Source organism: Myxocyprinus asiaticus, chromosome 36 (genome assembly GCF_019703515.2).
Source record: "Myxocyprinus asiaticus isolate MX2 ecotype Aquarium Trade chromosome 36, UBuf_Myxa_2, whole genome shotgun sequence".
In the NCBI taxonomy this organism is placed as follows: Eukaryota; Metazoa; Chordata; class Actinopteri; order Cypriniformes; family Catostomidae; genus Myxocyprinus; species Myxocyprinus asiaticus.
Genome location: NC_059379.1, coordinates 29,728,963 through 29,801,051, shown reverse-complemented (window position 1 = coordinate 29,801,051; position 72,089 = coordinate 29,728,963). Strand labels below are relative to the sequence as shown.

The 72,089-nt window shown below is 38.1% G+C and overlaps 2 protein-coding genes and 2 pseudogenes across 2 annotated transcripts; all 4 read right to left on the bottom strand.

Moving 5' to 3' along the window:
- Positions 1-13,868: 13,868 nt before the first annotated feature.
- On the bottom strand, positions 13,869-59,638 carry LOC127427298 (anthrax toxin receptor 1-like). Its single transcript, XM_051674805.1, has 18 exons — positions 58,986-59,638; positions 42,531-42,602; positions 42,059-42,130; positions 41,849-41,930; positions 41,717-41,747; positions 41,211-41,284; positions 40,403-40,471; positions 40,055-40,135; positions 39,284-39,344; positions 38,621-38,719; positions 37,721-37,790; positions 32,646-32,724; positions 30,770-30,865; positions 30,419-30,457; positions 29,815-29,913; positions 28,234-28,401; positions 28,041-28,121; positions 13,869-14,693 (listed from the first exon to the last, which is right to left on the bottom strand). The coding sequence occupies exons 1-18, from the start codon at positions 59,123-59,125 to the stop codon at positions 14,442-14,444; spliced, it is 1,665 nt and encodes a 554-aa protein (XP_051530765.1). The 5' UTR covers positions 59,126-59,638; the 3' UTR covers positions 13,869-14,441.
- Positions 59,639-60,830: 1,192 nt separating this feature from the next.
- LOC127427168 (retinol-binding protein 3) lies at positions 60,831-63,733 on the bottom strand. The gene is made up of 4 exons (XM_051674607.1): positions 62,474-63,733; positions 62,114-62,304; positions 61,880-62,022; positions 60,831-61,734 (listed from the first exon to the last, which is right to left on the bottom strand). Exons 1-4 carry the CDS (start codon positions 63,659-63,661, stop codon positions 61,409-61,411), a joined length of 1,848 nt encoding a protein of 615 aa, XP_051530567.1. The 5' UTR covers positions 63,662-63,733; the 3' UTR covers positions 60,831-61,408.
- A 1,397-nt stretch (positions 63,734-65,130) lies between these two features.
- On the bottom strand, positions 65,131-67,282 carry LOC127427209 (retinol-binding protein 3-like; annotated as a pseudogene).
- A 3,346-nt stretch (positions 67,283-70,628) lies between these two features.
- Positions 70,629-72,089, bottom strand: part of LOC127427247 (growth/differentiation factor 2-like) — a 1,717-nt pseudogene continuing 256 nt past the window's right edge.

The window sequence follows — 72,089 nt, the reverse complement described above, 5'->3', positions numbered from 1 at the left end:
CTTGCATTAAGAGCTATTTCCATGTTCTCAAACCTCTCCCTCATTTAAGTGAATCTGCTGACATATAGAAATACACATGGTTGCATAACATGCACAACTCTTGAATGTGAAGATGCTTTTAATACATAGCTAAACACATAATGAATAAAAAAAATATATAATAAAAAAAAAAACAGTTTTAAAAATAAAGAAAAATCAAGAAGAAATTCATGAACACAAAAAACTTCTGATGACAAAGACATAATAAACAAATAAATAAACGAAAAATAAATAAATACATATCTAATAAAAAATTTACTTGAGCTTGATTCTTGAGCCATAACACCTTTTGATGTCAATTCTAATAAAGATAGACACTCAGTTTAGATGACAGGAGGAAAGTTGTATAATTTTGTTAATGTCAAGTTCTTCTCTCATCCTTTTCCTTCTGGTTTTTAAAATCCTCTTCAGTGCATTCAGTCTTCAGCTCAGTTCTGCACATGCACATTAACACAGCAGATCCAGGATCAGATTTCTCTGCTGTTTCAAACATTCTTTCCCATCAAACCCCAAACCTTGGAACAGAACTCAGACTGGCGTTGAGGTTCACATCTGGAGCGGGCCAGCACCTCGCCTCCACTCACCAGCAGGAGTCAGCGTAATCTCTCCAAGCCCAGTGACATGAGAGCAGGGCCCACCACATTTCTCGCCCCCAGGGCCAGGGCGGTCTGGCGCTGCCAGTAAAGGGGAGGAGGAGGAGGGGTAGAGAGAGGGAGAGATGGAGAAGAGGAGGGGGGCAGATGAGAGTGCCACGTTTGCATGACGGCCCAGCAGCCACGCGAGAGAACCCGCACATGCAGTCCATGCCGGGTGATGTGAAACGGTTCACTCAGCACGGCTTAGCCGCTTCACCATTATAATCACCATATAGTTTATCACATTTTTATAAACCATAAGAAGGCACAGTAAAAAAAAATGACAAACATCTTCACTTGGGACCAATTAAATGGTTAGTCATTATTCACTCTTAAATCAAATAATATCCTTAATAAAGTACACTAACAACAAAGAAATCCAAAACGGCGGCTTCTTCGATAACAACAAAACTCATTGGTTCTTGTAACATGACGTCATGACTTTTCGTCAAGAGATACTCAATGAATTAGAATGTTATTGATATGCCATATTGGATTTCAGTGCTGTTTATGTACTTTTTTAAAGATTTGATTTGAGAGTGATTAACGACTGAAATTACAGTCTGTTCATAGTGTGGGTACCTTACTTCTGAAATGTAATCTGGTACAGATTACAAATTACACAACTTAATTTGTAATCAGTAATGTAATCTTTTAGTTTAGATGACAGGAGGAATGTTGTATAATTTTGTTAATATCAAGTTCTTCGTTACAATGATCACATAAAGGCAGCATAAAAGTAGTCCATAAGACTCCAGTGGTTAAATCCATGTCTTCAGAAGCAACATAATAGGTGTGGGTGAGAAACAGATAAATATTTAAGTAAGTTTTTTACTCTATATCTCCACTTTCACATCTTAAAATCACAAGTGATGCCTGTTTAGTTTCACTTTCAGATCTGAAAGTGTAAGTGGAGATTTAGAGCAAAATTATTGATCTACTTCTCACCCACACCTATCATATCACTTCTAAAGACATAGATTTTAACCACTGGAGTATTATGAATTACTTTTATGCTGCCTTTATGTGCTTTTTGGAGCTTCAAGGTTCTGTCCATCATTCACTTGCATTGAATGGACCTACAGAGCTGTTTTTTTTTCTTCTAAAAATCTTTTGCATTCTGCAAAAGAAAGAAAGCCATGTTTCTGGAATGGCATGAGGGCGAGTAGGTGATGAGACAATTTAAATTTTTGGGTATAACTAGACAATGATTATAGAAATGAAGTAACTATTTAATATATAATACGTATATATATATATATATATATATATATATATATATATATATATATATATATATATATATATATATATATACAGTATATATTTGGCAAATTATATTAACATGTACATTATTTATACAGAACTAAAATTGCACAGTTAATAAATAAAGAAAATGGCACAATACTAACAGTCGCCCTCGGCTTGCTCACTGGGGTTATAAATCCAATTATTATTTAATTACTTATTTTTAAACAATACACAATTATATTTTATCAAACTACACAATGATGACTCTAAGACATTATAGATATTACAGTTTTATCTTCTGTTAATGCCTGATCTTCTGTAAAGCTGCTTTGAAACGATGTGTGTTGTGAAAGGCGCTATACAAATAAAAATGACTTGAATTGACTTGAATTGACTTGAATTGATTGCTGCTTGTGCTATTACACATAATTCCTAATTTCAAATTTAACCCTCCCCTCCTAGTTTTCATTGATGCAAAATTATCAATGACGGTCAAATCTGCCCAGCAATCACATGGTTGATACTTATTTTCTCAAGACCACTGTGTTGATCCTGTATCATGGTGTACCTATACTGCTGATTATGGTAGTCTTATGTTTGTTCAGAATGTGAGAATGCATTATGAACATCTATAATCCTAACCATTTAGAGCCTTTTAGGCTGAGTAGCCTGTCAGGAACAACTCGGGACGCATTTCCTCCTTCGCGATCTTGCGAGCTCTGTGCGGGGGCAGGGTGGCATGATTTGGTACACCTCTTTCCCATCCGATCTTGCCAGCTCAGGGTGACACAATTCGGGGCACCTTTCTCCCGTCACGATCTTGCGAGCTCTGTGCAGGGGCGATCGATCAGATACCCTGTGGTACCGCCCCAGAGAGCGGTGCAGCCCTAGGCACCTGCCTATGTCGCCTATGCCAGGATCTGCTACTGCTCATGCCTACTCAGATCTGCTGAACACAAGTGAAGATTTTAGAAGAATTTCTCAGCTCTGTAGGTCCATTCAATGGGCCTCATTCATGAAACACAAACAGAACGAATTTGTGTGTAAATCATTCGTAAAGCCTGTCTGACATAAATTTTCAGATTCATGAAAGTTTTCGTATTTTCGAAACATTAGTCGGTACGAAGAAAATTTAAACCTGCTCCCGACCATGTGTAAATCATGTGAGACATCCGATCATGTTGTGTTCTTTCAGACAAACTGCCATGATCACATTTTGATAGAAGTGAAATTAAAGAAGTAATGAAAAAATTAACTAACAATTAAATGAGTGAAATTAACCTTACAAAGTAATAATTTTATTTAAAATGTTTCTTTGCTGCTTGAATTATTATTTTTTTTTTTCAAAGTTTAGTTTTTTCCTAACTCCGTTTATCGTTTCTCCTGAAGAAGATCTTGACATGTTGTGAAAGGTTCATGGAAAGGCACAGTTTGCGTATAATTTTTAAAAAATAGATAAATAATGCCCTCTAAAGTGACTGGTTGGACATTTTTTAATATGAGCTCTATAATTTAGGTTTCATAATTTAGTGTAGACATCGGTAAATCACGTCCATTTGATAATGTATGGTCAATGGTAATGGCGTTAAACCCATAAATAAGCACATTGCGGGCAGTTGCGTATAGGCTACACAACAAAACGGGGGAAAAACCTGCACAATGTCATATAGCTTGCAAATCTGCAATATCTTACAGCTTTTTTGGTCAAAGACCTTCTTCAGGCATTCTATCAATTTCTTTAAAGATGTTTCCTGTTACAAGAAGTATATCACTGTACATTCTTGGATTTACTCAAGAAGTTTCACTAATGATGCTGGCGATGCACTCAGCGGAACCAGAGAAGGTTAATGGTGGTGGACATTCAAACTGAACATTTTTCACACTAAAACTTCATGTCTAATTTTTATTGACCTCTTGGACTGTTTAATTCACATGACAGCAAAAGCAAAAGCATGAGCATGAATGCAAAAAGCATGCAGCAAAAGCATGCAATAACTGTAATCTTACTTTTTAGAACGAACATGCAACAGTATTTTTAAAGAATTTTTAATGGAGTGCATTCACATCTTAAATGACTGATTTAGTAAACACACTAAATCAATCATTTAAGATGTGAATGCACTCCATTAAAATTTTTTTTTAAATACTGTTCGCATAGATGTTAAAAGCTTCTCATTCTTCCCATTCTTGTGTACTAGCCAATCTGAAGCCTTCCTTATAAGACATTTTCATTGCCGTGGATTATGATAATTGTGAATGAACGTGCCTGCACACTCTAGAACGTTTGGAATTCACTAACATACACACGATTTACTAACAAATCTGGGGAATACGAAGTGTTCGTGAATCCGGCAGAGAATTTTCAGGAAGCTCCATTTTACATGTAAATTCCTTCCAATTTCTTCATATATTTATGACATTTTCATGAATGAGGCCCAATGCAAGTGAATGAATGCCAAAATTTTGAAGCTCCAAAATCCACATAAAGGCAACATAAAAGTAATCCATATGACTCCAGTGATTTAATCCATGTCTTCAGAAGCTATATAATAGGTGTGGGTGAGATACAAAAAAAAAACTTTTTTTTTTTTTACTGTAAATCTCCTTGTGACAAGGTTCATTGTGTGACGGATAAAGGAGGAAGCGTGAGCCGGTTTCCACAGTCCACGTGAGTCAGGGTTTATTATCAAAATAACAGAAATTGCTTTTCAGATCACACTCAAAACAAAAGTCTACTTTTCAGCATAAAAGGTAACACAGATCAGCTTTTCAGCACAACACTCTAAAAGACAGATACACAGTCTATGATGTGCAACTCTCTCTACTCTCTCTGTGGACTGGTTTGCTTTTTATCTCTCCTGTCTCTCACTGCGAACATAGAAACAGTAATTAGTAGCAATTCATCTCAGGTGGAACTCCTTACCGCTTTCTCTCTCTCCAGACGGGCGTTCGACCACACCCTCACCTCCACACTCCACTTTCACTTTTACATCTGAAAATGTTGTGCCTGTTTTGTTTCACATTCACATCTGAAAGTGAAAGTTAAAGTGGAGATTTAGAGTAAAAAAGGACTTCTGTTCCTTACCCACATCTATTATATCACTTCTGAAGACATGGATTCAAACACTGGAGTCGTATGGATTACTTTTATGTTTCCTTTATGTGATTTTTGGAGCTACAAAGTTCTGATCACCATTCACTTGCATTGTATGGACCTACAGAGCTGAGATATTTTTCTAAAAATCTTCATTTATGTTCTGCTGAAGAAAGAAAGTCATACACATCTGGGATGGCATGAGAGTAAATGATGAGAGATTTTTCATTTTTGGGTGAAGCATTCCTTTAAGTACTCATTTACACTCCTTTCAGTTAAATGTAAACATAACATCAAACAGCAAATTGCTTTTGTCAGCCCCTGAAAATTTTAAATGCTAGTGTATATTAAAAAAATTATTATTATTTTTGTTTTTCAGCTTTTAGGAGTATGCTAGCACATACAGTAGATTGCCTCAAAACTGTGTGCTGAGTGCATGAAGTGTCCAACATTTCCCTATCTGTTTTGACGGCTGAAGAAATGCATCATCCGGATACTCCATAGTACACTTCTTTTTGTTGCACTTTCAGTGTTAACATACTACTAACATTTAAAAATGGCATAAAATAATGCAGAAGTGTGCGGTTTGGGACACACTTTTAAACTCTAAAATGGCCTTTTATTGAGCTCGAGAGGAATATTTTTTAACAGGAAAAGCAGCGATTTGTATCTTGATATTGTCAAATACAACCCAGACATTATGCAAATGTGTAAGAAACATGCCAGTTCATGAAAACGCATTTTTAGTTGTATTTCTACTGGGTCCAAGACATGTGAATACAGTGTTTTCACTCAAGTATCGTCAGACTGAACTCGTGTTGAAGGCCTATACTTGTCCTCTGTGCTTGTCTGTCCTCACAAATTGCTTTGGCTAACCGAGAAACATCTGGGTCTTTGTATGTTACCTTGGAGACAAGGGCATCCAAATAGTAAGAACAAGGAGCACAGGAGTGGCAGTTCAGTCAGGGAAGTTCAGATGGGGCTGCAATGTGAGAATGGCTCCCAAAACCCCAACAATCAGCACATTCCTTTGTCCCAGGGTTTTTGAGTAGAAAAATATCACTGACTGTTGGTGGACGTGGTTTGGCTGTGCATAAACAAAGGCTATGGGGGATTTACGATTCTGGCCGTTGCATGTGACCACAACCGTAGATAGCCGTCTTGAATCCCAAGAGACAATTTCAACAAGTTTCATCATAGTCATCAAGTTTCATTTCATCAAAATCCATCAATTATTATTGCCGTCTACAAAAATAAACCTCTGAGAAACCAGAACAAATAACTAGCGTCATGGTTTGCTATTATAGATACCCACTACAACAACAGTTTCATATTCAAATAATGACTATTTAATAGTTTTCAGTTTTGCATCAAAAGTAAAGATTCAGTAGAGCATGACGGGCTTATACATCTGTATTGGGTGAAGCACCAATAGGATTTTAAGAAATGTGTGTGTGTGTGTATGTGTGTGCGTGCAATGGCGTTTCCGACCAATTTGACACCCCAGGCGAGATTGCAAACAAGGGGCGGAGTTTTGCAAGTATTAGCAAGTATTTCTGATTTGCCCCCCAACCCTGCCACCTAGTTTGCCTATGCCTAGAAATGGCCCTGTGTGTGTGGCTGGTTTGATAATATTGTGCAATGTGTAGCAATGCCAAAACCTCACATCCCTTATCAGAAATGCTAAAAGAGGGCCAGAGGAACAAGCTTTCCCACATGTCATCTTATTCAACATGTGGGAGGCAAAAAGAGATGGCACAGCAATTACGTAACTAAAACAGTTTCGTCTGGTGCTATTTTTGGTGTACTGGTACAAGGGTAGCTGACACATAACATGTTCATGTCTAGACATTAGGTTACAATTTATTTGTAGGCCTATGTATAAGGGAATGTATATATTTTAGTCATTTAATAGTGGAATTTCTTTAGGCATTTAATATTTTAGACATTTAATAGTGAAATTTCTGGTGAAGAACTACACTACCCATGATTCTGAAAGGAAACAATCCACCAATCAGAGAACTGCGGTGAACAAAGCACGCTGAAAGAGCTCTGCAGTGATCGCCCACTTTCATGGTGCACTGTGAATGACGCAATCCAGTCTGTCTCCCTACACTCTCAAAAAACTATTATCTTTGAAAATGACTGAATATTTTGCCATAAAATAAAAAAATATTGATTATATTCTTAGAATAAAAAACTTTAAATCAACATCAAATATTTTTCAATCATTTTTAATTAGATTACGTCATTCGCAATGCTTTATGGGATTGTAGTTAATTTCCTCATTAAAGACGGTAAGTACCCAGTCTTATACCTTTGCCTTTCTGTCAAATTAAACTTTGTAATTTTGTGATTCAGCTTGGAGCTGGTTGGTTTGGTTCATGGTTTAGAACACTTATGAAGGATTTCATGAATAGTCTGTGAAAGACCAGAATGGGAAAATTCTTCCGGAACCCAGAAGGCTGAAATGTGGGCGGGCACATTTGCACTCTATTAGGGTGTGCTTTCTGTGTCCAGTGACCTTTCTGTGGTCTTTCAGAACTTAAAGTACTTTCTTTTTTGTACTTTCAGTTCCTCTACTTATATTCTTTAATATCTAAATCAGACCACACTTCCACCTGTGTTGTCAAAGTTGTCTGCCTTCACAGCACATGTGCTTTGCCCCACCTCATTCCAAGTATTCCCATAATTCTTTAACATAAAATGTCTCCCATTGTTCACCTCTCCCTTCTGTGGGGGTCATGTCTAGAAGGTTATCGAAAGTCTTGAGAGAGCAGCATGTGACGCAGCATGTGACGTTCACACACTGTGTGAACTTTATTGCATTTGTTTAGAGTCCCACAGAAACCATAAACCTACTCCCACCCCTAAACCTAACCATAGTAACAGCAAATGAGACTCTCGCTAGACTTTTGATTACGTTCTAGACACAGCCTTCTGTGGGCCATAGCTACTCTACCCTCAATCGTTCTTATGATTAATGCTTCCACAATATGCCCCTGCTTTAACTTTTTGGAATTTCCAAATATCATTATTTCACAATTTCACTATCAGTATACAGTATATGTAGTGAAGTTGGTAGATATTTCAAAACTCAGTGTGTTATAACACTTTTCACTGTATTTTTCCATAGCAGCTTTAAAAAATAGTTCCTTGAAAATTGACAAAATATTGGCACATTCTGTAGTTTGTAATTGTTTTATACAACAGTTAGTTCCAGTCCTCGAATCTGATTGGATAAGAGACATTTAATGAGTACTGATGTCTCAGAACATCAGCTCTTGGATGCTTCATTGTTTGTCTCACTCTGCTTGTGTTTGTGCTGTTCTAAACTAAAGTGTAAGAGAGCAGCGGTGCAGATAAGAGCAGCTAGATGAGTGTCTTTTCATTTATCCCTGTGACATTAAAGTTTTTAGCCAACAGGAGGTGGCAAAAGAAAATTTTAATGTGTTGTGAGCCAGTTAAGTTTGACATGCATTTGATCGGTTTCTTTGAAGTCATCAGCATTGTCTCTCACTCGGATTACTATTACTACTAAACATCACAGCTGGGAAATACAGCATCAGCTTCAACATTAAGACATATCAAAGCAGAGAGACACAACTGACTGAGTAACTGCATATATGCTTTTCTGATACTATTGGATACCAGAGTGTCCTCACTGGGAAATGTAAACATTCAAAATGGCTACAGTGAAATACTAAGGGGGGACCCACCGCTCAGACCGCTATTTTTACACAGAGAAAATAGGATGTATTTGACTAAAATTCCATTATCTTCAGCAAACTAACACTTCACTACAGCTGTGAAATAAAGTTAAACAGTTGTAGCTTTACTGTTTGTTAGAAACAGCCCAAGCCGTCAGTTCTAGTCCTAAAGTGATGTTTTCTAATTATTAATGGAGGCTTGTGCACATCTTTTGAACTAGCAATGGCAGATCCTGATCTGTGGCGTAAGAAAGTAGTTCCATGCACAAGTGTATTAACTTCACACACACGACTTCCGGTGTGAGTACGCTGTGCGTGTTTGGCTGCCACTTCACATCAGAGCTGTTTGTTTGTTTTTTGTTTTGTTCCATCTCGATGTTGTAGCTGTTTAAATGTACGTTTCTTTTCAATTCCCACACCCATAAAATGGACTTTATTGGATTTCATTCCAACGTTTTGTTTGCCTGTTTTCGTGGTTTTTCGTGGAGAGGGCTGCTTCGCTACACCAGCCTGTTGCGGTGTCTCGTCCAGCCTACCTGATTCCACCAGCCTGCTTTGGAGTCTCACCCGGCCTACCTGATTCCACCGGCCTGCTGCGGTGTCTCACCTTGCTTACCTGATTCCACCAGCCTGCTGTGGTGTCTCACCCGGCCTACCTGATTCCACCGGCCTGCTTCGGAGTCTTACCCGGCCTACCTGATTCCACCGGCCTGCTGCGATGTCTCACCCGGCCTACCTGATTCCACCGGCCTGCTTCGGAGTCTCACCCGGCCTACCTGATTCCACCGGCCGCTGTGGTGTCTCACCCAGCCTACCTGATTCCACCGGCCTGTTGCGGTGTCTCACCCGGCCTACCTTATTCCACAGGCCTGCTGCAGTGTCTCACCCGGCCTACCTGATTACACCAGCCTGTTGTGGTGTCTCGTCCGACATACTTGATTCCACCGGCCTGCTGCGGTGTCTCACCCAGCCTACTTGATTCCACCGGCCTGTTGCGGTGTCTCACCCGGCCTACCTGATTGCACCAGCATGCCTGCCAGGCGGCGTGATTGCTGCGGATGGTGTGGCTGTGTTCTCTGATGAAGGGGATTTGTACCGTGGTGCCTGTCACCATTGTGTGTTCCCTTTCAGCATCTGGTGTCCTGGAGTTTGTGCTTGTTTCGGCTCTGTGGAGTGGGAGATGCAGTGGATCGATGCGGGTTGCTTGGTGCCCTCACTAAACAAGGGACTACTATGGTCATGTAATTTTTTACCCAACGGCTTGTTTTGTTTGAACTGTTTGTCAGACATGTGCAAATCCACATTTTCACTCCAACCTAAATGTTTGACTCCTGGTTGTGTTGTGCTTATAAACTTGCCTTGCTTTGTGTATACTGTATTGTTTTATTTTGATGTATTTTTGTTTGCTTTGGAAAAGCGCTGTATAAATTAAACATTATTATTATTATTATTATTATTATTATTATTAAGTGCATTTCTTTTTTTTTTTTTTGTGACAGTCCTCAGTTTTTCCTATTTTTTTTTTTATTTACTTGTTTGTTGAACTGTTGTATAAAAGCAATATCACACCCACAATCATGCTGATGTAGGGCCATACAGCACTCTTGCTCATGTGATATTGCTTAAATAATGGTAATGTTTTATTTTAAGGGTCCACAATAATGCAATAGTTAAGAATAAGACAGTAATTAATAATTAACAGGAAGGCTGTCTTAGCCATAATTTACAACTTATTTGACATCTTATTTTTGTGGTAAACTTAATGTAATTAATGATCTTATATCAAGTTTACGAAACAATATTAAGGCAGTAATTGAGAATAATTAGTATTGGCTTTTACTAAAATTTTCTAAAGTGGACTGGACCCCCTGTTCTAAATGAAAAATTTAAATATTAAGGCAGTAATTATTATTAATTAGTATTTGTTTTATTAACTTTTTACTAATGAAATTCTAAAATCTTGAAATAAAGACTATTTGATTCCCTGTTGTAAAGTGAAACATTTACACAATTAATTTGTTTGACACTTATTAGGCACATCCAATATTTACAGTAAACTTAAAAATGTTCAGAGTGTTTTATTGTAATTGAAACGTGCACAGCAAACAACTTGTTAGGTTAAACTTTCTTTTTAGGACAGGAGTCTAAGTTGTCTTTAATAGAAGATTCTAGTCATTTATTAGTAACAGATTTGTAAAGCCAATACTAATTAGCTTTAATTACTGGTTGTTATTTTGTAAACTTTATCTATGATCTCTGAAATAGAGCATTAATTACATTAATTTCTATAAGACATTTAATAAGTAAATTATGGCTTAGATAGCCTTACTCTACATTCAGTTAATTCAGATTAATTACTTTTATTTTAACTAGTGCAATATTGTGAACCCTTAAAATATACCATTACCATTATAATTAGTTCATTTGTCTTTCGATAACTATAATAAATAATATTTTGTGAGTGTGTGTGTGTTTGTGACTGATTGTGTTATGACGGGTGTGACCTCCTGTAAAGAAAACTGCTCTTCATGCAACACACACTCAAGCCAGGGTACAAAAAGGTTCATTCCTATTACAAAAGCTATACTATATGCAAAACAGAAAGCCATTTTTCTAAAAGGAGCTTTGAGTGTTTAAAGTAATTCCCTATTAAGGAGGGTCTTGTGAGCACAGTTACACAACATTTCACACGTAAAGCCCCCAATAACCCAACAACTGCCAGTAAGAGCTTGAAAGTCAACCTTTATTAATACTGTGGAAAAAAAAAAAAATATTTTATGAGCCTTTCAATAGATGCATGAGTACTGTTGTTAATACACTTATTACATCATAACACAATATAATTGTGATTTATAATTCTGTTATCAACTTTTAATGTTTTTTTCCCTGTGGAATAGTACAAATCAAAATACTTCAAATGATTGCCACAAGTAAAGAAAACAAACCCAAATAAATCCAAATGGAAATACAGACAAAACCTATAACATCATGTTGCAATTATTGCCATCAAAGTCATTCAAAGCTATTGATTTTATTTCATTTTTATTTAATTTTAAATAAAGGTAAATTAAAATAAAAATGAAATAAAATCAATAGCTTTGAAAGACACATTATACTAATTTTGATCATTTATGGGGGTGAGGTGAAAGTTTTCCGCTTGTTCACAGCTGAGCACTTATTCTATGTCCCTTTTTACAAATTGACAATGATGGGAAAATAAAATGCATGCACCAATCTTTTAATGAACAAAAGTATAAACAGTGCTACTGTATCATACTTGAATTAAGTATAAAAGAAAGGTAATTAAAAAACAAAAAACAAACAAACACAGAAGGCACTGGTTATTATCTAAGTGATTTTTTTCATTTTATATTTTTTGGTTTCATGCACAGTATCCTGCGTTTACCAGAGGACACCTTGTCGTATTCAAGTACCTTCTTTAAGACATGGGGATAATAAATTAAATGCCGTGAACTGCCCTGCAGTTGCAATATGTTTGATGATGAAATGCAAAGAAAACAAGATATCAACATACAGTACAGTTGTGGAATACAGAAAAAGCATGACTTTGCATACACTGAGAGGTTCAAACTTTCTAATAAATCAACCGACAGAAAACAAATAAACAGATGGGTGAATCTCACGAAACCTGCCAAAAACATGTCTGGGTCATATTTCACACCAAAATCAAAATATATATTTTCTAAACCATATTTTGTTTATAGAAAAGGAAGCCTATTTTTTTTTTTTTTTTGCACATCCTTCTGATTTCACATTACTGTAATAATAATAAAAAATCTCATCCTCATTAGAGTAATGTGAAAAAATTATGTATTATTTACATTTTGAAGTATTTATTCATCATTCTAGCATATGTTGTATCATCTTTATGTAGAAATTAGCTTTTTTTTTTTTTTTTTTTTTTTTGCTCATAAAAATAATATCACAAAGCAAAAAAACTTTAATAATAAGATTGAATCACCCTCCTGGTATCCCAGATGTGTATGACTTTCTTTCTTCTGCAGAACTCAAATGATGATTTTTAGAAGAATATTTCAACTCTGTAGGTCCATACAAAGTGAATGGGTGGCAAAATTTTTAAGCTCCAAAATCCACATAAGGGCAACATAAAAGTACTCCAGACGACTCTGGTGTTTAAATCCTTATCTTGAGAACCAATATGATAGGTGTGGGTGAGAAACAAATCAATATTTATGTCCCTTTTCCTTCACTTTCTTCTCCTTCTGTTTTTGGTGATTCACATTGTTCATGCATATCACCACCTACTGGTCAGGGAGGAGAATTTATGAAAAAAAAAAAATTTTGATCTGATTGTCACCCACAACTATCATATCATGTCTGAACACATGGATTTAACCACTGGAGTCATATGGATTACTTTTATGATGTCTTTATGTGGATTTTGGAGCTTCAAAATTTTGGCACCCTTTCACTTCCATTGTATGGACCTACAGAGCTGAAATATTCTTCAATCATCATTTGTGTTCTTCAGAAGAAAGAAAGTCATACATATCTGGGATGCCAGGAGGGTGTGTAAATCATGAGAGAATTTTCATTTTTGGGTGAATTGTCCCTTTAATGGTCCTAAAATAGGCTTCATTTTCTTTATGCAAAATATAATTTCTTATTTTTTTGTCTTTTGGGGTAAAATGTGACCTGGACATGTCTTGTGAGATTCATCCAGATAAACATTCAGAATTAAATCTAAACCATTCTTAGACCCTATTTTGGCACCTTCTAGAATCTGTCAAAATTCCAGCAACCAAGTCTTTTGAGACAAACTGTTCTACCAAAATGAATGATCTTGTGATGTACCAAGACATTCAAAGAACTGTGAAACTAAAGGAAATGGTCAAAACCAAGCCTTTGGACATTCATTACTTGCATTCATCTTACACTGTGACATGCAACGATGTTCCTCTTTGGTCACATTGTCTCCACCTTTTGAAACAGGGTCAGAGACTCACCTGAGAGAGCTTGCAACCCAACAACTGTAAAACCAAAACAAACCAAACCAAAACAAAACAAAACCTAGAGGCACAAGGCACAGGACGCTGTACAGGACGCTGTTTTTTTTGGGTGTGTGTGGAAATTTTGGCTTCTTTGGCATATATATATATATATATATATATATATATATATATATATATATATATACACACACACATTTAAACAAATATATATATGTATATGTATATATATATATATATATATATATATATATATATATATATATATATATATATATATATATATATATATATATATATATATATATATATATATATATATTGGGAAATGTGCTTCTTTAAAACGCTGCATACAGGTTTAATTTGACATAATCTCCAAAATTTCAACGAGTTCAAATGCAACGAGCTAATCTATCCTTTAAACTCTTCCTGAAATGTCCAGCCTCAATAAAAAGGGAGTACTTCAGTCATTCTAAAGCTAAAAATGATCTCTCTTAATCTTTACTTATCTGCTTCTGGAAAACTCAGTAGTTGAATTTTTTTGTCACGACAGTTATTTATTTTTGCTCTTATAATTTTTTGCTGTCCAGCAACAAACTACACACCACATCCTAATCTAACCTGACTGATAAATACCGTGCTTTTTATTATCCTTTGGTGAGAGGAGTATTTTTTGGCTGTTTGGAAGAATTGCACTGGAGGGGGAAGGGGGGTCTTTCTCTCATGGCCTACCATCAAGGCTGGGTGGGGGGCGTGCTGGAGGGGGGCAGGGTGGTCCTGGGAGGGTTCGGGCAGGTGGTGGACCTGGTGGAGACTGTGCCAGGGGTGGTCCCCTCGGAGGTGGGCTGTTTGGTGGGGCCGTGACCGGGCTAGGAACCGGGCGATAGTCTGGCGGGGGTGGTGGTGGGCTTTGAGCTCGTGGTGGGGCTTTTGCTGCCTCTTCTTTCACTCGTGTAAAGTTGATGCATCGGCCCTGAGGAAAGAACAAGAACAGAAACATTGCACATCAGTGAGGTCATCTTCTCTGTTGAAAGTGGCTGCTGTCCAATATGCAGGCATTTTTTGTCCTATTTTCCAGAATGCTGCTGTGGCAATGACACCCAAATCTGAGCAGTTCTTTCTTTCACTCGTTGCTCAGCTAATTTCTTACTCACACACACATACAACATCTCACACATTGGCTGAGCCCTGTGAAAACCACAGATGAAATCACCCAGAATTGTAAATGCATCATGGAAAGACTAAGTCCCCTATAACCTCAAATGCTCCTCTAAAGAGACTCCCTGGATTTCATGAACATACCTAATAAGTAAATCTGTATATATATATATTTTTTAAACAGAAAATAAACATACATGTATATTTAATGATCTTGCATTAAAGTCAACATGAAATCAGAATTGACCCTATTTACTTTCTTTAAAGCTGAAGTGTGCATTTTCTGTACCACTTGAGTCACCAAATGGAATTGCTTGAGCGATTTGGTTGAATCAATGTTGTTAAGTTGGGGTGGTCGGGATGCTCAATCAGCAGAGCAGTGTTCTATATAATGTGTTCAGAAACAAATTATAAATAATTTAATAGTATTGTAAGTGATTACACTTGGGGCTCTATTTTCGTGACCACATTAGGTGCAGCGATGTGGCATAACATCTCATCTCATTTTCTCATATATCATATTGGGTGGGAGTTTTTGATTTATCTGTGGGTGTATGCACGTAATCTGTGGATGTATTGTATGGTACTGAAGTGCCACAAAGCACAATTTGCTAATTTCAAGAGAAAAGGGTCATTGCACTTAGATGTTTAGTAGCACCTCTATTCTCAGCAGAAAGTCTATTCTCAGTTCCTGTATTTGCAGTTTGGAGACTTCAAAAGCTGGTGGTAATAAAGTTCATGTCCAAACTCTGAAAATATAGTTTTCACCTGTTGTCATAGAGGGATTTTAAGTCACTGCAAAAGAGGCTGGTAAAATGTAAGCATAAGCATAGTTCTAGAAGGGAACTCACAACTGTACATCGTCATGCCATTATCTAGTACATCAGCCATTGCTTTAAAAGACTGCTTACAATCTACCACTTGTGTTTCAGTGTGCCAACACGGCAACCTCCACCTCTCCACCAGCACCAGTTGAGTCTCATCCTGCACGGGGGTAGGCTCCTCGCCCCCTGCCTCCTATCTCCGACAGGATCTTATGGTTTGAGTGGCAATCTCATCGGACCGCCAGATGGGTATTTGCACCAAAAGAGACATTATAATTCTGTGTTCACTATCATTTCATCAAATAAATGTCATGTCAACTTTACTAATTCTGCAGGTTTTTCTGATAGAAGTAGTTGGAGAGGGTAAAATGTTTGGATTTTATGGGAGGTAGTTATATGGGATTTTTTTTTACCACTTTGTGATTTTGATTATATTTTTGTTTAGTTTAAAGTGTAAACTTCGACTTGATGTGGCTACATGGCATGACGTGGTAAAATGGTATGGCAGTATCCTGACTTGGCCATGGTACCATAGAGCAGAGGCGGGCCTGGACTGTGGATCAGAGGCAGGCCTGGACAATGGAACAGAGGTGGGCCTGGACAGTGGAGCAAAGGCTTGCTTGTGACATGGCATGGAGCAGTCTGGGGCTTGGCTGAGACATGGCATGGAGCAGCCTGAAGCTTGGCTGTGACATGGCATGGATCAGACTGAGGTTCGGCTGTGACATGGCAAAGCAGACTGAGGCATTATTGTGACATGGCTTGGAGAAGGCTGAGGCATGGCTGTGACATGGCATGGAGCAGGCTGAGGCATGGCTGTGACATGGCATGGAGCAGGCTGAGGCGTGGCCATGACATGGCATGGAGCTGACTCAGGATCGGGGACAGAAGGTGGCACAAGCTCGGCAACCATGATGTGGGACCATGGCCCGTCGACCATGACGTGGGACTCTGGCTCGGCGGCCATGACGTGGGACTCTGGCTCGGCGGCCATGACGTGGGACTCTGGCTCGGCGGCCATGACGTGGGACTCTGGCTCGGCGTCCACCTCCCCCACAGTGAACGATGAACCACATATCAGTAGGGCAAGGTCGATAAATTGAGTCAGGCTGTAGGTACTCTGACCACCTGGCATCAAGGAGGAGATTGGCTCATTCAGCCCAAAGCGAAAACTGTCCTTGAGGGCAATCTCATTAAAATCGACCCTGCTGGCCAGAGCACAAAAGTCCTCTACATATTCTTCCAGGAAACGATTCCCCTGATGTAAATGAAGAAGCTGAACTGCTGGGTTCATTTTGTGGTCAGGTATTCTGTAACGATGCTGGCAATGACAGGCAGACTATGACGATGAAGTAAAGAACCCAGGTGCAGTTTATTTACATGAAGCGTGAAAACCAAAATGTGACTACAAATGTGAAACAAAACATTAACATAAACTTGACTTGACCATACGTCCTCTTTTTCCTGGACATGTCCTCTTTTTCAGACCTTAAAAAAGCGTCCTGCCAGGATTTCTAAATTTGCGAAAATGTCCGGGATTCGGCTTTAGTTGCATTATGATGTGCATCTGGTCTGACACTTAATTGTGTGTGCGTGCATATTTGCATTGCTTTAACCCCTCTTTGTAAGTCCCGCCTTCTCACACACCAATTGGTCGATTATAAGAGGCTTGCAGCAACTACTGGCCAAATTCCTGCCTGTCAATCTCTCCGTGAACGTGCGAACCGCTGTTGTGTCCGGCATCAAACAGTTGCTTGACAGTAGCAGCAAATGACAGCTGAGTGGAAACAATGCCCAAATAAAAGTGCAAATTTAAAGAAGAATTGCACAAAAAAATTCCCATGCTTTCATCCAGGTCGAGATCCGTGGGAAGCAGAAGGTATGAAATGTAAAGCTGGCACTTATGTGTCAGTTGCTAATAAAGGTGCAAGTGATTTAGAAGCACACATTAGCTCTGCGAAGCATAAAGGGTCAGCAAAAGGTGAAAGTTCATCAGGTAAATTAACGGACTACTTTTTTGCGACCTGGTAAAATTGTTATCACATTGCTTCATTTTCCATGGCCAAATTATAGTAATAGTAAATGAAGGTACACTCATGGCATTAAATATTTTATTTTAGTACATGGACATTCAAAAGAATGTTGGAAATGTTTATTTATTTATATATATATTCTCCCCTCCCCCCCCCCCCCCGGTCCTCTTTTTGGAAAACCAGAATATGGTCACCCTACTTAAACAATCCAACAATGTTACACTTACAATACCTGACACTGATACAATGGAAACATGAGACTTAAATACATGGACATGGGAAACATAAACCATTGAACAAACAGAACTCTAAACAAGATAACAAGACAATGAGCATAAACCAATGACATGATAGAACCAATAACAATACTATGAACCAATGGGAAACAGACACAATGAACATGAGGGGAACAGGATATCACATGACCAGGAAACAGTAACAAACATGGCATGGAAACAGGAAATAACATGACATGAAACCACATGACCTAAACACATTTAGAAACTTTAACTACAACTGCCACAGTTGTAATAAAATTGAAGTTTAATAGATTCCTCATAGATTGCTTAATTTAAACATCATATTTCTGCCTTTTAAATCAAAATACCACAGATACTGTTACTGCTGTAAACTCGTGATACATTTGAGTAAGGGTGGTGTGTAATTTGAAAAACTTAACCTCTCTTTTCCTCCTCTGTGTTGTTTGTAATGTTTGGGCTTTCTGTTCAAGAGGTTTGATTTCCTCCACGGTGCTTAAAACTACAAATTTCTCAGTAGAATTCAAATGGGTTGCATACATTTGTCATCTACACCATGATATCGAGGGAAGCCCGATGTCTCACTTGCATATGTAATCCACTCTGTCATACTATAGGTTGATACAAGCGTGCTCCAGGAATTCAATAGAATGAAGCAGGGCAGATCACTTCACCGGTGCCCTGGCCTCAGGGGTGCAGTAATACTCCTGTCTCTCTCTCCCCCGGCTCTACCAGCTCTTCCTCTCAGGTGGGGGAATCTGCCACCAGTGGTGTGGGCATGAGGTTTGGGCCGCTCTGTTGGAGTTGCGGGGAGCCGGGACATGTCTGCAAACAGTGCCCGGTGATGGAGGTGGGGACGTTGATCCAGGTCCCCAACACTCCACAGGCCACCCCCGATCGAGCCGGGACGTACCAAATACCCATGAATATTAGAGGGGTACATACCAAGCCTTGGTAGATTCAGGTTGTAGCCAAACCTCCATTCATCAATGCTTGGTTCAAAATGGGGCACTGGATGCAAATAATCGGGTGAAGGTGAGGTGTGTGCACGGGGATATTTACGATAATCCTGCAGTGATCATCACGATACTATTTCGGGGTCAAAAGCATAACATTGAGGCTGTGGTTGTAACGAGAAGCCTCGGCTTCCCCAGCCCTTAGGGGAATTCCCATTAGGGATTTCCCTGTGAAGCAGACGCGAGACGAGACTCTTGATCGGTTATATCGAGTGACACAGGATGCTCAGACAAAAGAAGATTCAACACAGTTGTTAGTACCAAGGAGTCGTCGGGAAATGTTGTTCCAGGCGGGTCATCATAGTCCGATGGCAGGTCACTTGGGACAGGGGAAAAACATTAAGCTGTCTCATGGCCCGTTTCTTTTGGCCGTGCATTCACGGGATGTTAGCCGGTAGTGTGAGACATGCTGCGAATGTCAGCTGGTGAATCCGCCGGCCACTCCAAAAGTGCCATTGCACCCTCTTCCATTGGTCGAGGTTCCCTTTGACAGAGTTGGCACACAGGCATTACTTTGTGTTGGTTCTGGTGGATTATGCAACGCGATACTCGGAAGCAGTGCCCCTGCGCAACATCTCAGCACGTAGCGTTGCGGAGGCACTCTTCAGAATAATCTTCCAAGTGGGGATTCCTAAAGAAATCCTCACTGACCAGGGCACTACTTTCATGTCACGTACACTACGCGAGCTGTATGAATTATCAGGTATTAAATCTATTCAGACAAGCATGTACCGTCCACAAACGGACGGCTTGGTCGAACGATTTAATAAGACCTTAAAAAATATGATTTGCAAGTTTGTGCACGAAGATGCTCGGAATTGGGAGTGGCTTGAACCCCTGTTATTTGCAGTGCGAGAGGTCCCGCAAGCCTCCACAGGGTTTTCTCCATTCAAATTGTTATATGGGCATAAGCCCCATGGCGTCTTGGACATCATGAAGGAAAATTGGGTGGAGGGATTTTCACAAAGCAAAAATGAAATTCTATACGTTCTTGACCTGCAAAACTCCACACACTGGGGTGAATTTCACAGGAGAATTTGCTGCAGGCTCAAGAACATCAGTCCCGTTAGTATAACAGGGGAGCTCGGCTATGGGAATTTGCACCGGGAGATAAAGTACTTGTATTACTGTCCACATCGAGCTCTAAATTACTCGCAAAGTGGCAAGGGCCCTTTGAGGTCACTGCGAGTTGGGGAAGTCGATTATTAGGTCATGTGTTCAGATAGAGGTGGGGCTTGTCAAATTTACCACCTCAACCTACTAAAACCATGGAGAGAGGTGGTCCCCGCATCCTTGGTGATGGTAGTTCTGGAGAGGGAGGAGCTCGGTCCAGAGGTGAGTCTAAAAGCCAATCAGTTCACCCCGGTCCCTTGCAGATACCACCTCTCGCCGTCACAACGTATGGAGGTTGCCAGGTTGCAAAATCATTTCTCTGACATGTTCTCGCCTCTCTCCGGCAACACTAATCTCATAAAACACCACATCGAGACAACCCCAGGGTAGTGGTACGTAGTCATCCCTACCGCTTACCCAAACACAAGAAACAAGTAGTACGGGAATAATTAAAGGCCATGCTTGATATGGGTGTAATAGAAGAATCCCACAGCTATTGGGCCAGCCCGGTGGTTCTGGTGCCTAAGAGCGATGGCTCGTTCTGGTTCTGTGTGGATTATAGAAAAGTCAATGTGGTGTCAAAATTTTATGCTTATCTAATGCCTTGTATTGACGAACTGCTCGATTGATTGGGCTTGGCTCACTTTTATTCTACACTGGATTTGACAAAGGAATATTGGCAGATCCCCTTAATGCCGGTGTCCCATGAGAAATGGCCTTCTCCACACCGTTTGGATTACACCAATTTGTGACCTTTCTGTTCAGTTGTTTGGGGCCCCGGCTATGTTTCAGCGTCGTATGGACTGAGTCCTCAGACTGCACGCTGCGTATGCCGCTACTTATTTGAATGATATGCAGCATCTGAGGGCGGTTCTGAGGTCGCTGTGACAAGCAGGACTCACAGCAAACATAAAGAAATGCGCAATTGGGCGGGTGGAGGTATGGTATCTGGGGTTCCACTTGGGTCACGGGCAGGTGCGACCCCAGATTGATAAAATCGCAGTGATCGCGACCTGCCCGAGACTCAAGACCAAAAAGGAGGTGAGACGGTTTCTGGGGCTGGCCGGCTACTATAGAAGGTTTGTGCCTAATTTTTCTGATATCACCAGCCCGCTGACTGATCTCACTAAAAAGGAAGCCCCAGACCCGGTCCAGTGGATGGAGCCATGCCAACAAGCTTTCACGCAGGTAAAAGCTGCACTTTGTGGTGGGTCGCTTCTGCATTCCCCTGATTTCTCTCTCCCTTTTGTTTTACAGATGGATGCATTGGACAGGGGGCTGGGTGCTGTTCTGTCCCAAGTGGTGGAGGGGGAGGATGCCCGGTGCTGTACGGAAGCTCTCTATGAGAGAGATGAAGTACAGCACCATAGAGAAGGAGTGTCTGGCCATCAAGTGGGCAGTCCTAACTCTCCGCTACTATTTGTTGGGACGAGCATTCACCCTCTGTTCAGACCACTCCCCGTTCCAATGGCTCCACCACATGAAGGATGCCAAAGCCCGGATCACCCATCGGTATCTGGCACTCCAGCCATTTAAGTTCGAGGCGGTCCACAGACCGAGGGCACAGAGGGCTGTCGTGGACTTCCTCTCCAGAAAAGGGGGGGGGGGGTGGGCAGTCCGGACGGTTCCTCTGGCCTGTGTCGGGCGGTGGGGGTATGTGGAGGTAAGGATGTGTTCAAGTACCCATCTGGGGAGAGGGAAAGTTGTAAGGACATCCACCTGAGATGAATTGTGACTAATTACCATTTCCATGTTCACAGTGAGAGTCTGGGGAGATAAAAGATGGCCCAATCCACCGAAAGGGGGAGAGAGCCCTGCTGAGAAGCTGTTTGTGTGTTTGAACTGAAGCTTCACTTTTTATTTTCTGTTAATAAAAAGTGACATTCCTGAGTTGGAATCGCCGTGTCCCGCTTCCTCCTTTTGACCCAAATATGAACATCTGTTACACCTGGTTTTCATGTGAGCGTGGCGCGAGCCATCACATGTGCCCTTCAAGTGTACCCTTCAAGCACATGAATGACCCAGCGAAGTCGGAAGTTCAAGTGGGAAATTGGAATTCTAGATGATACCCGAGTTGCTGAGATGGGAGAAGTCCTAAACTTTCAACATGGCGGAGTACAGTTTCTGTAGGGAATGACAGGTTTTGTTCATTTTTCTAAATACAGCTAATTGCTAGCATTTGCCATTTTGGTCATATTAATTTATGTATATCAGCAACCATTCTATGCATGTTGTACGTTTTTATGTTGTGAAAATAGCTTGAATTTGAAAAAAATTCTATTATCGTCAGCAAGCTAACTGAGTGATATGTACTATGGTGTCAAAATAAAAGTTCCTCAAGAAATATGAATGAATTAACCTGGCATCGTCCATGTTTCCTGTTCTTCCGACAACAAAGCAGGTGAACATGACGCACTTGTATTTACCACTTCAGAGGTGGGAAGTAGGAAAATTCCGATACCACATGAAGGCAGCAACAGTACCACTGGTGCACGTGAAGTGATCTGCTCTGGAGTTCCGAACAGAAAACATTCGGGGCTAGACCAAAATCTTTCAGGGCTCAAGCAACGCCTCTGCTTTACCTTACAAAGTGCTAATAAAGTGCTTAAGAATACACAGCGAAGGACAAATGCATATTTTCCATTTCTATTATTTTTCCTTGTATCTGTCCATCATCCATGTTGTCATTATTGCTGTGACTGAGGGAAAATGACAGTGTCTTCGACAGTGTCACTCACAGATCCAATGCTTATGTGTGCGTGACCGTGAGTGCTAAATTCATCGAGATCTTTCCGCAAAATGTAGTAAGTTGTCCCTCCTCTAAAATGACTTTCCTTTTTGCCTGAAACCCGCAATCCCTCTTATTTTTCAACCAAACCTCTGCAACCACTCTGTCATAAACAGACCACTTGTTATGACCTAATCAATGCGTAATGGATAAAATCAAGTGCCGACTTATATTTTATTCCCATTTAATATTCTGTTTCACTGAAACATTTTACAGAAGTAAAATTGTTTGTGAACCTAGTTTCGCATTGACGTTTTTGTCAAATATCGTTTAAGGGCACATTACAAGAGAGGTAAAGAAGGTGTTTTGAAGGTTGTTTGTTTATGAAGTCCTCCCCTCATGGCAAAGAAATAAATACACCAGAAGAAAATGACCTCCTGAAACATCTGCAATTATATCGGGGGTCATAAAGCAGTCTGAAGTAAGTCTCAAGACGATGTCTTAGCTGTTTGATGTGGCTGTTTTGTGGAGACAGCTCTGTATACTGTATGACCTCATCCTCTAACCTTCCCCAGAGTGAGTGTGTGAGGGGGTGGAGGGGGGCAGGGGTGGGGTATAATTATGGAGAGTCCTGACCCCACTGTGTTTCACGTCAGAGACTGATCCCAGTGCATTGTTAGACTGAATGTAAAGGCATGAGGAAGAGTGCTTAGCCAGGGCACAGATGAGAAAACCAGACTGAGGGGAGATAATGATACACTATAGAAGTCAGACAAACAAGTATTCCGTACTGCAGAGTTCTAAACCTAACCAAAAGAATTCAACCGAAGCAATATTTAACCTTCTCATTGTACAAAAAAGCAAAGTGTTCATTTCAACCCAGCATGGACACACAGGGAGGCTAGGTAAAGCCAAAAATATTTGTGCACAATTTTACACTGTAGAAAGTGGTAACCTCTGCCCCCTTGATTACCGTTGCTCACTCTGACAAGCTTTGCAGAACTTGCTATAGGAATGAATGGGAGATTGCTGTGAAAGGTGCGGTTCTTGGCAAAACATTCTCATAACCGGAATGTATATATTTCTGACATGGGCTGGAATGACGACTGACATTGCAAAGCATTTTTATCTGATGTTTTTTGTACAAAAAAAACTGTTAAATTACACAGTGAGGTGACTGAAAACTGTGGAGACTCTGAATCGGAATCGAGGTAAATGATTATCACAGTCAGCTGAAAAGAGAAAAGCGTCATTTGATAGTGATTACACACCTGATATCATTAGTGTGAGCGAACAGAACTGCTCATAATGCACTCAATATGACTCTGTGAACTCCATTTACTATTGCCTTTATGAATCAATACATAAATTAATGTTATAAGCTTTAATTTACAAAGGAGAAAATGTAGGTGTCCTTGCTGATGTTATAAATGTTCATTTGGGAATGATGGCTGACGGTTTAATCTATAATATGCTCTTCTCAATATTTAAAGATTTTTTTTAAAGAAAGAAAAAACACTGTGTATCCTCTCTTGGTACTTCGTGTCACTATAACAAGCGACCCGGCCTCAACTTCTTTTTAATTTATTGGATAATTTTTTATAAAATTCTGCTAAAAACAACTCAAAAACACATTACTCTCATCGACTCTCATTGGAAATAAACAAACGCTTGTCAGAAAAATGGTGAACGGTTTCAAGGCGGGACTTAAAGAAGGGTCAGTTGTTACCTTAAGGAGCTATTTCTACCTGATCTAAGCCATAAAATTTGTTTTGTTGGCGTAACCTAATGTATTCAGGTTGATTCATTAAAGTTAACTAATATTTTTGACTTGAATAAAATGTGTTAATTTATTAACAAGTTACCACATTTTTTAGATTAATTTTTTTTTCAGTGTAGGTAAAATGGCCGAGCTTTTCCATACAACAAAAGTGAATAATAACTTTTGACACTAAAGGCAAAAATCTACATTAAAGGACTATAAAAGCGATCCATATGACGGTTTCTATATACTTTGATTCTGATGCCATGATCATTTTGTGTGAGGAACAGATTGAAAATTACGTTTTTACTAACAGATAATCTTCCCCTATGTCGTGGCTCCTAAATCTCATTTGAAGTCGGATTTTTGAACACAAAATGATCGGTCACATGACACAGAAGAACCAATACCATTAGGCGTCAATAAAGTCAAACCTAGCACAGCGCATAAAAAAAGCACCATTTCTTACCGGTATTGGCAAAATCTAGTATCGGTCGACCTCTACTTCAGAAGACTTGGAATATAGTGCACCAGTCATATAGACTACATTTATGATGCTTTTATGGTGCTTTATTGTCCTTCATGCAGCTTGGCAGTATAAATCAACATCTTTGTTTTATGGAAAACCACCTTTGCTTTATGGAAAATAGCAGGTCAAACATTCCGCATAAGATCTCCTTCTGTGGTTCACAGATGAAAGAAAACAATACAGTGTCAGAACAACATGGGGGTGAGTAAATTATGGCAAAATGTTTATTTTTGGTTGAACTACTCCTTTGTATATGTAAGGGACAGTCACAGTATAAGCACCGCTGGATAACGTTTATATTCTCTTAAAGTAACTTTAGACAGGAAATGATGCCCATTTCTTTTTTTCCATACTCAGAAAGAAAGAGAGAGAGAGAGAGAGAGAGAGCGAGAAAAATCAGTCTGGGCATTTTTTAGCCCTCTCGTCACAAACCACAAAGCAGCAGAAAGAGCCGTAGCATTACAGGATGAGGAGGCGAAAATCCTCCCATTGCAAGGAACTTTGCGTCATGTAACCTTTTCCTCGAGGGCTACTGAAACCAGTTGGATAAAAAATGTGGGAGCATTTTGATTAGAACCATTTAGTTGCTACACTGTATGCATAGAATACGAACCGGTCAAGTGCCATCCAAAGTTTGCACACAACCAAATAATAGTCTTATTTCACACTTCACTAGTTGCTTTTGGCAGCGACGAGGCGCTCTTAGTGAAAAAGATGCAGTTAAAAGTGTTATGTTGGATAGTCTGCAAATAACACAGAATTAACTAGTACCTGAAGACAGTTAATCTCAGCAGAACCAAAGCATCTGTGTGAAAGGTGCACTGACTCCACTGAATCTGATGGTACGAAACCCAATGAAAGACAGCCCAACAGTGCAGAAAACCCCACCACATCAGTGCTTAACCTGTGATTTCACATTAAAGGTCAGTGTTGTGAAATCAAACCATGTGTGTGAGAGACAGGCCTTTAAAATGCAGACTATCTGTCTGGAAAGTGTCAAAATCCATGTTTTATTATAGTTTTATGGATACTGATTTAATGCAGGTTGAAAGCTGTGCCTATGATGTTTCCTGGCACCCATTAGGGGTTTGGCCACTGATGGGGCGTTGCTGATGTGGGCTGACAAATGAAAGGTAAGGTAATGTCTGGCCAAGGTGAAGTAAAAGAATGCAGAATGAGTCAAAAAATCCACAGGACAAAAATGTACAAGTTCCAAAAGCCTTGAACCCTTTTGGTTTAGACTGTTGCTGGATATTTTTAAGATGTTACAGACATTACAGCTGATTTTCTGTAAAGCTGCATTGGAACAGTGTGTATTGGAAAAGGCACAAATAAAAAACTATACATATAAAAAAGATTTCACTTGATTTGACTTTTATGTTACAATGTTTTTCTACTCTTGCAACAAATTCTCAATTTTCTGTCTTTTCACTGTCAAACAAACAAGTGATAGCCAATGCTGATGCATTTTACCAATCAGAAATGAGCATAAATAATTCTGATTCAAAGTAATGACCAGCATCATCCAATCACCGCCAACCATGTAAAAAATTTAATTTAGCATTATCAATTCTGAATCTATGTACTGATTACCATTGTTCAATGTCTGCCAACCATGTTGATTGGTGCAAACATCATCTGCATCCTGAAACTTAACTTTTGACCGGATTTTATGAGTGAATGCACATGGCTACTTAGGAAAGCTATAAGATGCTCCCTTGCTCCCTAATTAGTGAATGACTTAACATGCAGTGTATTGTCTGACTGAATTGGTCTCTGAACAGTTTGAAATACACCTTATTTTCATTCTAACTCCATATACAGCCTCTGAAAGTAACATTTTCCAGCTTTTGGATGCACTTATTGATTCTCAATGTGATAATGCACATTGGATATAGGATTTCTAAGGTAAGTAAGGTTCATCGTCCTCGCAGGAGGTCATCCTGTTTAAAGGTTTTGCGATAAATCACTGACATTTTTGGATTGGCATATCAAATGAAATTAGAGATCTTTTGATACCAACAGTTTCAATGTAAAAACTTAATTAGGTTTCTTACCAGATTTATTTTTGTTGGGGTTTCTCCCAAAAACAAACATTTAACCCTTTAATGACAGCCCAGAGTGTCCTGAACTCAGTTTAAATGAAATGAAATTATAGACAAAACACAATGTATGCCCTTGAGGATGTGGGGTCACACAAGGTTAACTACAAAATAATCATTGTTTTCAAACAACATTCCAAATACACCCCCATCTTCTGTTGATCGAAGAAACAGATAGTCCTGCCCCCAACTCACGGCATCATTTGAGTCAATGTTGTTGTGTCAGGCTGGACAGGCAGATCAAAACCAGAGGAATTTTTTAGCGCCGCAGAGACACAGTGCTTTCAGATACCAAGAAATTTAGCTTACAGTTGTCTGCATATTAAGCTGGAATAGGAATTGGAAAATTTGAATTTTATGGCTTTTAGTCCAAGTCTGTTAGCTTTAAGGTCATATACTGTATATTCTAGTGTACTCCTAAAAGTTGGCAATTAACTTTTAGCAGATATCTGAAACGTCTTTCTCTTCTGGGAAAATGGACCAAAAATATTAAAGAATCACATTGCACTTAACAATTTTGTGTCTATTCAAATGCTCTCTAAAATGAGAAAGTCCCTCCTCCTATTATAACCTGAAACTGACTGAAAAGTAGCATACTGTGGTTCATGGCTTTGACATAGTGTAGTGGCAATAAAGGATGAGCCCTTTAATATGTCCAGCCCTAGCTTTCAATAACTTTCAACTTTCAACAACCCTTTTTCAATAGGAAATCTGCCAACACAGGCAAGAAAACTTTACTCATTTAGTGATTTCATAGGACCTTTAAGGGTCTTTGGTCATTTTAGGCTGGATACTCACATGATCTCCTGGTTGAGGTCTCATAAGTGAAACTTGGTCATATCCACGGCGGAAAAGAGCCAAGATCGCATCAAGTTTACCCTAAACGTAAGAAATAGGAAAGCAGAAATGTATGGAATTAAGCAAACATCTCTAGAGCCAAGCTTACAACATTATTTGAACATCAGCAACAGATAGAAAAAAGCATTTTTACCCTAATGGGAGAATACCACTTCCTGTTTTGAACTGGCCTCCTGCCTTCTGGTTTTCTGGGCTTGGGTTCAAAGGGTTCAAACTCCTGCTCCGGCATCTTTATCACAGCGTTCTTGGGTTTTTCCAGCTTGGCCCCTTCCTCAGTTGAACCCTTTCCTCCCCAGCGAACCTGGACCACAAAGAATAAAATGGTAGACTGCTTTGTCCTCCTAAGCGTAATTTTAAAGCATTTTATTTATCCTAAATACACATGATTAAATAATATTTTCACACTTTTTGCCTGATTGGAAACAATGCACAATAAAAAATATTCTGTTATTAAGTGTTATTAAATGATGTTTCGCTTTTTTAAACATCATATTTCATCTCAGAAATGCTGTTATATTTCATCATATTTCATCTCAGGCATGCTCACTGACCTTGTCTCATTGGTAATCAAGTACACTCACTTTTGATGAAACTTTATAAGTGAAAAAACTGCTGGTTGTGGGGAAAAGAAACCACAACTAAGGGAGAGTCATAATTTGTGTACAACACAATTTAAATATAAATTATTTATATAAATAATTTTCACACAATAACTAATGTAAATGGTTTGTGTTTATACATGACACAAACATGTGTTTTTGATGATTTTTCCCATTTTAAGGTTAAAAGTCTGGGTCTGGTACAAAGCTAAAAGAATAAAATCATTACGTAAATGCATGGTAAAAAGAAACTAAAAATATGTTAGTTTTGATAAAAATCAACCTGTGTATGACTTTCTTTTGCGGAACAAAAACAAAGATTTTTAGAAGAATATTCCAGCTCTCTGTAGGTCCATAAAATGCAAGTGAATGGTGACCAAAACTTTGAGTCTCCAAAAAGCACATAAGGACAGCATAAAAGTAATCCATACGACTCCATTGTTTTAATTAATGTCTTCTGAAGTGATTTAATCAATTTTGGATGAGAACGGAAAAAAGTATGACTCCTTTTTTACTGTACATCTTGCCATTGCAGTCTCTAGGCACAATCATGATTTCAAGCTCGATTAGACTTTCTAGCACTTCGCGCATACGCACAGTGAAGTAGATGGTGCTAGGTAGTGTAATTGAGCTGGAAATTATGATTGACAAGGAGAATGCTGATGTCAAAATTTATTGTGAAATTCTCTCACCAAAAACCATTTAGATCGCTTCTGAAGAAATGGATTAAACCACAGGAGTCGTATGGATTACTTTTATGCTGCCTATACATGCTTTTTGAAGCTTCAAAATTTTGGCCACCATTCACTTGCATTGTATGGACTTATAGAGCTGAAATATTTTTCCAAAAACCTTCATTTGTGTTCTGCAGAAGAAAGAAATTCATGTTTGGAATGTCATGAGGGTAAGTAAATGATGAGAGAATTTTCATTTTTGGGTGAACTATCCCTTTAACTCTTATAACTAATGCTTTTTAAGTAGAGTTTAGGGCATCTTATAAATATGTCATTACCAAAATCACAGATTCACACTGTATGTGGCATTCATAAAGTAATAGTGCCTTTCTATGGACATTTATCTTCTTGGATTGCATCTCCTCTTTTGAAGACACCAACCTCCATTCTTTTAATCCCGCCAACTCCTCGACCGCCATAATATGATGCATCTACAGTGGGCCATTTCTTCTTTGGCATCCCGTCCTCATCATCTGACTCCTAAGGAGGAAAAACATAGTCTGATGAGGCAAGATAGGTATGAAACATCTGCTCACAGGAGTCAATTGCCAATGCAACTTTAGCTACTGTTTTGACATGTTGATGTTGTTATACTCAAAGACATCTGATGGTTTTCATTAAAGTCTCTACATGAATCTCTCAGTGAGAAAATGCAGTTCCTTATAACTTTCTGGTTTAGATGTTGACATGGGTATTGTTACTGAATACAGAGATGAAGCCATCAAGCAATGGGAAACTTGTGTTCTGAGATCATTATTCTCATTGCATGTCAATATAAGTCGAATTTATCATCTTTGTAACTGGATTCTGCGGCCTGTGACAGATCTTTTAATTAAGGAACATAGGCAGCTGTATGAAGGCCCAGGGATGAGTCTCACTCCACAACCTAGTTCCCAAGGCTGATTCAGTCAATTGTGAACATGAATTTAGGCACATGCAATGGCCTTTCTAAAAAATGAAACTTAGTGGAGAAACTCCAACTCACTGGCTCTGGAGGTGGAGGAGGCGGAGGTTCTTTGATCACCTGTGGAAAGAAACATCACATACAGTATGTTGTATCAAATATTCAGGCACATCTAATTTCAACGCAAGTGACATTATACGGATAATATAGAATAGCAAGTTAAATCATAATCACAGAGTTCATTTCACAGAAATCAAGACTGTGGTTATACTGTGTGTGATCTTTGGAGATTAGCTGACCAGAAGTTCAGTCTTTACAGCAAATCCATAAGCATTGATTCCCTGATTAGCACAATACAAGCACCAGATTTGCCATGTGAAAGTTTTTCTAGATAAGGTTGATATCAAGATGATAAATGAGGCGAAGACTTACGACAGTGCAGCAAAGCGGCCAGAACCACCACATGAATAACAGAGCCAGTAACAGAAACAACACCAACAGGGTGATCAGAAGAATAGTGCCATCAAACTGCAAGCAGAAGAGAAAATGTTTGTGTGTTTGTGTGTTTAAGAGAAAGAGAAAGAGAGAGAGAGATGTGGCATATTATATTCACAAAAAAAAAAAAAAAAACTTTGAAAAAGTACCAAATTAATAATATGGTATTCTTTGAAGTATATGTTAATGCCATATTACAAGAAATGCCAATCATTCAATACCATCATACCACTACCACTTACAAAGTTTGGACACACCTATCTCATCATTCTATACTGTAACAATTTTTTCACATTTCATAATAATAGTAACATCATTAAAACTACAAACTGTTAAACAAATCAAACTTTTTTTATTTTGGTCCTTCAAAGTAGCCACCATTTGTCTAGATTACAGCTTTGCATAGTCACAGTTCATCAAGCAATGTCATGAGGTACATCCTGATAAGGTCTTTATTTACTGATCGATTTTTATTTAATGAAAAAATTTTAAAGAAAAAAAAAAAAGTTTTATTAATACCATCTGTGCTAAAAGTGCTAAAGCCATGAGAACCTGAGATGCTTTTTAAACAGTATTGAAGAAGTTCCCATTTATGCTGGACACTTTGTTGACTGTTTTTCCGTCACTATCCAGTCCAACTCATCCACTGAGAAAATTTTATAAAAATTTTCACTTTACAATAATGTTGTATTGGTAACACTACACTGTGGTTGCATTTGTTAACATTAGTCAACTACATTAAGTAACAAGAACTACCAATGAACAACAATTATACAGCACAGCTTATGTTAATTTCTACATATAATAATACATTTTTAAAATTAGAAGTTGTAAATGTTAACATTAGTTAATGCATTATGAACTAACAATGAACAATGATATCTGTATAAATAAACATTAAAACTAAATATAAATATATTGTTCATTGTAAGTTCATGATACTTAATGCATTTACTAATGTTAACAAAAACTATAGAGCTTTACTGTAAAGTGTTACCAAAGTTTTTTTTTTTTATGTTAATGGTAAAGTTTTTAATCTACACCTACAAAACTAATTGCAAACACACATATATATATATATATATATATATACACATACATTACCATTACCATGGTACCATTACCAGAGTTTTAATTTCATTTTCAAACAAATTTTATGTTTCCGAAGTGTAATAGATGCAGTCAATATCATACTGAAGTCATGTCTTTCCTAGGGTATAAACACAACAATCTCATAGATAAATAGAGTGTCATTGCAAAAGAATGGGAAGAGCATTTTGAACGTGTTTCAAATAGACAGACTGTATAAAAAGTTATTTTGTGGATGTGGGCAGAAAGTCTGCTCAAGTCTAAATCAGAGACAGGATCTTCAGGGAATCGGGGCTTTTGGCTGGGGACATGCTTAAGCCCCTGTGGTTTGGCCCTTGATGAGTTTGTATGTGTGTGTGTTGTTGGGGGATGGTGTGAGAACTCAGTTTTGTGAAGAGAAAACAATGGTAGAGTGGATGGCCTGAATGTGAAGAGGGAACTGAAAAGAAGGGAAATAAGGGAATACAAGGAAAAGAGATGTTGGATTACAACGAGTCTATCCATAACACTGAAACATAACTTGTACATAAACTTGCCAATGATTTATAATGTAACGTAATGTAATTGTATAATAGCTATATTTAGTTACAGCAACGACAGTGATTTAAATAATTAAAGTGTTTAATATGTGACATTCAGCAGCATTTACCTGCATGCTAATGTCATGAATTCGGCTGGATGTGCTGATGTGTATGTATTTGCGTGTGTGTGTGGTCAGACTTACACACTCTGTTGTGGTTATGTGCACCGAACTGGTGATAAATGTTAGACCCTCATTCATGCTGACCTGCAGGTACACCACCCTGTAGTGAAAAAGGGCAAACATTAGTTTATTACTTTGAAAGCAAGCAAGACCTTTTGATAATGCACAGCAAAGAGTAAAACACACATCTAAGCTCAAGGAATTTACAGAATATGTGCCAAAGAAAACCCCACAACATTTTTGTTACTGTAGACTTTTTATAACAAGATTTGTTTGTAGCTCTTTAGTTCCATGAAAAAAGGCCATAACTGGCACTCTTACAGAGTGCTGGTTAACTTTTGTCGTAGTCAGCTGTCTGGTGTCTCAAACATTCAATAAAAACAGCATTCCAAATTTTCATCATTCCCCTCAAGATTTGTATCTTAATAGACAGAGTTCACAGATGAAGCAGAGGCCAAGTTTGCTCTTTCGACAGATAAGCTCATTCTCCACTAATAAAGAGTATCTACTTTTGCTGAGGTTCACATTTCTTTGTGCAAGAAACAAACTGATGAACAGTCTGACTTTTGCCAGACACTGATGACTAAAAGGCACTCAAGCCAAGATTAAGTAAATTGCATGCTTGTGTACATATATGACTACGCATCCATAATTAAGGCTATTTTCACAACTTTTTGTGCTTGCTTTTTCCGAGTTTGAGTTTGATTCCACCAGTTCCACTATGTTATTGTCAAGCCCTCGTCAGCCTCTGCTCCTCCTAACCCCTCGCACGCTCCTGATTATTAATTATTTCCACCTGCTCCCCATCAAACCATCAAGCAGAACACTATAAAGTCTCACCACTCTCTCTCAGTCTTTGTCTAGTCTCCTTCGGACTTGTTTCTAGTGTGTCCAGCACCTCCTTGAATCCTTTGTTTGTGAGTAATTTACCAGTTGGTTATTTCTGTTACTTAGAATCCTGATTTAATCTGTGGTTTTCCCTTGTGTTTCTCTGTTTACTTCTGAGTTGTGCAATAAACTGCATCTGGGTTCAATGTCTTGGCTTCCTAACAGTTATTGAAGTATTTATTCCTTTGGATCTACCACTAAAACTTTGCACACATAAAGCTTTATTCATGAAACAAGCAGAACAAATTTCTGCCAAATGGTTCATCAATATATTTTTGCATAAATTTGTGCCATTGAATTCAATGCAATAATTCAGGTAATAATGGTTATACATACTATGTGTACTATAAATATTTTATGCAGATGCTTTGCAAAAGATGCTAAGAATCTGCTCTCCATAGGCAGTTTATTCAGAGACAATCAGCAATGTATTATACTGTAAGATGTGTGACTGGTATAAAAAGATGCAAATTATAATTCATCTACATCGGTTCACTTCAACGAGTTAGGATGGATTGATTATATACCACTTGCAAACCATAAGAGTTAACATGAACCCTAATGTGTGGAATTGATGTGATCGCTAACCTAAGCTCTAAAAAACACTTTCACACCAACCGAACTGAACAAACAGTCAACAAACAGTGAACAAACTAGAACAGAATGAACAGCCCCCTAAAAGATTTTTGTATTATAAAACTGTTAACTGTCTGTATCACTGTTTTAAAAGGAGAGGACAAGAATCCTGAACTGTTTGAGGGACTTTTTTTTTTTTTTTTAATAAAAAATGCCTGAGAGGAAGTGTTTTACTTCTATAAAATCAATAAGATGAAAGGACAGGCAAAGGCTTTTGACTGCTTTGATCAAGGGAAAAAATTAGTGGGAGTTGGCATATATGAGAGAAAAGGATGGGCTGAGAAGAAAAGACAGTGGTAAAATTAAAGAATGAAAATAAATTGATGGGTGACTAGGGTTTAGAACAGTTCACTACTAGACTAGTTAGTACATGAAGGACACCAAGTAAAAATTAATGAAACGAGAGTGTGGTATTTAGTCGCAAAAAATAAAGGTTCCAATTAGAATCAAAAAGGGTTTTATAGATTATAAAACAAACAGTTCCAACTGTAAATTCTAGTTGGATGAGCTACATTTGAAGCCATTGTGAAATGCTGATGACTGCACACCTATAACTGCAGATTCTATAATTAATCCACCACATTTACAGCCTACAGACTTAGGAACTTTATTACTTGAACTTGGTGAAAGAACAGTTTTTCCAATTTGACAATTTTTTGTCTTTTATATTGTTGTTGCAAAAGTTTTATAAAAGTACTAAGCATCATTCACATTGTACCTAAGAACGCCCCTTAGCTGTGGTAATATCACTGTTGACTAGAGTTGGGGAAGCTACTTTGAAACTGTAGCTTCTCAAACTACAAACTTATTGTAGCTAAAAAAGTAGTTAGCTATGCTACAAGCAACAAACAAAAAGTTGCTAACTGCACTAAAGCTATTTAAAAAAATTTGTTTTTATTTTTTGTTTTTTTTGTTAGATATAGAGCAATCAGATTATATTACTCAGTAGAATTCAATTATATCACCTGATAGTTATATACTTAATTAAGGTGACATTATCTTACAAAAATATCATGTTATTTCTAGTAAAACCACAGTAACTACAAAATTAAATATAGTTTCTACAGTCATGGTTACCAAAATATTACTATAGTAAAACTATGGTTAATATTTGTAAGGGTTAAACAAAAAGGTTGACAAGACAACATTAAATTGAACAAATGTATCCTTAATATAGAGAACACCCTATTTCATATAACTGAATACAAATGTAGTTAACAGCAGACAAACAGCAGCAATTAAAGTCTTGATTATGAATGTAAACTCGGTTCCCTGATAGGAGAGAACAAGATGCTGTGTCATTAGCTGACGCTATGGGAACTCCCTGGAGTGAAGATTTCTGAAACCCGTATAGAATCAAAGCAATCTATTGGCAGATGAAGCTTGACACTCTGCCCCTAATGTGCATATTATTGCTAGCATTCAATACAGAGCACAGTCCCCTTTCAGCAGGATATTTCAACTGAAGGGAGGAACCATCTCAGTCCCTACACCACCAGAAATCAGAAGTATGTTAAAGTTACGCTGTGTCTTGTTCCCTCCTGTAAGAGAACCGAGGTTGCCTTCATCATGAGACATTCCATTTCAAGTCGGCCTTTCAACACTGAGTCTGTAGCTGTTGCTATAGGAATAGTATTCCATAATGCTGAGCTACTGATACAAACACAACAGGACAATGCACACTAGCCAGTCGGGGTAGTAAAAATATTGAAATTTTACCCTCCTTCACATTCAGAATATGGGAAGAGAGGAAAGAAACGTTCAGGTTATATAACCTTGTATAGGTGTTTGAAGAAACCCAGCCTGCAGCCTCCAAGGATACCCCTTTCAACTATGCCCTTTTGCACGGCCTCTGAAGCAAAGAAAGAGCTGTTCTGACAGACTTCTTTGACTCATGAAGTCAAAATACGTAAACAATGCCCTCACTGGACAAAGCATGTGCAGCTTCTAAGCCTCGTCTGACCCAAACAGAGGAGGAGAGAAAGCTTGCAGGGTGACAACCTGAGCCGTGAAGGGAGTGGACAAAACCCTGGACACATAACCTTCTCTATGCTTAAGGACTACCTTTGACCAACCTGGTCCAAACTCCAAACAAGGTACTTGACTGTCAAGGCCTGCAAGTCACCAATACATTTCACCGAGGCCAATGCGAGCAGCAGCACAGTCTTCAGCGAGAGTATGTGTAGGTACACTCGCAGTGGTAAAGCTACAACCGGCTTGAACCTCAACAAGCATTGGAGGGTAGACTGAATGCAAGCATCGGACAGGCAAGTCATCATAGTCACAGAGTCGAGTTTCATTCCCAAGAAGGAAACCTGCCGACTAGGTACCAGTGTACTCTTTGCCAATTTGACTTTGAGACCCAGATTCTACAAGTGCATAAACAACAGACCCCTGTGCTTGCCCGCCAACTACTCGATTGTGATAACAGCAGCCAATCCTTGAGGTAGTTGAAGATGCGGACGCGTTGATGCACTTGGTAAAAGTGCGAGGAGCTAGGGACAGGCGGAAGGTAAGGAACGCTGCACCCTCGAAAGCGAATGTCAAGAAAGACCTGTGGTGAGGGGCTATTTGTTCACGAAAGTACGTGTCTCAGTTGCAGTTCTCGCTAAAGAGAATTTATTTTAGCTGGTTTATTAACATTAACTGTCCAAAATAACTAATTCATTTACATGGTTTTATTTTCCTAGCACTACATATAATAGAGAGAGAATGGTTAAGGTAAATGTTGATTACTCCCTCGGCTCCATCGCTGTATTCAAACATGTGGCAAATTTAGCGTTTAGTGACGGTACAGCTACTCATTGGAAATGTAGCTTATTACTGGAAAAGCTACTCCATTGTGAAAATAACTGACCTAAGTACATCCCAACACTGCTTTAGCCCAAAGCCTCTCATGACGTCTTGCTGTTTTACAGCCTGATACCATAGGAGATGCTTTTTAAGTTCCGCAGAACTTTGAATCCTCTAGATCTTCAGAAAACCATACATCAACTGACGAACCTATTATGTAACAATAAATACTTTCTATCCAAAGAATCATACAGCCAACTCAAGAACCCTATACACAAAAATAATTTCTTGATAAGAAGAGGGTTCTGAACCCCATGAGTTTCAGAGAACCGTTGAGAAGCTTTATTTTTATATAAAGTGCTGGATTGCAGAAGTGTGTGAACTGATAGCGGGGGAGAAAATATGGAACTTCTAGGTTCCAGAGAAGTTGTAAATGGACAGAAGGAAATAAAGGATTTAGAACAAAGAGAAAGAGAGGGTGTGGGTTGGATGAACACAATGATGTGATAGACCCTGAGGAACCATTAGCTTTAATGGCTCCTCAGAGCCTTTGGCAAGCTCAGGCTCTGTGGATCAGAAAGCAAAAGCTATCAAAGAGGGCCATGAACTCAGATAACTAAAAAATCATGCTGTTCTGGAAAACACTGGCCCAAGAGGATTAACTCACAACGAAAACAGAGAGTTGGGCAGGAACTGGAATGTGACCTCTGACAGGGATCATAAACACGGCCTAATGTATGGCAGACCTGTCCTTCAGCCTTTCTGACAATCACACTTACTTTCCAACTTCATCTATAACCGGCGCAGGGCACAGCAAGAAAGTATCTTCAACACTTGCAGGCTTCTCATCTGTTAAGGGGGGGAAATAAGTTTGAAAGTTGAGTAAACTAAATCAAACACAATCCTATCCTATAAATACAATAAAAGTGTGTCTCTCACGAAATCTGTCAAGAAATTACCAGGTCACATTTCTTTATGTTGTCTACTATTAGGACCTTTATAATTGTTTTGCATTATGATGTTATTTAAATCACAACTAATCAGTTATTTAAAGCACCAATTCTCATTAATGTTATGCATATGGTATTGTCTTTCTAAATGTTTTGGAAGATAATTCTCATTACTGTATAGATGTTTTTTTGTATTACTGTATCAAAATTTACAACAAATACAACCATGATGAATGATTCCTTAAAATGTTAATATATAATGACTCATGAGAATCTGAGACTCTGTATTTCTTATTACAGTAATGAGAATTTGGGCATAAAATAAGCTTAATTATCCTGACAGCAATAATTAATGGTTCTAATTGTCCATTTTTTAATATACTGTATATTTTTTATTTTTGATGTTCAATGTACAAATGAGGTATTTTCATGAGATTCAGCCAAAAGCTTTTATACCTTTCCTAAAAAAAAATTATTAAGTCTGGTTTGCAGGTCTTAACTGGCCTCAAAGCCTGGTTTGCTGGATTTACAGGGGTTTTGGGCACATGTCAGCTGCTCAGGCTGGGTTACCAGCTAAACAGTTTAAACCAGCTAAAACCAGCAAACCAGCTCAGGCTTGTTGTTTGTTATTATTTTTTTCAGCAGGGTAGTTAAATGTTATATTAGTTGTGAGAAAGTACTCAGTCTTTTTGTGGGAATATATGAGGTAAAAAAAAAAAAAAAACTCACTGAGTGTAACTGTGTCGTTGATTTTGAAGCTGCACCGGACCTGGTCTATGTTTCTAGCGTGCCGAAAACCATTTCCTCTCACCACCACTTGAAATGACTCTGAAATATAGATTCACAATTCCTGCTCAGAAATGGTGATGAATCCCCACAAAATACATCTCATTACATAATTTCCTTGCAACGATATTAGCTTCCCTGTATTTTCAGCACATTGCTCAATGTCTTCCTGTTAAAATAATCAGAGCTCAAGTAATGCGGGGTAATATAAAGCCACAATGATATAAGTGTCCTCTTTAGGATATGTGTCAGACAGACCGTCATGTTTAACACTGGAATTTCCCTCAAGATTTTAGGCATTAACTCGCCTATTCATCCATAGAATCTAATCTTTCATAGACTAAATATTTGGCAACATTTAAATTTGTGTGACATTATTGTTTCAAGCAGGTAGGTCTTAGTTATGGTGTTCTTATTGATTTAAAATATGCCATTAAGATTTATGACAACTGCATCAATCTTAAGTTAAAGATGTGTCTATTATTGAGAATACATATTTCCAACAGTACAGTAGATAAAACCCCTTATTTCTGGAATAATATAATGACCACAGCTATTTGCAAATGAAAGCAAGGATATAATTTATTGATTTGTTTTTGTGCATACCTCCTGCACATACGCTGGATGGTTCTGCTGCCAAGATCTCTATACAAGATTTTTTTATGATCTGAAAAAAAAAAAAAAGTTCCATTCATATTTGAAAGCAAATGTGCTTGTTAAAATGAAATGTGTAATTTCTGTGCCACCAGCAGCACCTAAAAGAACTGCAAAGTTAATGATGAGTTTGAAGCACTCCCCCCTTATTACCATTAGCTGAGCCAATATTGTTACATCTGACCCAGTCCTGCCGCTCAAACAAACAGATTGCATTTCTGTTTGGTGCCACTACAAGCACAGAAATGACACACTCCATCTTTTAAGGTTAGGGTCAGAATGCAATACAGTTAAACATAACAATAAATAAACATTATAGTAAAATTAATATGGAATTATTATTCATTAAAATGTTAGTTCACCACAAAATGAATATTTTTTCATCATTTACTTACCTTCACCGTCTCAGTCACCCTTGATTTTCATTATATGGAAAAAAGATGCAATGAAAGTGAATGGTGACTGAGGCTCTCGTTTTGTGTTTCACAGGAGAAATAAAGTCAAGATTCAGATTTAGAACAACATAAGTGTGAGTAAATAAATGATTACAGAATTTCATTTTAAGATGAACTATCCCTTGATGGATTGCCTGTTTAAATCTGTATCTTCTAAATATCTTAATATCCATTTCAGAAAGAGAGAGACATGTTTATATATTATATAATATATATTAACATTTTAATTAATGTTCCACATAGCCACTAGCAGAAAGCTTTAGTTTACCGAGTCAATCATTCCTCTTAGTGCCTGGAATCCTCCCAAGACAGGAAACACATGCTTACTGGTGTCTGCTATGGTCGCCAGCTAAAGCAGGACAAAGACAGAAGTTTTTTTTATTGCAGGTCTAAGCTTCTATATGCTGATTTGAGCTGTTTCGTATGAAGTAGGCCTTCTTGATTTATACTGATTTACATTCGTTAGTAAGCACGCACTTGAAAGTTTAGGGAGGGCCTCAACACTGTTTGTTAGAATGAAGTATTATTGATGCTTTAAAATGAGTTGAATTGTAGACAAGTTCATAGTAAATGGTAGTTTAAAAACATTAACACAAGATCATTATTGTCATCTCACCTGTGTTTCATTGAAGTCCTTAACTCCAACACAATACACGATTGCACCCAACATTCGAGCTCTGGCTGCCTGGTTAAATATTATTCAAAAAGTGATTAAAATATACAGTATAATATGCAGGAATGATGAGGCCAAGCACAGCCATCATTCACAAAGCACTATGTAAAAAGCTCCATGACAAGATTTACCCACTGCATCACACCACTGACGGCTCTGTCTATTGCCAAAAGGACAAATCAAGTTGGGTGTCAGGACAAATCTTGTCAGGACAAATCTTAGCCGAAATATAGCATGATGTCTGTCTTTCATCAACTTTCGTCAAATTCATTAGATATTAATTCAGTAATTTTTGTGAGAGTTGGTCTGAAGATCATCTGAGACAAATTTGTTTGAGGCGTAGCAAAAACATTAACAATATATTTTACAATTGGACATGGCAGGAATTGAAAACACCAAATTCAATCAACTCAATCAAATGCAACAGCAGCAGAAGAAGCAATAGTTTTTCTAGACCAATGGGTTTAAAGATTATTAGCAGAAGAACAGTCCAATTTTAAACAGATGGTGGCATTAGAAAGTTTGACTGGGAGACCCCCAAATGGGTCAGGGGGTTATTTACACCCCTCCATGTACACAACTTTCCTCCAAACTGTTCTATGGGCTGTCATAGACTCTCATTGCAGAGGAAAAATTTCGCCACCAAGAACAATTGGTGTTACACACCTTTGATGCTTGGCCTCTAAACACTGATTACCCTCACACTTTAGATTCAATAAGTGGATGTAGACTGGTGGATAATGTCACTTACCTCCATTTGGGCTGCTATCAACTGATGTTCTTGTAGCTCACCATCTGTCAATGCAATTATGACACTTGCCGTTCCTACAAAGTGAAGTTAAAACTGTCAGGTGAGGATGACAAATGGTAATACACTCTATGGGCAGAAGTATGTGGACACCAGACCCTTGACTTGCAGTGTGCCTGATCCCAGGTATTCAATGAGGTTCAGATATGGGCTTTGTGAAGGCCAGTCAAACTCATCTACCTAGACTCAGTAATCCATTAAACTGGTGGCATCCTGTGGAACATTGAAAGTCACCGAGTTCTTTGGCATGCACTATTCTACAGAAAATATTTATCTTTTGAGATGTTGGCTGTATATGCTTAATTTTATATGCCTGTTAGTAATGGGTGTAGAAATAGCCAAACCAAAGCCAAAGTTAATCAGAAGGGGATGTCCACATACTTTAGCTCATTTAGTGTAGCTGTAATGCTGTTCAATGGCAACACTGGTGTTCTTGATGTGAAGCCTACCAAAGTTTTCCTGGTGTATTTGTTCATTTGCCTGTGAATGAAGACGTATAATATTGTTAAAAGCCAAGAAAAACACATTAAAACAGCTCATAAAAACAACTAAGTGATACATAGTTTTTAATATTTTTCTACCTTCTCCAGACCAAGGTGCATAAATGTATCTCCACCTGGGATCTCTCGTTTTAGAGCGTTAAGGCCTTTCTTTATGTACTCCCTTTGCAAAACAAATAGAAAGAAATAAAGAATGACAATAAATACTAAATACTCTTTTCTGAATATGCCCAACTAGCAAAATATTTTCACACTTGAAGGCACAAGAGGAAATGTGCAGTCTTATTGCACCTGTTTTCAGTCAGCCTCATGATTGTGTTTCCTCTGGTTGAGAACACAATGAAGGACATTCGTAGCATAGGGCTGTGAGAAAGAGAGAGTAAAAAAAGGAGAGGAGATATATTTACAATTTAACTTTAGTGTAAAATGGATCTGTATGATCATATTTGACTTACATCAGAAAGCTTGAGCAATTGGATAATGTCAACAAAAACATGAAATTCAGTTGACTTGTACCCTGTTGAAAAGACAAACATATGTTGTGGATTGGATGCTGGTATACCTCTGTCCCATCTAAGCTACTTAACAAGCTTAACCAGCAAGCCTCCCTTGGTCAACCAGTTTCACCAGAAAGACCATGCTGTTCCACCAGCTAGACCCACACTAAAACAGCAACAACCAACATTAAAATTAATGTTGGTCTAAGCTTGTCTTTTCAGCAGGGAAAGTGTGTTTTCAATTCTCATTGGGAATGTTTTTGTACCTGATGAATTTCTCAGCCAAATGTTCAACAAAAAAGTAGATCTCATTCCAATGGTGTTTGACACTTCCTGACCTAGGGAGAAAGAGATGAAATAATCTATAAACAGGATGTTCCTGCTTTTACCCTCAAACAGATCAATAAAACAGAGAAGCTGCCAATTTAATTATCAGTGCTCTCAACTAATTCCGGAAAGGATGAAGCGTTCTCTTAACAACAAAGGCATCTAATTTTGGCCCTTTCTGGCATTCCCCTTAGGCACAGCTGTAAATGCTGTATGACAGCTGATCATTTCCTTTCCTTCCCTCAGTGGTAAGCTGTGGTAATTCATTAGTGCTGGATGACAAATGGGAAGTGAGCTAATTAAGTCTACTGATCTGTGCTTGAGTCAGTTTTACTTAATTGATGAATCATGCAACAGAAATAATGTAGGTCTGTGTTTTTTAAAGCTATTTCACAGGCTGATGTAACACATTTAATCTGAGAGCCAGACATAATATTAACTAGTGCCTCCAATTAGGAGCACTGTACACCAGTCCTGGCTCACTTGGTGCCCTAGGTGAAATGGAACATCACCAACATAGTTTCATGACAACTCGTAATCATTAGTACAAGATGGTAAAATCTTAAGGTATCGTATAAGTTTACTTGTATGAAAAGGTATGATGTTTATTCCCATAGAGACCAGCTGATCAACAAACAGAATTTCAAATTGATACAATACAGGCATACAATTTCAGCTAGCCTCCAATCCAACACTTTATTTTAAGAAAGGAAACACCAGTGAGCACATCTGGTTACAAATGACTGATGTATATGAATAACTTGTAATCCGCTTAATCCGTGGTACACAAAAAGTTATTTTTCTATTAAAATCATGGTTAGGCTTAATGTTTGGAGTTACACTTCATGGTTAGGTTTAGGTTTGGGTTAGAAACTAAACTTCTGCGGGGAATAAAAGGCATGCATTTTTGCAAAAGCCAACTACAATTTCTTATGATTAAGCAATCTTGTACGAATTATTACGAATTCTCATGAGACCAGGTTGGACATCAGCAAAGGAGACAAAACTTAGTGGTTCTTTGTATGTGTGTAAGATAAGGTATAGGTCCAGTAGTACAGTTGTTGATTAGTGAGCTTAGAAATTCGGTTTAAACCAAACAAAATTATTACTTATCTTGACACTTGAGATATGGATAATAATTCCATTTGAGTCCCTCAAAAAATGGCATATGAGTTTCGAGCAACATGAGAGAGGATACATGATGACATAGTTTTCAGTAAAGAAAATGATTTGCAAAAGGTGCGATTCGATTGGACTAATAAAACTTTGCCATAAGAATGGGTAATGTCTGCCACAACGTTTTAGCTATGGCTGCCCGGATACCTCCTTTTCGGTACTCGCTGATACGATACTGATACATGTTGTTTTTATTTTTTCGTGACATTGCAGTTTTCAAATACAATCGTGTTAGACTGATGATTTGAGGACAACATGCTTATTATTTTTCAGAAACTGTTACTTGTTACTACTAAAAGTAATTTGTAGCTGTCCCAAAATGATCAAAAATCACAAACAAATTTCACAGAAAAAAGTATAGAAAATAATCACTAAATAAACAACACCAAGAGAGCTGACTTGCTGGCTTCATTGGTTTCAGCAACTGTAACTCAAAAGACATTATAAAAAAATATGGTCATATAAATAAAAAAAGGAGTGAATTGTAAATTATATTCACCATCTGCTGTATTGAAAGCACTACAACTACACATTATATGATGTTTTACCTTGTTAATTTCATTGTTTTTTTTTTAATGTACAGTAATTTCAAAACGCTGAAAAAAGTTGAGACGGGCAATTAAAGACTAATAACAATTTGACAAGTTGAAATAACAAGGCAGTGTGAAACAGGAGATGTTAAACAGGTGAGGCAATTGTGTCATAGTACTGTATACTGTATAAGGAGCCTCCAAAAACAGCCTAGTCCTTCAAGAGCAAGGATCGTTCAATGCTTGTCAATTTGCCAACAGATGCTTCAGCAAATAATCCAGCACTTTGAGAACACCCTCTTCTGTACACAATATACTGTAGTTAAAAGATTCAAGGAATCTGGTCAAATCTTGGTGTGTAAAGGGCAAAACGAAAACCACTTCTGAATGTGCATGATCGCTGATCCCTCAGACGTCACTGTCTTAAAAAACATCATTCATCTCTAATGGATATCATGAACATGGGCTTGGGATAACTTTAGTAAACCTTTGTTAGTCAACACCACTTGCCGCTGAATCCACAGATGCAAGTTAAGATTTTACTATGCAAAGCAAAAGCCCTACATCAACACTGTCCAGAAGCGCTGCCGAAGTTTCTGCGCTCAGTCTCATCTTAGATGGAAAGTAGAACAGTGGAACTGTGTTTTTTTGTCTGAAGGAAAACACAGCCGTCGTGTTATCCGGGCCAAAGAGGAAAAGGACCATCCAAGCTGTTATTAGCTTCAGGTCCAAATGCCAGTGTCTGTATGGGCCAGGAGTGTGTCAGTGCCCATGGCATGGTAACTCACACATCTGTGAGAACACCATGAATGCAGACAGATACGTACAAATTTTGGAGCAACATATACTGCCATCCAGCACCATCTTTTCCTGGGAAGTCCCTGCATTTTCCAACAGGACAAATTCAAACCACATACTGCCTGGATTACAAGTGCATGGCTGTGTAAGCAGAGAGTGTGGGTGCTAGATTTGCCTGTCTGCAGTCCTGACCTGTCTCCAGTTGAGCATGTGTGGCGCATTATGAAGCACACCATACGGCAATGAAGACCTCATACAATTGTGCAGCTAAAGACCTACATAATGAATGAATGGGGGAAAAATCCACTTTTTAAACTTAAAAACTTGTGTCTTCAGTGCCCAAATGCTTAATAAGTGTTATTAGAAGAAATGGTGATGTTTCACAGTGGTAAACACTCGACTGTCCCAACTTTTTTGGAGTGTGTTGCAATCATTTGATTTGATATTACTCTACATTTAAAAAAAAACAATGACATTCACAGGGTAAAACCATATAATGTTTAGTTGTAGTGCTTTCAATATAGCAAAGGGTGAATATAATTTACAAATCACTCATTTTTGTTTTTATTAGCATTTTTTATACTGTTTCGGATGTGGGGTCGTAACATGTAGAGCCCTATGAAATCCATTTTATTTCACCAAATTCCATGTTTTCCATTGTATTTTCTTTGAATTCTGTATTCAACAGTTTATTTAATTTTATTATCACAAGGGTGTCAAAATAAATCAAATTCATTAAAATTTTAATCAAATGATTGCTTTTACACAAATCCTCACAGCACAATCCAAAATACAACACTGGAGTTATTTTTGGACAAATAAAGTGCTGCACAGCAGAGCATCATATACAGTATGTGAGATATTGCTTACAATTATTATTGGTTTATTATTATTATAAGTAGTAGTAATTATAATAATTAATTATCACACATTCTACAGTGAAATTCTTTTTTTCCCACATATCCCAGCTAAGCTGGGGTCAGAGTGCAGGGTCAGCCATGATATGGCACCCCTGGAGCAGATAGGGTCAAGGGCCTTGCTCAAGGGCCCAACAGTTGCATCTTGGCGGTGCTGGGGCTTGAACCCCTGACCTTCTGATCAGTAACCCAGAGCCTTAACCGCTGAGCCAGCGCTGTTGTTGTTGTTGTTGTTGTTGTTGTTGTTGTTGTAGTAGTAGTAGTAGTAGTAGTAGTAGTAGTAGTAGTAGTAGTAGTAGTAGTAGTAGTAGTAGTAGTAGTAGTAGTAGTAGTAGTAGTAGTAGTAGTAGTAGTAGTAGTAGTACAGTGAATATTACATAACTCTACACAGTAGTGATATATTTCTGTCGTATTTTTTTATTTAATTGGGTCTTTTATTTTGGAGTGAAGCCCTTTCAGTTTCTGTGTATTTTTCACGGTAGTTTCTCACCTCCCGAAAAGCAGGTCCCTACATGACCCAGTGTGATTGTTAAACAGCAAAAGGCTGCGATTTTATTAGATAAATATGTAGTCTGTATGTACTGCGTGCTTGAAAGTTATTGAGCTCTGCTCTCTGTCATCTACTACACACAGAGAACGAATGACACTCATGGTGTTTTTGGTGTATGAGCAGCAAATGCAGACTATGGTTGGGTTTCCCGATAATGTTGCAACTTAAGCTTTTACGATCATCTTAACTAACGTAGCTCATTATTTTTCAACAGAGTAACATCTGCTTCCCAAACTAGCACATAGATCGCTCATAAAGTTGAACTTAATTGCTTCATTATGAAAGCTGTCAAGTCCAAAGGTGCTGATCACTTTGGAAAGTTTGTCCAATAGTTTGTCTTCTCAACATAGAAATAACGTGGAAATAATAACAAACATAGAAGTTGATTGTAACCTTGTCGAGGCACCAAAATGTATTAAATATTACAGAATTTAATTAAAGAAATAATGATGGCTTTTGTAAGAAGGGGTTTCAGATGTACTTCATACAGATTAATGAAAGTGATGCAATAAATGCATGTAACGTGAATGTTCGCAGTGTGAATAATAAGGGGCTCTCAGGTAGCCTTAAATTTCTTACTTTGGGGGGCCTGGGTAGCTCAGTAAGTATTGATGCTGACTACCACCACTAGAATCATGAGTTTGAATCCAGGGTGTGCTGAGTGACTCCAGCCAGGTCTCCTAATCAACCAAATTGGCCCGGTTGCTAGGGACGGTAGAGTCACATGGGGTAACCTCTCCGTGGTCACAATTAGTGGTTCTCACTCTTAATGGGGCACGTGGATCGCGGAGAATAGCATGAGCCTCCACGTGTCATGTACAATGAGCCACATGATAAGATAAGCGGATTGACAGTCTCAGAAGCGGAGGCAACTAAGACTTGTCCTCCGCCACCTGGATTGAGGTGAGTAACCTTGCCACCACAAGGACCTACTAAGTAGTGGAAATTGGGCATTCCAAATTGGGGAGAAAAGGGGATAAAAAATAAAAAAATTCTTACTTTGGCTGTAAACTGAACGAATGCACATATAACAGGAATAAAATCAAAGGGCATCAGTATTGACCTATCTAAATATTAATAGATCATCTGGTTAGAGTTCTAGGCACTATGTACTTCTAGCCTTATTGCCATTATGCAGCATGAAATTTGTGACTGCCACGTAAACAGACTATAGTACTATTTGAACCACTCTGTGAAGTGACTCTTGTGCTGGTGTATGTCTGTGCTGTCTCAATTAATAATGTTCAGTAAAAAAACGTTTATTCTTTTTTCTGCATATTTTTGAAAATAATTATGAATCGCTCTAAAATAATTGAATTAAATCAGATGGAATCATGACCAGATTTCATGAATGATTCGAATCAAATTGAATCATTGTCAGTGCAAATATTTACACCACTATTTATTTCATTAAATTGAGCCTTTGCGGTTTAATAATCACACTAGGACATATCGTGATTTTAATTTGTGCGCTGAATGTTTATGCAATGACATATGTTTGTCAGAGCGAGTACAAGTACTACAGGTACATGAGCGCAATATCAGACCAGATACATACTGTATACCAGTATCGGTATCATGGACACCCTTAGATTTAGCACCTTTTTTTATCCTATAATGATTATGCAACTTAATAATCAAAGATACATATCATTTTTAAAGATACATGGTCTTTCAAAAATACAACGGGGTGGGCACGTGAATGAGCATGCACTTCTGCCTCAAACTCTCTTTATTTGACAATGCTTTCAAAGAACTCAACTGGATAGATTTTAATGTTTATGGTAAAATGACGGCAGTTAAGCTGAAAACTCAGTGTACAGTACTCCATCTTGAAAAGCTAGCTAACGACTTTTATCTTGACGGAGAGTGATGTATCCTCCCCAAACCCTCTTTCTGGAATGGCGTAGGAGGAAGATGTTTTTATAACACAGTCAACAAAAGATGGGCCAGCACACAGCCAGCATGCTCTGAAACAGCAGAACAGAATCGAAGCAAGAGAGAGGAGAATGTTGGCATGAATATGCAGGTCATGCTAAGGGCTTGCCACAGTTTTCAACTTCAGATTTTCTTAATATCACAATGAATACTGTTTGTCTTGGACGCTTGACTTTCTTGAGGTAACAGCAATCATGGGACTGGTGCCTAGCTTGCAGTTTTCTCACCTGTGCAAACAGCATTAGGAAAGGAAGCGGTCTATTCTCATGAGAGATCCTTGATAAAATATATTGTGGTACCCCTTTTGATCTAATTTTAATGGGTTATACTAAACCATATATGGCCCAAAATGTCTTACAGCAAGATTTTAACTGAATAAATCATTTCTGGAGATGAACCCTAATCCACAGCAAGAAAGGAAATTTATAGAATGGACAGTTCCGACTCTAAATTCTGATGGAAACACATTCAAATCCATTGTAAAATTAGGCCTGTCACAATAACTACTTTTGTTGGACGATATATTGTCCCAGAAATAATTGCGATAAACGATATTATTGTCATTTTAAGACCATTTTATGCCACTGATATAATGATAATATAGTAGCATAATAATGCATGTACACCCTTTCAAAGAGCAATGAACTTTTAATTCTTAAGAATACTCAGACATTGGAATTGGAATATCAAAAAAAACCAAACAAACAAACAAAAAAAGAAATCGGGAAGGCCCCACTCCATCTCCAACTGTGGTTTTTGTTCTCAGCTCAGAAAACTGGATGGGATGGTTATGTTTTAGATGATCTTTTAGGTAAGTTGTATTGCCACTTTTCATTACCACTGTTTTTAAACAGAGCTGACATACCGGCTCGTTCACGTTAATGGGCTCTCCTCTCTCATTCAGCTTAAAGCCAAAATGTTCCCAAACCGGAGCTGTGGAATGCGGCTTTGAAACCAAGTCCATTTGGACTTATTCTTCCAAATTTTCTGGCTGGAATTATGCAGTCGTTGGGAAAAACACCTATTAAAACACCTATTAGCCTCGAGTAACACATAATCTTCACCTGTCACTGTCTGCTCTGTGTGTCTGGAGGAGCTGCCTGAGCCCCGCCTTCGACACAGAGAGCAGACGAGAGGACAGAAGCAGAGCGACTGGCTAAAATGTTGGTGACATTCATTCTTATGTAAACAAACACACATGTAAACACAATGGGCAATATCGAGGTCAGCAAAAATGATCGAGGTCATGTCCATATATCATACAATAAGTCGATAACGTAATTATCATGACAGGCCTATGTAAAATCAACTCATCCCTGTGACCGCACATTCCACAGTATATTAATGCACCAATTTTGCAAAGTTGCAATGTTGCTTGGCAACCGCAAACAGCCAACAGTGAGACTAATGCACTACAGTATATTACTTTGAAGTAGAATTTTTTATTCCAATTACTATTACTATTATTTATAAGTTAGCTGTTTGTTGAACATTGGTGTATTTATCAAAGTTCTGTTGCCACTGTTTTATAAAAGCAAAAGCTACTCAAGTCTTAACTAGACACTTAAAGGGCCGTACACACTGAAATGATTTTTGCGGCCGTATTTGCGTAATTGTTTTTCTGTGTAAACATGTGCAAGACGGACATCTTTGAACATTGCGCCATGTTTCGTTTTTCAGCATCTCACGCAGGAGATGAGAAACTTAACTTATAAGAAACTTAAACTTTAAAAAAATATGTCTCGAGACACCAGCGTTTTACCATTTGTTCTGAACGTCCTGTAGGGACACCCCTTACCTGAGGTAAAAGCACTGTAAAACATGCAGGCTGATCTCATGAAAATTACATGACCGTGGCAACATTTTTGCAAAACGAAATTATATGCTTCATTACACATTTTGCTGTAGATTCCCAGAGAAACAAAGTGAGTGAAATGGTGTTGTACTCAGACAAGGTTTATAATGTGAATATAAGATGGAGGTTCTAATGAATAAAACATACCTCCCTAACCTAAAACTTTAACCTAAAAATAACAGATAGTGTCCTAAAAGCAAATGCAACACGAAAAACATATTTTCTGAAGCAACCACAACATTTTGTGTCACTGCTATGACACTTTCGTCTAATGTATCAGTATGTGTCCTTGGCTGGACTTGAATCTCGGAGTCCAAAGTCCAACACTCTATCAAGTGAGCTAACGCGCAAGTTAATCAGGTTGGAATAAGTGTGTAAATGTGAGTGGGACTGCAATAAAACCATTAAAGGTGCACTAAGTACGATTTTAGCTGGCTCTTACTTGTCCCATCGGTCCCAGTAGTACTTGTGGTTTTGGACTCTATACTGACACCCATTGTCCTGGATACAGGAAGTTTGTTCACCAAATGCTGCCTCTTTACACTGAATATGTTTGTTTATCTTCTGTTTTGTTACTTGTTGTCTGTGTTTTTATGCATCTCATAATACATCCAAATGTGGTTTGTCTGTGCGAGGAACGGCAACCAGTGGAGTTTCTGGTGCTCCCCTAGGGTAAGATGGTGCCCCCGTAGGGAGTAGGTGCACTACGCAGACTGTGTAATATGTGTACAGGGAGGGGCAGTACCGGTCAATAATACTACATTGAAGATGAATAATTAATCTGTACTTCTTTTCTTTATGACAAGAAGTACATACATTGTTGGATATATGTAATTTTGTACATCTTATTGAACATTTATATTGAACCTTCTCTTTTTCAATAAAAAATCCACAGTTTTAACACAATGTGTGGAATTTTCAGACAGTCCCTTACTACACCCTCCACATATTAGCACGTTTCACCACAATGTGTGGACTTTTCAGATGACCCCTTACCCACATATGAAAAATGTCCAACTTATATCAATGTTAAATGTTAACGATCTGGAACGATTTCACCGTGACACCATCTGACCTGCTTACGGGACAAATCGCATCCCATATTGATTCGATACAGGATGCATCATTTCATATTTAAATACGTGACAATCCCGTATGAGCAAAGTGTGGATGTGGAAAATCCTGAGTTTATCGGGAGAAATTGTAAATTAGGAGTACAGCGTGAGGAGTGGTGGAAAAAAGGGAGAAACCTGGTATAATCAGGAGTGTTGGCAGGTATGGTTATTATTATTGTCATTATTAGAGTTAGTAACTCAATTGCATGACACAGTGAAATGTGCTGTCAACATGGCTGCGCCCATGAGGGGGCGACCCTCTCCATGTAAAATGACACAGCTTTTATTGGGTTACTGATATGACTGTAGTCTTCATCTATTGTGTGTTCATCATTTTCAACATATTTCTAATAAATGCTATTCATGTCTTTATGAGTAAAACGTTTTTAATTAGCAAAAACTTAGTGCACCTTTAAAATGTGTCATTTTTCAAATGATGCATTAGAGTTTTTCGATATCATAACATAGCAGTGTGTGAGTGTGAATAGAGTGAAAAATAAGTTGTAGACGTGATTTGTGTGAAAGTGAATAAAATGCACAGTTGTTGTAGCACCTCTAGTGTTAATTTCACCGGGACACTGTGGGGAAACATAGAAAACGGCATGTAAAATTCAGTTTTCACTTTGTAATGTTCATTCTATGAGAATGGTTTGAAAACATGGCAACACGTGGCTTATTGCTTAAATGATCAATGCACAACCAGTGATGTCATCCTTTCAATAACCCCTCAAATCTCATGTTTTCTGCTTTATGTGCATATACATAAATAATTGCACATATTTTAAGACATGTGAAAGTCACTGAGGTTTGATAAAACAAGAGCCAAGACAGGAAGACTCAGAGTAATGGATGGAGGAAAGATAATTGGAAAAGTGTGTTGCTATTACAGGTTTCATCTGCTCTCAGATCAGTCTTGTTCAATAAGGATTCAGAATCTTCCAATCTGTTCCCTTGAGACATAACCCTGCACTGACTTTTTAGATCTGGGTTTCTGCCTGAACCAGAAACCAAAACATAGCTAAAAAAAATAAATAAAAAAGCTTCTCCATGCTGTCAAGTTACCTGTTGACAGTTCAGATTAAAAGGGGTTTTGGAAAATGTAAATGATTATGTTTAAAGTCCTTTGGTCTGCTTACAGTACACGGAGGACCAGGAAACGTGACTGTAGGTTAGGCTTTTGTGAAGTCAGCATAACACTTGTGCAGACCTCCCTTCCTCCTGCACTGTAACGCCTGAAACATGGCAAGATTATTATGAAGACATTTCCCAGACAGTGCAGTTTTACTGTTCCTTCGGGAATTTAAACATCTTCTAGGGCTGGAGCAGTTTAGCAGAGTCAGTCTCAATGTTCCGTAGACTCCTCAGTGTTTATAAACAGCATTAAAGCTGAAGTGTGTCATTTTTCAATGTTAAAATACTTTCTACTATCCTAACTTAAAGGTGCTGTGAGTGACTTTTTTATGAAATACCTGTCAGATATCACTAAAATAGGTGCCATGAAATATCACACCTGTCTCTGTTACAGTACAAGGCTTTGTTTAGCTAGTGAAAAACTTCTTTCAAAAAATGTATGCACTCTCTGCCATGAATGGGCAGCAGGAAGCTGTGAGCTTGCAAGTGCAGAAATGACACACTTTCAATCTGTTTTTCAGGATTTTTTTTTATTTTTTTTTCTGACCATAAAAAAGGGCTGGTGGTTAAAGTGGAAGCTCACCATGCCTTCAGGTTTCACATTTTGTAAGTGTTAAGAGAAAAATTCATCGCAGTGTCCAAAATTGTCCTATTTGAGTAATTCACCATGTGAGCACCACCCCATCCTGGGATGAATGACTACACTGCAGTTAAATTGACAGGGCATTGAGAAAACATTGAGTTCTGAGAAAACCACTAACCTACTTTTAGCTTTAAAGGGTTAGTTCACCCAAAAATGAAAATTCTCTGATTACTTACTCATCCTCATGATATCCCAGGTGTGTATGACTTTCTCTCTTCACCAGAACACATTTGAAGAAAAATAGAAAAATATCTTAGCTCAGTAGGTCCTGAAAATGCAAGTAAATGGAGATTTCTCTTTTGATGCTCCAAAAATCACAGTCAGCCAGCACAAACTTCACATCACCAGCTGTTAAATTAATGTCTTCTAAAGCGACACGATCACTTTTGGTGCAAAAAATATCAATATTTAATTTATTTTTAACTATAATCCAATGCTTCATGAGGGTGGAGTCCAAGCGGTCTCTCGTTTAATGTATTCACGTTGCCATGGATACAGATGTAATCTCACTCTCTCCACTCGGTTGAGACATCCAGGATGAGCATACAAATGCACCATTGTGAGTAAAGAAACAGATAAATACAGATCTAAACCAAAACCAACCAAACCATACAGCGTTCCTCCTACCAACTTGTAACAGCGCTGCTCTACTGGCTGTGATGCACGTGCCTCAGTTCTCGTGTGTTTTAAATGCCAATGCGATTACATCACACGTGCATACTGCTGCTGACCGGAAGCATGATTTAGACTTAAAAAAAGTACTTAAATGTTTATATTTTTTTGCACCAAAAGTGACCGTGTTGCTTTAGAAGACATTAATTTAAGAGCTGGTGTCGATATGGATGAAGTTTATGCTGACTGTCTGTGATTTTTGGAGCATCAAAAGAGAAATCACCATCCACTTGCATTTTAAGGACCTACAGAGCTGTTACTTTTCTATTTTTATTTTTCAAATGTGTTCTGGTGAAGAAAGAAAGTCATACACACCTGGGTTATCATGTGATAGGGTGAGTAAATAATCAGAGAATTTTCATTTTTGGGTGAACTATCCCTTTAGCCTGAGCTGGGCAAATGAGCCTACGCTTCCAAATTTCTTTCTTTGGTTTTCTGTGCCCGTCTGAGAACACATGCTGTCTGCATAGATGAATACATTTTGTGTCCTGTGTAAACTTCCTAGCAGTTTCTGGTCTACACCCAGAAAAGAGATCTGTAGTGTGTGATAACATTTAACTAGAAATGCAGGTCTGCAGGAGCTTTAATGCTAGGTAACATTTAAACTCTACATTGTTCTCAGAGAGGGACTCTGCAGCTGCTATTCTGGCTGTTTTAAAACGGATGACTCAATGCTTGGGCTATCTTAAGCTAAACAACATTTACTGGGATCTGAAACTATGATTAACACACTGTTGTTGCAAAGTCAAGAAGATGGACAAAATCAGACCAGATCCTTTGGGGATATGTGTCCAGACATCACTGACAGACAAAGACTGAGACAATACATTAAATTATAGATTCCAAATCCCAAAAGTCAGGTGGCTTGCATAGAGGGATGCATAGTAAGAGGTTAGGAAACCTTGAAAGTAGCACCAGCAATAATTACAGGAGTTCTATTCCAGAGTGAGGAACTTAGATTTATAGCTTTATTAGCTATAAAGCTAATAAAACAATGTCAACTCAAATCAATGTTTCATGTCCATTTATTTATTTTTTTGGCAAGTAGCCTTGTAATAAGCTGGATAATGAGGAGTCATACGATCATTTTCACAAAATGAACACCAACAGAACTCCAACGCAAACCAGAGATGGATTTCAGCTGTTCAGCGATTATTTCTTCTCACATAATTACAGAATTTCAATGCAAAATCAATATTTTTGTCCATTTATATATTTATTTGCTTAGTAGCTATGTAATAAGCGGAATAATGTACAGTCAGCCGGACGTTATTGCAAATTACATCCCTTCAGAATGATACAACACCCCTCACCCTGTCAGGGTTTATTTTGCAATTACATCGGTTGACTGTACATTATACCTTACACATATCACTGTAAATAATAAACTGAAACAATTGCATACTTCCTTGAAGTGTTTCTCAATTAAGTAAACACTGCTTGTTTAAATGTAATAATGAAAATAATAATAATAATTGTTTCCCTGCCTTCATCCCCGAGACAGCTGGGACAGGCTCCAGCACTACCCGCGACCCTACATTGGATAAGATCTGCAAAGCGGCTATAGAAGATGGATGGAAGCATGGATGGATGGATGGATGGATGAATAATAATAATAATAATAATAATAATAATTATGTCTTAATAATGATGTTTATGTCTTGAGGCTATATTTTTGAAAAAATATACTTTTGAATATTTTAATGTTTATGGATTGGTCCCATTCACTTCTATATTAAGGGCCTTACTTATTACCTGCGATTTTCGCTTTTTTTTTTTTTTTTTTTTTTTTTTATATACGCGAGGATCTAGTTTAAATTCTTTTCTGTTAATAAACATTAGGTCAAAAATGCTTATTCCTTTAATTTATTGGTCGGTTTGTCTTGTCAACAGTCATTGAGTGTTGGCCAATAGTCACAGTCTAGGTATTTTAATCCCAACATTTCAATGCATATGATTCTAAAGTGAACAGGACCTGATGGAATCTGCAGACTTTTTTTTCACATTTTGTGTGCCAATTTGGAAGAAAAAATTTACTGAATGCTGTGGAATGGTTTTAAACAATATAAAATGTACTTACTAGAGCTCAGAGTTCTACACTCTTATTGGTAGCTGTAAGCAAAATCAAATCAGCCAAAATATGCAATAAACAAACAAGAATGGGGCAGGAAATGAATGATGGGCATTTCAATTCTACAGACATAATAGACCTTATTTTATTTACTGTGTTTGAAAACCAATATTCAGTTGTTCCAGAGACGGTGGGTTGAGGTGGGATTATGACAACACACTTCCATTATATAAACATGCCAAGAGACCAAGAAGACAATTAATCCAAGGGGGAGTTCCAAGAAGCCCAATAATGGTGCAACTTATGACAAACACTTTTGTGCAATACTGCTGTTGTTTCTGATACTTTGAAGAAACCATTCTGAGAAAACACAGACCAAATTGCCACTCTACTCTCTAGTAATATCCACCCAATGGCACAGTGATTGAAAATATTTTGAATAATGCATGCACATGAGTCTTTTAAAGGTGGAAGTTGAAAGTTTGTAATGTTCTGAGAGGGCTGCAGATGTTCAAGTGCACGCGATTTAACTAAATGTCAGTTTTTCCAAAGTCTCTAAAATGATGAAGGGGGGATACTGGGGCTGGCTATGCCTTCATCCATCATTAAAAGAAACGGGTGAAACATCACCATGTTTGAGTTAAACTTTCACTTTGCTGAACAGTCCAAAAAGAAAATTGCATGACAATCAATTACAGCATGCATTATGATGCATTTCCAGCTTTCAAAATGTCCAAAATTTGACATTTTCTAATGGTAAAACATGGTCTGTATAACCCAATTCAGAAAGAAGAAATATTTGTGCTTACAGTGATAGCTGTAAATGCATTTTGTGTAAAAATGTGCAAAATGCTAAATCCAACGGGGACAAAGGCACACCTAACAGAAAATTTACTCTTTTTTTCTGGTCACAAAGTGTACCAAGATTTAAAAAAAAAAAATCTAATTTCTTTTCATTGAATATTGATGGAGCAACATATTTTGTTTTAAAAGAAATAATAATGGAAGGTTGTTTTGATTAAAAATGTATTTAAAAAACAAAAAAGGTGGCAACGGGGCTAATAATGATTTTGTGTAGATATAGAGGCAATAGTTCTAGGGCAAAATTTTCAACTTATGCAAATACTTTTGAGACAGCAAGATGCTTTTTTGAGTAACAAATTAAGACAATGCTTATTCAAAATAACCACTTCAGAAAAGGGTGCACCATTTCCATTTAGTTTCAACCACATCTGGCATTTCATAACATTGCATGTGTTGTAAACAAATGAATCTCCATTGTGATTGGATGAGTTAATGTGAGCCCATTTTTAACATTTTTCATAACTATTTCCCCCACTTAAGAAAAACAATGTGTTTTATGGGGGACTTTAGCCCCTGCAACATGGGGGCTTTTTACCCCAAATGCTATCCTTTCACTTATTGGACAGTTGTGGAAAAACTGTTGATTTAATAACCTTGGATAAAACTGAAAATAACAAATAAGTATTTTGTCTCAAAATAAAGGTGATAATTTCAGGGATTTCCATTAGCTACATACATTTTCAACATTTGAAAAATTATTAAATATTAGATCAAATTACCTCAAAATCAACCTTTAGACACTGAACGCAATGACCTCATGGAACAGGATAAATTTGAAGTGCAAAGTGACAAACAGGTGTTAAGGAATGTACAGAGGTAGTTTTTGTTGCTATTTAGTGTTTTGGATGAAAAATCCAATCCATAAAATCAAAAGTGCCTTTTACCCCAGGAGGGATTTAGACATGTTGCACCCTATCACTATCCACTCATCATGTAAGAGCTGTCAACAGGGGCTAAGCAAAAAGTGAGGTAATATTAGAGACCAAATAAATAAATAAAATAATTAATTAAATAAATAATAATAATAAAAAAAAACATATGTGATGTGTGTCTCTCTGGAGATGAATTTTATATTTGGAAAACCCAGAAATTTCCATGTGAGTCTTATAAGTCTTGAGAGAAACAAAATGAAAGCCAAAATAACAGCCAAAATATCCTAAAACCCAAGCATTTTTGCTAAACCCACATAAAAAGCTGTTATAAAAAGTCACTTAATATAAATAAAAGTGCAGTTAGATCAAACATCAAAAACATGTCGTGGGAAAGGAAGTTGTTTTGCTGGACGTGTTAAACAAAGGTATCCCTTAAGTATACAAAAAGGCAGGAAAAGAGAACCACAAAGGCATGTAGACTGCTTATTCTGCAATCTTCACATGTGCCACCCTTCTCTGCTCATCATTACCCCCCCTCCACACACACAACAACAACAACAACAACAACAACAACAACAACAACAACAACAACAACAATAACAACAACAACAACAACAACATGACTATAAGGCTCAGATAGTTTAGGCCTTAGTGCAAAATAAAACAGAAGAGAGAGAGAGAGAGAGAGAGAGAGAGAGAGATAAGAGAGAGAGAGAGAGAGATAAAGAGAGAGATAAAGAGAGAGATAGAGAGAGAGAGAGAGAGAGATAAAGAGAGAGAGAGAGAGAGAGAGAGAGATAAAGAGAGAGATAAAGAGAGAGAGAGAGAGAGAGAGAGAGAGATAAAGAGAGAGATAAAGAGAGAGATAAAGAGAGAGAGATATAAGAGAGAGATAAAGAGAGAGAGAGATAAAGAGAGAGAGATAAAGAGAGAGAGATATAAAGAGATAAAGAGAGAGAGAGATAAAAAGAGAGAGAGAGAGAGAGAGAGAGATAGAGAGAGAGAGAGATAAAGAGAGAGATAAGAGAGAGAGAGATAAAGAGAGAGAGAGATAGAGAGAGATAAAGAGAGAGAGAGATAAAGAGATAAAGAGAGAAAGAGAGAGAGAGAGAGAGAGAGAGATAAAGAGATAAAGAGAGAAAGAGAGAGAGAGAGAGAGAGAGAGAGAGAGAGAGAGAGAGAGAGAGAGAGAGCTGAGATTCTTTGTTCACCAAACGTGCAAAATGATGTATCATGTTGCATGAATTATAACTGTTACTTACTTATCAAGGACAAAATACAAGTCGAAGGCGCCTTGACAAGATCTCTCCTCCACATCTTGAGCTTTGGCAGATGGAAGCGTGACCAACAAAAGTCCAAATAAAACTAAGCCAAGACACATTTTAACTTCAGAAATTGCCATCCTCTCTTCTTGGAAAAAAAAAAACCCCCAAAAAACACCTATCCTCAATATAGCGAAAGCCCATTCACATTATCTCCAAAGAAGAGCCTGAAGTGAGCCTTTGCTGAGATCCTGAGAAAAGGATGAACACAAAGAAGAGTTTTGCGGATGTTGACGCAGTCTGTACAAGCATCAGTCATTAAACTGTAACTTCAACCTTGAGCTGCACACGCTTCCCTTTAAAACCACACGTGGAATGTGAAAACAAAGCTATTCCCAGATTTTTACAGTATAGAAAAGGATGTCCTTGAAAGCCACAACGGAAAACGGTGTCCAAAGTCAGTTTGTTGTCTGCATATAAAAACGCATGCCCCTCTCTGCATATATATATACGCTAAGTTAAGTAATTTGAGTAAGTTTAGAATAGTTTCTGCGTGAAATCCACTTATAAAAAGGCCAGAGTAATTTTTTCAAGCGCTAAAATTTTCATGTAAATGTGCAAAGCAAAGACTGGGTCGTTCGAGAAAAGTGCACAGGCTCAGAGTTGGCAGGAGAGGAGCTGGTGTCATATTTCTACCCTTGTAGACAAAATTTGGGTCAGTTTCTCTCCTGCTCCATTAAGGTTTCCTCCCTTCCTTTGGATATGCAAAATACTGTAGGCTATATGTTTCTGACCCTCTCTTTTTTATGCCCAGTTTGTCTGCTAATGATGAGTTCCATTTAGGGATGCCACTTTTAAGGGACACTTATATGTTAATATGCGTTATTAATAAAAATTGTATACCCTTTCTTATATGCTGAAATTAGAACTTACCTGACCCCAGACTTATAAAAGAAAATGCATCTTTTATATGTTAAAAATATATTTATTTTTATCTTTTCTTTTATTTGTCTCCTTTATCTTATTTAAGTATACATTTTGGTTGGTTTATATGTATTTTCTTCCTTCACCTGTATTTGTCTTTATGACTCAGTGATTGTATTCATACATTGTTTGATCTTACTGAACATTTATATAGAAAAACCCACACTTTTAGCACCATTTGTGGACTTTTCAGACGGTCCTTTACCCATCATAGGCACATTTTCCAATTTATATCAATGTTAAATTAGCAGTCTGGAACGATTTCACCGTGACGCCATCTGACCAGTTTAAATACAGGACAAATCGCGTCCCGTATTGATTCGATATGGACGAGATGCCACAAATCCTGTCGACTGAGCTTAACTTGTATTGATACCGGAATATTCCTTTAAGTACTTTGTTAATGCATCAGGTGATATACGAGGCTCATATAAGTAAATTCTTTTAGTATTTGGCCAGTACACATCAAGCTTACACTTTGACACATTATACTATTGTATTATGGTGATCAAATGAATGACCTTTTTATATTCCAGTACAGTGAAAGTCTGCTAAACACTCTAGTATGAGGATGTGCTTGACAGTATGCTTTGGTCCGCAGTTGAATATAATAGATATAATGCCATCTATTGGCTGAGCAGATGTAAGTGTTTGTTCCATATCTGTGATTCAAGGAGTTTATTGAGTTTGAAAGCAATTATTAAATCACCTGATCAAAACAATCTGGGAGAATCACAAGAGGCTTTCAGCTTCATAAGCACTTCTGGAATTGGTTTATGTACTGTATGTTAAACCAGTTTTAGCTCAGTTGGAAATAAATCTCTAGTTATTCTTTCAAACACACAACAATTAGAGCTCTTTCCATATTGCATTTATTCAGTTTTATCAGTTGGTTTCAGACAGTACATCATGAAATCCCAATCCCCCCCCCCCCCCAAAAAAAAGAAGAAGAAAAAAAAGAGGAAGTTTAGAAGTTTCAAAGTGCTTTTTAAACAAGACAAATTTCATTTTGTTAATATCTATCAGTTTCATATGAGGCGTACCAATTTCAATTAATACAAGGATAAATTAATTTTTATGTGCACAAAGACTAACTAGTACACAGTACCCATCACACATGTTAAAGTTCAGGACAGGCCTACATATGAACTTTACTTTTTAAGTCTCCAACCATCAATATTATTGTGCAGGATGGATGCTAATTTCCATTGCATTCTACTCCTCCATGTTGCTTTAGATTGGATGGGTTTGAAATAACTACATAAGAAACAAAGAAAAATAATAGAGAATGTTTGAACTAGCATCAAAAGGCTTAAGTGTGGATACAGGCTTTCTAAACATTAACTTAAAGATCTACACAGAGTATAACGGGCTCTCTACAATATGTCAATCTAAATGACTCATATCCTACATCATTTGGCTTCCATACCAGACCTAGATTATTTCTGGCTGGCAAAATGCTTGTTGAGGATCCCCTTTGCTGTGTCGAGGGCGGCGTCTGCGGGCACTGGAATGTGAGGGGAAATGCCAGCACCTTCCCAGGAAGGGCCCTGAGAAGTGTCTGAATGGCTGATTGGAATAGATAAGAAGATATCGCTCTCACCCAGGCGGAAGTTCTCTGGGGGGTGACAGCCTCCACTGGTTGTCTCACCAATAATCATTGCACGTCCCAGCCTCTTCATGATAAAAACAAACTCCTCAGCTGCACCAGCGGTCGCACCACTGGTGAGGATTAACAGGCTCTTTTTGCTGCCATATCTCCTGCCTAGGCATTGCAGAATCATATAATTAATTTTTCAGTTATGCAGTGAGAACTTTTTTTTTTTTTTTTTTTACAAGCTAGAACATTTTTGCAATTGGTCTACACAGTGAGTAAGGTAATGATTTGGAAATGTATGGATCAGCAGTACCTGTGAGTTTGGTAAGGGTTAAGACACTTCTTGTGGTATTGGAAGGTCTGTCGTAAAGGTGGTCTAGCACAATCTGCTTGTCATCATCAAAGAAGTATGAGCAAAAACCAGCAATGGAGGTAGTAGGCCCGCCAACATTGTTCCTTGAAAGAAAATTGAGAGTGATGTCATTAGCTTGTGGATGGATTTTCGAGATGGGAGTTGAAATTCATTTGTGCATTGTAAAATAATAACCTCAGATCAATGACCAGTGCATCAGTGTCAACCACTTTGTTCCAGACGTGTTCCACAATCATCTGAGCGATGGCAACAACATGCTCAAAATCTCCAAACATGTCAAAGCGAAGATAACCAATGTTATTTTCAAAAACATCAGTGTGGAACGAAACTTTGATGAGCTCAATGAACATCTCTGGTGTGGGATTCTGGAAATCAATGAGAAATGCCCAGTTATGATTTTGCCTCTAGAGTCAACAACCAACATCTAACATCTATATGTCTAAATTATGACTAGGTCATATTTACACTTACAACACATAAAGTAGTTCCTCAGAAATTAGTCAGATTTGAAACTAAATCTTTTGGATGTCTTACCATTGGAGGTAGTGCAGGGATATTGCTGGTGGTCTTCAGGCACTTGTCCCCAGACAGTTTTAGGAGGTCAGCGGAGAGCTTTGCTTCCAGTTCTTCTTTTGTGGTGATAAAGTTGTATTCCCCACTAGCTACAACTGCCTCCAGTTTCTCAGCAACATCAGCACCAACACTTGGAAATGCATAGTTGTCATCAATCAGTGTGGCTGCAGCCTGAACCAACCCTGGGATTTCAGCACGAAGTTTAATGATTGCAATTGCAGTGTCAAGGGCATCTTCTGCAGCGACTTCGACATCTGGCGCCACACCATTGATCTCCCAGCTCTTGCCAGTGATGGGGTTAACTGACTTAGCAACTGGCACAGACACATAGAAGTCAGTGTCACCAACCTTGATTTTGTCAGTCTTCACTGTTCCCCCAGCTGTGTTCTCTCCAACAATGGTGGCCCTTTTAAGGTTTTTAAGGCAATAAGCAACGTCTTCTGCAATCCCAATAGTGTTCTTGCTGGTCAGAATGATCAAGGGTTTGGAGGTTCCATACCTTTTTCCCAAAAGGGTAGGCATGGACCACAGCTCTGTGGTGGTGTCAGAGGGGCGATCATACACGGAATCAATGTGGATTAGAGGCTCAGGATCAGTGAAGTAGGACACAATGTATGGAATTCCGGATAGCTCACCACTGACTGCATAGCGGAAATCAAGAATCATGGCAGAGGTGGGGAGAACTTTGTCCCAGATATACTCTAGCAAAAGAGGTCCAACTTTCTGAGCCATCTCCTCTCCAATGATGTGCTGGATTTTCAGGTAGGCAATGTTGCCATCCAGGACCTCGACTCCTACAGTGCTTTTGATCACTGCAGCCAGGTGCTCTGGTGGGATGTCAGGCATGGCTGGAGGTGCTGCAGGTATGTAATCTGGCTCATACGTGACTTGTACTCTGGAATCACCGATTGTGTTTTTTATCCCATCAGTCAGAACACTGGAAATGGTGGCAGGATCTGGGATGCTTAGGATCTCTGTGTTACTACTGGCAGCTTCAATTGCCTCTTCCATACCAGCAAGTCTTTCTGGTGAGCAGTAGTTGTCTATAAGAATTTTTGCCATATCCATGATAAATGTAGGGGAGAAAGCACAACGAGCCACATTGCTGAAGATCAGCAGTGACGCTAGTAGAACTACAGCTCGAGCCATGTTAGCCGGTTTCTGATTCCTGATACAATACTACGTCCCAGCTGAACTCTCCTCCAGCAGAGAGGTTTGTCAACTGAGGCTGCTTCGACAGTCAGGTTTCTGTTAACACACGCATAAGAGGCTTTTCCTCACAATAAAACCTTAATCTCATTACCCAAAGTTCTTCAGTTAGACAATAACAAGCTAAAAATGTATGTTACATATGAACAAAAATCTATGTAGATACTAAGCACTTCAATAAATTATCTGTGGTTTAGTCATTTTGTGTGCTTAGAACTTGGCATTTAATGGGATTTGTTTTACAATGAATATGAATACAAATATGTTTTTTTTTTTTTTTTTTAAAGAAAATTAAATGTTAGGTGTATCAAAGAACCTTTAATCTCAATGGCTACAGCTAAAACATAAAAATGAAAAAGTCCCCTAATATTCCTGGGAAAAAACATGTTTTCCTTTATACACCAAGATGGGGACAATAGTAAAACTACACCAAACTTTTTTTCTTTTTTTAATATATATACTGTATATAATTTTATTTTTGGGCTTTTTTGCCTTTATTTACAGGATAGTATAACTGGTCAGGAAACTGAGGGAGAGAGAGGGTTTGAACCTGGGTCCCTTTGAGCCAACAGCTTTGATATTTGTCAGGGGCAAATGCACCCTAACAAAAACTTTACTAATCTACCATAACTTGCTAAATTATTTGAGAAACATGTCAGACATACTGTAGCATTACAGTAGGTAACCGAATTTCACCTCCACAATAAGGTGGTGCTAATTAGTTAAATGTTGTATTACATACAGTTTAGCATTATCATATCCATCACACAAATATTCTGTATGTAAAGTGTTGCCCAAACATTTAAGCATTATTGTTTTATTCTGCATTAAAATGAGAGCAAGTTAGGTCAAACATAAAACTAGCCTAAAATTGGTGATCCTTTTTGGATTATGGGGTTATTTTGTGTAAGAAGCTGAAGAATGAGGCCACTACTACTACTTCCCTGAATCTTAGCTCTGATGCCTTTCACCCATTACTTTTTGGGCAACATTAAGTGCATTGCTTGCTTGTGCTGCTATATGTGGCTCAAATCCAGATACACTCCACACTTTTCCAGTAACTGTACTCAGAACTGCCTGGATGGGAATGGAAGAATACAGAATGCTATTCCCAATTTGATATGTCCCACATGAAATGGAGCCTCCAGTAGTGGGCTTCCCAATTACAGTGGCCCTTTTCAGGTGTTTCATTGTTCTAATGAATATTTCAGCGGCTGATCCAGTCATGTGACTTGTCAGGATATAAATATTTTTCTCTGCCCTAACACTTCTGGAAGGGTCATAACCTTTGTCATAGTTGTGGTAGCCTGATCAAAAATGGTGTAGAGGTGTCTCAACTGTTGTGCATCACAAAAGTAGTGCAAAGGAGTGGGATGGCTGTGGAATAGCCTCCTGTGTTATATCGCATATCAATGATTAGCACATCTGTGTTTACCAACTTGTTCCACACAACTTTGATGAGCTGGGGGCCAATTGCTCGCACAACCATCAATATTTACAGACATAACCTCTGTTTTGAAGAGGGCATCAATGATGAACCCCACCTCATCAGGTGAGGGGATTTTGGGAATGTCATGCAGCGACTCTGGTTCAATTTCAGAGTAGGAAATGTGCAATCTGTGATCACCAGAGGTCTCTTGGAGATCTGAAGTCAGTTGGGATGCAAGAGATTCATAGTCAACAACTGAATGACACAATCCATCAGTCATTTTGGACCGTAACAACCTACTCACTTTTATGGCAAATTCAGGTATGGTGTAATGTGTCTCCAAAAGATCACCTTCTTTTTGCACCAAAGCCTGAATATCATTGTGAAACTCAATGATTTCATGAGTTTGCTCAATGGCATATTCTGCCAGAACTATGGCATCAGGAACTACACCACCACCAAGCCAGCATTCGCCATTTATATCAATGAAATTTTTGACAGGGACAGTGATGGCAAGGCTTGTGTCTTCAATGTGAAATGTCCTTGAGTGAAGGAGTGTTCCAGATGTTATTTCCCCAGTTACAGTGCCTCGGTGCAGGGACTGCATCAGGTATGCAAACTCTTCTCCAGCTTCTGCGGTGTAATAGCTTGTCAAAACATAAACACCATTTCTGGAGCCATAGGAAGGCCCACTGATGTTGTGTAGGGTGTGGAAATCAATGGTGATGTTTCGGATACTGTCGTAGATAGAAAAGAGTTGAATATTTGGTGAGATATCAAACAAACAGGAGAGCAGAATCGGCGAGGCCTCGGAGGACCCATCAGTGTTGTAGCGCAGATCATTAATCAGGTTCTCTGTGTCTTTGATTGGTTGCCAGACCTTTTCTTTGATTTAATCCTCCAGTCCTATCAATATTGTGGGCATAGGGAACCTGTCGAAATGGACATATCCATTATTTCCAGATATAATTTCCAACTTGAATGATGCATCAATGAGTTTTTCAAAATATGAATGTTGTTTTGGCATTTTGTCTTGTTCTGCCCATTCTCAAAGATGACAGACAATCTTTGCATTACCTTGATATTCAAACAAGGGTCCTCAAAGACAGACTGCATCTCATAATTTAGTTTAGCAGCTAAGTCCTCCTCAGAAGTCACCGTGAAAAAGTCTGCTTTAGCAATCTGATTTAGCAAAGCTAGGATTTTATCTCTAAATGAATAAAACTTTTAACTATGTATGACACTCTTTAAGTTGTTCTCGGTATTGTTTTCCTGACAGCAATTAGGGACCAGGATTTAGTGACACCTTTTTTTGGACTGACAGTCATGATGGTGACACCCCGCTCAACTCCCTGCTCTACCCTGTTACAGAGTTAACAGATCTTGAAACAGGGACTGTAATGTAAAACCAGAGTCCCCAAATCTTAACTTTTCAACCTTCACCGACCCCCCTGCTGATCTTTCTCCAACAATGACAGCTCTTTTCAGATGTTTCAAAATGTAGTCAACAGCCTCTGCTGCACCTGCTGGGTGCTTGCTGATAAATATGATCAGGTCTTTTCTTTTCCCATATCGTTCCCCAAGGAGAGTTGGCATTGTCCATAGCTCCTTCATAGTGTTAGTGGGTTGCTCATATATTGTGTCAGAAAAATGTGAAATGAGTCCAAAAAACCTGAAACAATATATGGTACACCAGACAGCTCCCCAGCTGTGCTAAAACACAGATCAAAAATCACTGCTGATGTAAGGGCAACCTTCTACCAGATGTTATCATGAAGGAGGCGTCCTAGTTTTGCAGCAGTCTCCTGACCTATAATACGGTCAATCCTCAGGTAACCGACATTGTTGTCCATCACCTCCAGTTTAACAGAATTCCTGATTAGCTGCATCAGCTGTTCAGTAGGCAGCGTCGGAAGGGCAGGTGGGGTGACTGGAACATAATTAGGCTCATAAGACACGGTGAGTCTGGGGTCATTGAGTGCACCTTGAACACCAGCAATCAGTACAGCTGCCAATGTTTTCCGATCAGATATGTGTAGGATCTCTCTGCTGCTTATAGCATGTTGTATTGCTTCCTGCATACCAACTAGATTCTCTGGGAAGCAGTAGTTGTCAAGCAGAACTTTAGCCATATCCAAGACAAGCACAGGCTGAAATGACGCATAGAGGACCAGAACCTGACAGACGACTATGAACAGGGCATAAGTTCTTATGGTGCCTGCCATCTTTCGCAGTGATAGTTGAATTTTGTCTATGTCAGAGTTTTGTCCATTCATTTGATGAATGATGAAGAGGTGCTTGGTTAGATTGCACTCTGTTTTCTCCTGCAGGTTTTTGACAACAACCACATAAGAGGCTTTTGCTCTGAATAAACCTTTAATCGCATTATCTGCGGTGCATCAGTAAGATGATCATAGACAAAAATCAATAACTGAAAGTATTGCAGAGGGTATAAGAATCTCTGAAAACACAGCTGCATCATGACATTTAGTTATTTAAATATGTATATAAATAGAAGCTTGCTTTATACTTAGGCACACAAAATTATATCTTTTTTTTTTTTTTTTTTTTTTTTTTGGAAGCAGAAAGTAATATAGGAGACAAAATGGTTATTAAATAAATTATTATACTCCTCTACAATTTTTGGCCCTTGTTCCATAATAAACTGTTTTTGAGACATTTTTTTAAAGCAATATTTAAAGCAATATAACATTGTAAATAGTCCACTGAAAATCTGAAAATTCTTGATTATGCATTTTTACAGATTTTCTTATGGATTATATGCCTCTTTCCCCTGTTTTTGGCACAGCATAGGAGTACAGCAAGAGAAAAATAAGGTCAAGCTTATGAAATGAATGTCTGGGTCCAGGCTATAGACATAATTCCACAGGTCAACAGGTGACCCTTCAGTGAACACTGAGACTGCAATGACTTTTGTACACTGAAGATTTCTTAAATTAAATTCAACAACACTTTTAAGTCCCATTACATTAAACTGCAACATACTGTACATTTATTACCCAAGAGAATTAGTTCAATACCAGTAAATGGAATTTAGTTTTATAAACATCAATGCATTAAAATATTTAAGAGGATCAACTGAACAATTAATCTTGCAGCAAAAATGTGCAATATTTACAGACCGAACTGCCATTCCTTTCAAACTTGTTTATACATTTTCTTATTTCATACCTTTCTGGTTTTTACCTAAATAAATCAAAGCATTAGTAAAATATTTCTAAGCATTAGAATTTAGAGGCCTTCGCTACTTTTACAGGATGAAATTATGTAACTCCCCACTCACTCAACTCCTCTAACTGGTGCTACACTGTTAATCTTGCTTTATCTTTTAATGCTCTGTGTCTTATGCAATTCTGTCTGCTGATTTCATGTGGCCAATCAGTGTTTGGGAATCTAATTTTAAGACACCTGGAGTGTTGTCTACTTTATCTGATGTAAGGAATGGAAGGAAATTGTTAGAGCTGGAGGTAGACAGAGGATAAGGAGAGCCAAATCAGGCTATTGTGCTGTTACAGGTTAGCATTATTATCTGACCCTGAATTGTTTTCAATCTGGCATGGCTATTTTTTGTTGTAAAAGTAAATTATGTAATAGCACTAAAACTTCTTTCTCACTTCGCTTCTCAAAATTCACCTGTCAGAGTCATGCAAGGATTAAGTGTGTGCATTAATAAATTGAAGTCTGTATAGTACAATGGATTCGATTTTTTTTTATTGTTCTGACAATTATTCATCTTATTAATTTAGATATTTTCCAATGTTACAAACATCCCTTGCCAAACACTGCAAAACTATTTTTAACCAATATAGATTAGGTTCTGAAACCTTCGAATTGCCTTAACCGGCTGAAAAGTTCCTCCAGTAGAGAGTGATCACTGCACACCACAATGAGTTTACCTAATGTCTTTAATGTAATTTGAGCCCAAAAACTGAAATTACTTGTAGTTGTTGATACATAATTCCTTGGAATTGCTTATATATATATATATATATATATATATATATATATATATATATGATAGATATATATAGATATATATAGATATATAGATATATAGATATATACTGTATATGTCATGTTTATATGTTTTGTACTTGTTTTCATGACTTTTATTTTCAAGTTTAGTTCCTGTTCCTGTCATGTCATGTGATTTCCTGTTCCTTCATGTGATCTTGCCATGTGTTTCCCCTGTTCATGTGTCTTGTTTTCATTGGTTCATTGTTTGATTACTTTGTTATTAGTCTTGTCTTTTCATTGGTTTAAGTTCATTTAGTCCTGTTATCTTGTTTATAGTTTAGTCTTGTGATTGGTTGTCTTGTTTACTTGTTAACCATGTCCTTGTATTTAAGCCCTCATGTTTGCCATTGTCTGGTGTCAGGTATTTTGAATGTAACTTTGTTGTGTTGAGCCAAGTCATGTTCATGTTTTATGTCAAGTCTAGCCATGTCAAGTTTATGTCAAGTCTAATTTTAGTTAAAGTCATGTTCATGTTTAGTTCACATTTGTAGTCAGGGTTTTGGGATTCCACGTTTGAAAAATAAACTGCACTTGGGTTCGTCACTTCATCGTCATCGTCTTCATCATGGTCTTTGCCAGCTTTGTTACAGTGTGTGTGTGTGTGTGTGTGTGTGTGTGTGTGTGTGTGTGTGTATATAGAGAGAATGTTTTGTTAAAGCTAAAACAAATTACAATAAAAGTGATAAAATTATTTATTTATTTTTTTTATTAGGGGTTTTCACAATTTTTGATGCCAAATACCCACATAATGTTCATCTTCTTAAAATATAAAGGCAGCTTTATATTTTCATCTATCAAGCGCCTATAATGGGCACGTGCGCATCAGAACTGGACCATGGAGCAATGGAAGCAGGTGGCCTTGTCTGATGAATCACGTTTTCTTCTAGATCATGTGGACGGCCGTATGCGTCATTTACCTGGGGAAGAGATGGCAGCAGGATGCACCATGCGAAGAAGGCAGGCCGGCAGAGGCAGTGTGATGCTCTGGGCAATGTTCTGCTGGGAAACCTTCGGTCCTGGCATTCATGTGAATGTTACTTTGACACGTACCACCTACCTAAAAATTGGTGCAGACCACATACACCCCTTCATGGCAATGGTATTCCCTGATGACAGTGGCCTCTTTCAGCAGGCTAATGTGCCCTACCACACTGCAAAAAATGTTCAGGAATGGTTTGAGGAACATGACAAAGAGTTCAAGGTGTTGACTTGGTCTCCAAATTCCCCAGATCTCACTCCGACTGACCATCTATGGGATGTGCTATTTAAAAAAATAAAAATAATAAAATAAACAACAAAGCCATTTTTTGTATGCAGGGCAAGTACAGAAGAGAAGAAAAAGGAAAATTTTAAGGTATACTGTAGTTTAGGCCTTTATTCTCAATTAAAATAATCGTAAATGAAACAAAAAAACACAATACTAATCAAGTTATGGCAGCTGATTTTAACCTCTACAGTGAAACTTACGTTTGTTAAATATCATTATCTTGTTTAATATTATAACTTTGACAAATGGGAATGATAAATGTAAGGCTTAGGTAACAAAAATAGTTTATACAGATCTGTAACCATCTAAACACTACCTACATCCGTTCTCTGCCACTTTCATCTCCTTATAGAGGTGTGGCACCATGATGACACCCTTCTCTTGGTACATGACGGTAAGCGGGTCCAGCTTGGCTGGGACGCAGCATGCCAAGTTTGCCTTTTTCGGATTGCTCAGATTAACTAGAGTTTGGATGATGGCGTGTTTGGAGGGGATTACGTCATCTGTCAGCGGAAAATAGCACACCCCTTTGCACTCATAAGCATCATACTCGGGTGGGGCCACAATCCATTCATCCCATCCGATGTCTTTGAAGTTCACCTTCAGTGAAGTTCTCAGACAGTAATTATTCTTTGCTCTCCTCTTTCTCTTCGAGTGCTGCTCCACAAGAACATTACTGCCCAATAATACCCCCTCTTTCTCATGAAGAAGCATCTCCTTTGCTTCTTTCATCGACTCTCCCTTTCTATTCCCAAGGTCATCCGAAAAAACAATTACAACAGCTGAGGTGTTGTCTTCTAAACCCAGGCTTATGTCAAGCCATCCGTCCTTAAGAGATTCACTGTCTTGGTCTAGCTCTACCTGGAGCTCACCTGCCCAATGTCCACATTCGTGCCAGCTCCTGATGGTCCTAGTCACATCCAAGGCCACCCATGTGTTTTTGGCCTCAGTTACATTTCTCCCATCCAGAAGGTGTAAAATGTGTGTGTCCTCTCCATAATGTACATCATAGACATTAATGGAAGTGAAGAGGTCATTGCTAGTGGTTTTACCTCTTTCCAAGAGAGGGAACAGCCTTAGCTGTACTAATGTAAGCTCTTCGTGATTTGGGATGGAAACGTTGAATAGCAGTCTGTGTTTTGTTTTGTTTTGTTAGAATGTCGAAAAGAGTATGTCACATCTGTAGAGGACATAAAAAAAGAACATTTTGAAATAGTTGTAACACTAATCTTCTCTTTAAAGGTTTAGTTTACAAAAAAAAAAAAAAAAAAATCCTGCTGCCTTTTTTACATCCTCATTTCATTCTTCCAAACCTGTATGACTTTCTATCTTCTCAAAAGGAGATTTTGTGGGGATTTATTTATTTATTTCCTCAAAAATGTGAATGGTCACAGAAATGTTTATTTTAATCATGGCAAACATTTCTGACTGTGGAACAGCACAAATCATATTGCAGAAATCATCTACAGTATATAAGCAATAATGTCATGTCATTAGAGATGTAGCTATCTACCTCTGCGATTGTAAGCTTTCTTTGTGTACTTACCCTGTATGACGAAGCTCCGAATTACATCAGAACGAGGGATGGAAGTCTTATCAGAAGCATATTTATTGTAGAGCTCTATCATGAACTG

Coding starts and splice junctions, on each gene's coding strand:
- LOC127427298 (XM_051674805.1), bottom strand. CDS start 59,125: ATGGCAATTTCTGAAGTTAAAATGTGTCTTGGCTTAGTTTTATTTGGA. Junction 42,131..42,530: donor TTGGCTGAGAAATTCATCAG/GTACAAAAACAT, acceptor TCTTTCTCACAG/CCCTATGCTACGAATGTCCT. Junction 28,122..28,233: donor AGTGGTATTCTCCCATTAGG/GTAAAAATGCTT, acceptor TCTTACGTTTAG/GGTAAACTTGATGCGATCTT.
- LOC127427168 (XM_051674607.1), bottom strand. CDS start 63,661: ATGGCTCGAGCTGTAGTTCTACTAGCGTCACTGCTGATCTTCAGCAAT. Junction 62,023..62,113: donor GCACTGGTCATTGATCTGAG/GTTATTATTTTA, acceptor TTTTCTTTCAAG/GAACAATGTTGGCGGGCCTA. Junction 61,735..61,879: donor AACCCTTACCAAACTCACAG/GTACTGCTGATC, acceptor TGCAATGCCTAG/GCAGGAGATATGGCAGCAAA.